The 71,863-nt window shown below is 47.1% G+C and overlaps 3 protein-coding genes and 1 long non-coding RNA gene across 5 annotated transcripts in view; 1 reads left to right on the top strand and 3 right to left on the bottom strand.

Moving 5' to 3' along the window:
- Nucleotides 1-14,010: 14,010 nt before the first annotated feature.
- On the bottom strand, nucleotides 14,011-16,730 carry LOC122374336. Its single transcript, XR_006255199.1, has 3 exons — nucleotides 16,351-16,730; nucleotides 15,667-15,914; nucleotides 14,011-14,147 (listed from the first exon to the last, which is right to left on the bottom strand). It is a non-coding gene; the product is annotated as an uncharacterized LOC122374336 (long non-coding RNA).
- Nucleotides 16,731-24,862: 8,132 nt separating this feature from the next.
- On the bottom strand, nucleotides 24,863-35,042 carry LOC122374333 (cytochrome c oxidase subunit NDUFA4-like). Of its 2 annotated transcripts, none has more exons than XM_043353022.1 (2): nucleotides 34,337-35,042; nucleotides 24,863-25,430 (listed from the first exon to the last, which is right to left on the bottom strand). In XM_043353022.1, the coding sequence occupies exon 2, from the start codon at nucleotides 25,377-25,379 to the stop codon at nucleotides 25,128-25,130; it is 252 nt and encodes an 83-aa protein (XP_043208957.1). In that variant the 5' UTR covers nucleotides 25,380-25,430; nucleotides 34,337-35,042; the 3' UTR covers nucleotides 24,863-25,127. The 2 variants fall into 2 exon arrangements, with proteins under 2 accessions (XP_043208957.1, XP_043208958.1); XM_043353023.1 differs by lacking the exon at nucleotides 34,337-35,042 and adding an exon at nucleotides 26,458-26,670.
- A 751-nt stretch (nucleotides 35,043-35,793) lies between these two features.
- Nucleotides 35,794-44,511, top strand: LOC122374334. Its single transcript, XM_043353025.1, has 4 exons — nucleotides 35,794-36,302; nucleotides 41,110-41,244; nucleotides 41,479-41,720; nucleotides 42,011-44,511. The coding sequence occupies exons 1-4, from the start codon at nucleotides 35,910-35,912 to the stop codon at nucleotides 43,665-43,667; spliced, it is 2,427 nt and encodes an 808-aa protein (XP_043208960.1). The 5' UTR covers nucleotides 35,794-35,909; the 3' UTR covers nucleotides 43,668-44,511.
- Nucleotides 44,512-50,398: 5,887 nt separating this feature from the next.
- Nucleotides 50,399-71,863, bottom strand: part of LOC122374335 (lachesin-like) — a 74,381-nt gene continuing 52,916 nt past the window's right edge. The window contains exons 6-7 of the mRNA XM_043353026.1: nucleotides 52,185-52,316; nucleotides 50,399-51,546 (exon numbers count right to left, since the gene is read on the bottom strand). Of these exons, the coding sequence (XP_043208961.1) occupies nucleotides 52,195-52,316 (122 nt within the window). The 3' untranslated portion in view covers nucleotides 50,399-51,546; nucleotides 52,185-52,194. The remainder of the gene's footprint in view (nucleotides 51,547-52,184; nucleotides 52,317-71,863) is intronic.

The raw sequence follows: 71,863 nt of genomic DNA on the forward strand, positions 1-71,863 counted from the left end.
TGTATGCACGGATTTCGTGGAAACTAGCACAGTATGAAAAAATAGGCAGCTTACATAAAAATGTCGCTATACTACGCTGTAGCTCACTAACTGAGCAACACATCTCTGCACTTTTATCCATAGGAGAGAAAATTCGACCCGGGATCGGGACATGGAAGAAAAAAATATTTGCACCACCAAATGAAATTAAGATACATCACTCCCGTTATATTTGTATTGAGTCTTTCATGAAACAATTCGCTATACTACGGCAAACAGCATGACGTCTGGCATATATTGTGACATATTTTGACAATGCAATGTAGGTATAATACAATTTGGAATGTTCATAAACATTTTATCTTCTCCTGCCAAATCCCGGTGCCAATTTCCCGAATATTGGTAAAAAATACGTCAGGGTAAACGCATATTACTGAATTTAATTGCATTATATCGCATTTTTCAGTTTATCGTTAAGTCTCCACACAGGGACGTTTTCATCTGAAGTTTGGCCGCCGGAGCCACCGCGAGGCCTAGTTGCACGAGTAGCCGATAGTCGGCGCCACCGTCGCACTCGGCCGCAGCCAGTATACTGCCAAAAATGGAGCTATTATGATATCGCTCGTTGGTAACTAAGTGTGGCGTGCTTCATAAATGATCGCCGCATAGAGAAACAACCGTTTAATGAAGAAAATGACTTATATTTTACTCATAATAACAATCTGAACCCCAATGTCCGCTTCTATATGGAGTTTGGCGCATAACGGATATATTGCTGAAATGCTCCGCATCACTATGGTATAGGTAATCGGTGTGTAGATGCTGAACCCTGTCCCCAGCGGACACAGTCTCGTTTCTTTTTGGTCACACCTTGTATAAATTATACTTTATCAGTCTATGTCGGTCAGGGTGCAGCTCAGACAGCCATCTAAAATAGGACTTCGAAGCTTCACCATTAACCTAATACAGCAATACACGTTCAAACAAATTTGGATGATGATTGGGGTTACCTTATGACGGGTTGTCTTTAGTTGTTTGATCACGTACAGCCATGTAACGTCTTTTAACGCCAAATAATTTTTTTTTTTCAAGATAATTAACAATGAGCACATGTGACGAACAGAACGGTGACTTACCACCGGCACCCCTCGGGTTTCCTCCCCTCCCTCTTCCTCTCCCCCGTCCTCCACCTCTTCCTCGACCTCTACCACGCTGTGGATCGCTGCAGGCGCTATCCAGTACAGCACAGAACACCACCGCCAGTAGCAGCAGGTGGACCAGCTTCATGTTTACGCTGAGACTGGTGGCTGACAATGGAGGCAGGCTGGACGGGACTGGCGGGCGGACCGGAGAGCGGAGCGCTGGCTGCTGATGGCGTCCAACACAGCCCACTGAACACCGAGAACCCCAGCGGCGCTGTTATACGCCCAGCTGCTGCACAACGTGCACCGGTCTGACGTCACAATAGTGACACCACCGAGCGCTTTGCAGTTCGACGTGCACTGATGATATCGCATCGGCTCTCAAAGCTAATGGAGCTGGCTCCATTCAGTAAGCTCAGCCTTAATCTTTTTTTGTGACAGTTTATCTTTTAGCCAAAATCATTCAACCAGAGAAACATTTAGTGATAGTAAATGAATGAGTACAGACGCTAAATAATACTATTATTGATTGGGTATTTTGTTAGCAGCATATCTTATATTGTATAGAGCCGATTCGCTCTTCGTTAGCTACCTTTAAAATTTAGAAAAACACTCGTCGATTTTCGTCTTTTCTGTTGTATTTCACACGATCATTCTCAGGCCAAGTGGACCACACAACCAAACTCCAACGCTCCGCACCAGAACACCGAGCTCTCATTCATTCCCCATAAACGTACACAAAAATCAAACATGGCTGACTCACTCGGCTTATGCGTCAAGGGAGTGTTCTTCTTTTACCGTGGGTGGGCTGGCGGCGGGGCTCCTCACATTATGATGACGTAAGCCATTGGCCATTTCAACATGGAGAGCCGAATCCGATGTTGAGTCTTCTTATTGAATTTTTATTTTATTTTGGAATGATGTTCCCTTTCATTAAGATAGAAGCATGTTGGTCTCTATACACCCAACTGCAGATCAAAATCACTCAAGCGCCGCTGATAGAGACCCAAATATCTGTCATCCCAAAATTTCACTGTTACAAGGCCAACTAATTTTCCAATCACCAAGGGTCATAGAGTGCAAGAGAGATAATGCAACTGCAAATGACGAATCCCACAGGGTAGTGTTTGAGTGCTTGCTTCTCACATGGTCCAATTATGACAGAACCGAGCTAGGATTTACCTACACATGGATTGGCAAGGTATAAGGCTCCAATCGATAAGTTGAACTAATGCATAGCTCATTTGCTCAATTGTATCGCCAGGTGCTCGCCGCTTATTCTCTCTCTCTCTTTCTCTCTCGCTCTCTCTCTCTCTCTCTCTCTCTCTCTCTCTCTCTCTCTCTCTCTCTCTCTCTCTCTCTCTCTCTCTCTCTCTCTCTCTCTTCTCTCTCTCTCTCTATTCTCTCTCTCTTCTCTCTCTCCCTCTCTCTCTCTATCTCTCTCTCTCTCTCTCTATCTATCTATCTATCTATCTATCTATCTATCTATCTATCTATCTATCTATCTATCTATCTATCTATCTATCTATCTATCTATCTATCTATCTATCTATCTATCTATCTATCTATCTATCTATCTATCTATCTATCTATCTATCTATCTATCTATCTATCTATCTATCTATCTATCTATCTATCTATCTATCTATCTATCTATCTATCTATCTATCTATCTATCTATCTATCTATCTATCTATCTATCTATCTATCTATCTGTCTGTCTGTCTGTCTGTCTGTCTGTCTGTCTGTCTGTCTGTCTGTCTGTCTATCTATCTATCTATCTATCTATCTATCTATCTATCTGTCTGTCTGTCTGTCTGTCTGTCTGTCTGTCTGTCTGTCTGTCTGTCTGTCTGTCTGTCTGTCTATCTATCTATCTATCTATCTATCTATCTATCTATCTATCTATCTATCTATCTATCTATCTATCTATCTATCTATCTATCTATCTATCTATCTATCTATCTATCTATCTATCTATCTATCTATCTATCTATCTATCTATCTATCTATCTATCTATCTATCTATCTATCTATCTATCTATCTATCTATCTATCTAGCAGCATATTCGCATATCTATCTATATCTTGCTATATATCGTTCACAAATCTTTCCCGATATAGTTATCTATATATCGTTCACATATCTTTCTTTCTATCTATCTATCTATCTATCTATCTATCTATCTATCTATCTATCTATTTTTCTTTCTTTCTTTCTTTCTTTCTTTCTTTCTTTCTTTCTTTCTTTCTTTCTTTCTTTCTTTCTTTAATTGTTTCTTTCTTCTTTCTGTTTCTCGTCCTGTCAACCTTCTCTTGTTTTGAGTTTTGACCGATTCAACTGTTTGTTTTCTCACATCGATTTCCGATCTCCCTCTCACCTCTCTTTATCTCTATCTCTAATTCTTGCTCTCCCTTTCTTCTTTTTCTCTCTCTCTCTCTCTCTCTCTCTCTCTCTCTCTCTCTCTCTCTCTCTCTCTCTCTCTCTCTCTCTCTCTCTCTCTCTCTCGTTCTTTCTTCCATTCTAACTCGCTCACGGCTCATCGTTCCAGTTGCTTGTTCAGAAACCTCTTATCGTATTTGGATATTTTCGGAAATATAATAAACAACGTTTTATTTCACTGCTTATCTAGCTGTTTGTAACGGAGACGTAAGTAAGACATAAGACGAGTAAGTAAGACGAGACGTAAGGCGTATGTACGTGCATGAATGGAGACGTATGTACAGGTCTCGCGGGTTTTAAGGGTAGGTTTCGCCTTTCCGGCTATAGCTTTTTCGTCGTCAGCTTTGTAGGCTTGAAGATGTGACCGATTTATTCGTATAGCTCCTACCATGATCACGGAAAAAGGCTTAACCGTATGCCGGATAGTTTCGGAGAAATTTAAAGAAAACCTCAAAATTCCCCGTTTGGGGCATTCTGACCGCGGCTTCCCTGCAGTCGCCTATGACTACAGTGGCGCCACCCAACGGGTAGGACGCTGAAACGCAGAGGCATGAATGAACCCAGCGCGTAGTAAACGGTGAATGGAAGCGGGACTCAGCAGAGGCTATCACTGCGGCCCGCCGCGCAGGGCGTCCTTGGACAACGGCCGAGCCCTCGGGCGGTGAGGCCAGAGGTCACGAGAGCCCGGCGCTGTTTGGCGTGTAGGGAGGGGTGAGGCGCTCGCCGCCAGCCTTGTAGCTCGGCCGGTGTCGCATGTCTATGAAAGCAGGGGTTGGGAAGAGCTGGAACAGGGTTATAGGTTTAGGCATAGAATAGAATGAAAGTGTGCTGAGGCCAGTGTTACCAACAGAAAAATAGCCGGCTGCCAGTATTTTTTAGAAGTCTTCTTCAAGGTCAACTAATAACCCCTAAATATATAATAAATAATTATTTATAATATATTATATAATTATGTATTATATCATTATAATGATCGGAAAAAGTAACCGCTATGGGCAAAATATTCCGGCAGCCGGCGATTTTGCTGTTGGTAAAACTGGCCTCAGATCAACTAAAAATATATTTTGCTTATTAAAATGCATCTATCATTATGAAATAATCCACAATCATTTATTGAGAAAGATACAATGAATTGTATTTTTCCGATGTTACCATTTTTATAACAATTATTATTTGCACTTGAAAAGACGGTCGAACGAACCCCCCTCCTCATTTTTCTCGAACAACTCGCCATAAGTGGCGGATCGCCACGTATGTCTATTAAAAAAAAAATCGTAGCTGTCATAGATCGGCATAGATCGGCCGAAAATGGGAGTTTGACAAATTGATTTCAATTGTGAATTTTTTCACCATAAGTTTTCCAAAAAGTCGAGCTATTGATTTGATAAGGCATATCGATGGACCGCGTTAGCCCGCGCCCCGTAGGGCTATCGGCGGACCCTACCACCCGTGGGGGGGGGGGGCGTTTCGCCCCGCTCCCAAGATCTCGGAAAGTTACCGGCCGATTTTCAAAATTTAAACGGCGTTGGATAGCCGGCCAGGGCTGCAGAGTCGGAGTCGGAGTCGGTCGGAGTCGATAGTTTTAACCGGATTCGGAGTCGGAGTCGCCAAAATCTTACCGACTTATCTCAGTTTCAATCCCCATGTTAAAGGTGGCCCTTTTCCTTTAATTTGGCATAGCTCAAAGTCATGCCCTTGACACGTTTGCTTGGAAATATTATGCTCGTTGATGTTTCCAAACCAGACTTTGTCGAAGCTAAGGCAAGGTTTCTGTTTTGGACGATCATTTTCAGCGAAAAACCAGAAGACCGGCTGTGCTAGAAACTGCTTATCTGAATGCTATTTTTAGAGAATCTATAACTGCGATGTAAGGCCATGGAACGCGCGAATGGTTGTCTCTGGCCTCCGACATGAACTTTTCTATCATGATATGGACTTATAGGGAAATGCCCGAAGTCGGAACTGGAGTCGGAGATGGAGTCGGAGTCAATTTTTGAAGCCGGAGTATTTTCGGAATATTTTTCTTTGTCTTCAAATCTGTAGGCCTGACAGCGCTTCGCGGGAAACCTTTTTTTGTTGAAAATGGCAGAACATGAAGTCAAATTTGCGGTCCAACTTATCATAGCCTCTGGATAAATTTTCGGTCACAATGTGTAAAATTGATAACCGGAGGGGCCCTGAAAGTTTGTGACGATATCTACAGTCGTTTAGGAGATATATACGGAAAAGGACAAGGTGGCGTTCCCCCTAAGGGGCGCGGGCATCAAGATTTTCTTCACATCAAGATTTTCTCGAAGTTTAGAAAACTTTCGGTTATTTTTTGAAAATAATATGATGATAGCTGAAATAATATGCTTTAATGATATACATCTTATTGTGTTACACATTTTTATCTATATTCAAAACTGTATAGGCGTGGCAGCTATTTCCGCAAAAGTTTTTTTTTTTTTTGGTGTCGAAAATTGCAGACCCATGACGTTATTCCAATGTCATTTTTGGCCAACCTATCATACTCTCTGGAAAAAGACGGCTCCGCATGGTGTAAAACTGATGCCCAGAGGGTCCATGAAAGTTTGTTGACGACTTACGATATCTACAATACTTAGGGATAAGGGAGACATGGATTGAAAAAGGGAGAAAGGACGTTTCGGACCCCTCTCCCCCTAAAAGTCGAATGCTAAGGCATATTTATCTCCTATCATATGGTTTTATGCTTCTTCAAGCGAATCATATGGATTTGGCTTTAAAAATAACAAAGATAACAACAAATAACATTGGTGTAACTAGAACCCAAATGCTTATCTTTTAAAAATGATGTCAAAAATCCATACAACATTTTCTGCGGTAAGCTTTGTGTCTGGTAGTTTTGGAACTACAGTGCGGCAGAAAACAAAACTGTAGTGTGACACGATATCCGGCCTCATCAGGTCACGGATATTTAGCAGAAAGGTCCCCAAGAAATAACAGCGCTAAACAGTCGTCTGCCGGCCCCATTGGTAACCGGCTAATACTATTCGCGACCTTGGATCGGCACGCTGCCGGCTCACTCAGCCCGCTGGCTACGGGCGACCTTGACCGCTCAACACCGATTGGCCAACGGACGGGGTCGTGCGCTGCTGGTCAGCACGCAGGGAGGACGGGGCACCGCACCGCACATTGTATGCGACCTCTGACCTTTCCCTGTCTCCTGACCACATGACGGGTCGCCGGCCCAGGCGGTAGAAACCGGTTCTAGCCTCTACACACGCTGGCACCCTAACCCTCCCATCCCCCACGCTACTACGTGATGTAGTACACGCTCGTGCGTAACTGGGCGGAGCGAAGGGTCGCCGATACAGGGGCGGAACTAGTTGCCCTCCCGCCCGCCGAGCGACCTACCGCTAAAACCCGCGAGACCTGTACAGCCCTCAGCAGACTGCGTGGTAAGTATTCTTTTTTTCGACAAAACCGATAATAGCTCAAAGGCTATGTTATCAGTCGGTCGCAACTCACTGCAACTAGATGCGCCATGCTCCACTCCTTCGAATGGGTCTATCACTAAACAAAGTATACGCCTTGTGTGGCAACAAAATGCAGAAGTTTGTTTTTGGGGCAAATATACCTAAACACTTGGGTTTTGTTGCCAAACTTGATGGAAAATGAACACGATGATAATGCCAATCTAAGGTGCGGAGTCTCGCGCGTCTTGCTGTTACGGTTTTTGAGTGACCGATAGCATAGTATGTATTCGCCGTATTCTCGGTTTTGTCGAAAAAAGAATACCTACCACGCAGTTTGCAGAGGGCTGTACGTACTCGCATTCCTTGTGGCACTGAATCGCTGCATTGTCAAGCGTGGAAATGTGTGCATTGTAGCTAAACCAGCGGAGCTCCTTTGTTGCGTTATCCAACCCATATTCATTGATCCAGCTCGCAAGTATACCATGGGCATGAAGTGAGAAGTGTTTGGAATGGCTTGAGAATTCAGTTTTATTATGAAGAAAAAAAACAATGATAATAATAAGTAAAGGAATAAAAATAAAATTAAACAAAGAAAGCTAAAATAAAAAATAAAACTTTTATGTATGGATCACATTTTATTGCCAGTTCAGATGAATTCCGATCACATACACACCATCTTTATATAAGTAGATCGACCATGACAAGTAACATTATAGTACAACTGCATCAACAGTCAACACCTCAACACTCCTAAATCAACATTATCCGCTGTGACACCAGTGTAGTCTTCGGGTGAAGACCTCAACAAACATTATTACCCTCGGAATGCTTCTGTCTTCATCCTCGGGCTACAGTGACGTTCACATAAGGAAATAGTTTTTCCACCACCGGCTATCCCATACAGGATTCAAGCTATAGAAGCAGGTGGTGCTGAAGCGCCTTTTTAGACCGGGATCGGAGGAAAGGAAACGCCACCGCAAACGACGCGAGAAGATCTGAAAAAGAAAAGAAAAAAATACCCGCCCGCAACCCAATACAAAAAAACATGCTCATGCTTATGACTGGCAAGTTTCAGACGAATAGGTTCAAATGCTTGGCCCACAGCCTTTGTAAGTGCAATATTCAACACACCAACTCTACTAGTAGAGGGGCAAAAACTGCTTCCATGTGCATTGCACGTGCACCGTGCACCTCATGACGGTCATTCGTACGTCACCGTGAAGTGCTTGTCAGGTTCTACCAATGTGCCAAATTTGATGTCGCCTGCTCAAACTTTAACCTTATGATCCCCGGTCAAAAAGGAACCCGCCTCTGGCACGTGCCAGGTGTGAGCTACGGTGTCAGAATCGCCAGAGGATGAAAGATGGTCGGCAAGTTTCGGACTAATTGCCTCGCCCTCAACTTCTTGTTCTACAGCCCTGGCAATACGTAGGAGGGATGGGATGAAAACTGCTCGCACGTGCATTGTCCACCCCAGCACAACTATTTTACCAGTATAACGCCTTTTGGGGCGACTAACGGAGCGAGCGAGAGGGTGAGCCTTGCACGTGCGAAATTTCGAGGGGGTACCTCCAGCTGACTTGTGCACGGCACCCTACTAACCGGTCTCTAGCGATGTGCCAAATTTGAGCACAATCGGCCCAGCCGTTCTCGAGATCTGGAAGCGGCACCCTGCACGTGCGCACGTGCAAAATGGGTCCCAACTGACTTGTGCACGGCACCCTACTAACTGCTCCGTAACCGTGTACCAAATTTGAGCGCAATCGGTCCAGCCGTTCTCGAGATCTGGAAACGACCCCTGCACGTGCGCACGTGCAGCGGCACCCCAACTCTGGCACATGGATATGCATTGCCTAGTGGGTGCCTACCTACATGCCAACTCTCAGCGCAATCGGCCCAGTAGTTACCGAGATATTGCAACAATTGCAAAAGTGACACCTCTTCGTTTTGCACGTGGCACGTGCATAAGGGGTCACCCACATGCATCGGGAATAGTGCAATACTTGGTAGAAGGAATGAAGCTACCCTACAAAAATTACCGCATGGGGCATTCCACGTCAAATCGAACAAAAATCGGCTGTTTTGCACCTTACCATCAGCGATTTCATTATAAATTTGTGAGCGAGTTCCTGTGTGGCCCCGGACATTACATTGATGTTTTTTGCACATTCTGACCACAGGTCTTCTAAATAAAGGGCATCAAATTTTTACAAAATGTTGCATCTTTATATTTTTGAACGCCTATAACTTTGGTTGTACTTGTTTGATTTGAATGAAATAAACCTTACTGTTTAGGTAATTTCTCAAGCATTTGTTGAGAATTGCACCTACTTAAATATATGACCTTGAAATTTGCTTAACTCTGTTCTTAAGCACAAATATTGAAATAGCAAAAAACACGTCACCTTCGATTTGGCTCATTTTCATATATTTTATTGTCTACCATATTCTTAACAACCTGTGAAAAAATTAGAGTGGGCCATTCATAAGTTTCGAAGAAAATTGCACATATGCAAAGGTATGTTAGCACGCGCAGTGAAGGGGAAGAGCGAATTTCGCCCACCCCTCCTGTTTTCCGCCAATATCTCATAAGATTAATGCGAAATTAATTATGGCTACTTGTCAAGAATTGAATTGGACATCTCATCGTGCAAGCAATAAGAAAATCGGTTCACAACTGTTCTAGTAATAGCGGTGTAAAGTGAACATCCTGTCGCCGCGGCGACGCGGCGACTCGGCAGCCGGCGCCGGCCGCTACGCGCCGCCTGAATTGTAGACTGTGCCGGGACGGAACGGAACGGTTCCGTCTTTACATCGCGCTCCCTACCGCTGATTACGTTCGATTCACGTCAAATTTTGTGAGAAGACTAAAAAATGTACAGGCAATCTTATGGTGAAAGAATTTTGAAAATCGGTTGGTAAACAATTGAAATATGAACGTGTAAACACAAAATTGTGATTGCTGCGTTTCCCGCATCGGCCGAGCTCGCCTCAGCCGGCGACATGTTACTGAATAGCAGGCCTCTAACTGCCATATTTATTATTGGATTAACTAGAAATTCCCCATACATACTAAAAAATGTATGTTCTTTCGTATAGTGAAGATCAAAAAACGTGAAGATATCGTTGCGTGATAATGTTTTCGTTGAATTTACTTCATGATGCATTTCCACACGGCTCAAAATTCACCGCAAAATACCGTTTGCCTGAGACACTTTTGCTATGGAACGTGAATGCTTGACTACGATGACTATGCATTTCCATTCTCGCAGAGTTTGGGATATCACTAATCAGCAATCATTCATTTCAGAAAGTGTGCACAAGCAAGCATGTCTTGACTCTGTCTTTCAAGGTCACGCGCGGTTGCGTGATGTTGATGCATGAAAACGGCGTTTGCCGCGAAAGTTATGAATGGCCCACTCCAATTTTTTCACAGATGGTTAGGAACATTGTGACGGACATAATATGTAAAAATTACTCAAATCGAAGGTGACGTGTTTTTTGCTATTTAAATTTTTCTGTTTTAATTCAAGGTCAAATGTATTTCAAGGTCACTTCAATTTAATTTTATAATCAAAAATCAAAGCTTTATCGATTGCCTATAAGACCCTGTTAATATCATTTTGATACCAGAAAAGGAACCAGAAATATAGCCATTTAAAAAATTGATGTGTGGCATTTTTCGCTATATTCGATGACCTATATCTCAGCGATACGTTATCAAATTTCGAAAATATTATACGTAACTCAGTTTTGAACCATGCCCAGTCTGCCTACAAATTTTCAGAAAAATCGAAGGGGGTGACGGATTTCGGTGTTTGATTTGACGTGGAATGCCCCGCATGTAAATCGGTCAAGTGGTTGCTGAGATATAAGCCTCGCAAAAGCGTGACCACGGCCGGCCGGCCGGCCGCTCATACTCAGAAATTTCCGTTAATCTAAGGAAAGACTACGCTCGCTTCGCTCGCTCCGTAATTACGAGCGAGCGAGCGCAGCGAGCGAAGCGAAGTCCTTTCAATACCAGTAAAACGCCTTTTGGGCGAAGAACGAGCGAGCGAGATAGTGAGCCCTGCACGTGCGCAAGGGCGAGAGGGTACTTCCAACGGGCTTGTGCAAAGCACCCTTCTAACCGGTCGCTAGCGGTGTGCAATATTTGAACGCAATCGGCCCAGCCGTTCCTGAGATCTGGAAGCAAGCGGCATTCTGCACGTGCGCACGTGCAAACGGAGTCCAAAATGACTTTTGCACGGCACCCTACCAACCGGTCCCCAACCCTGTACCAAATTTGAGCGCAATCGGCCCAGCCGTTCTCGTGATCTGGAAACGCCCCCTGCACGTGCGCACGTGCAGCAGCACCCCAACCGTAACACATGCAGATGAATTATCTGATGGAGACCTAACTGTGTACCGAGTTTCAATTCAATCGGCCCAACCGTTGTGCCGTTATTGAGGTTGCAATTTTGGGGGTACAAAAATGTCCAACTTTACCACGCGCCACGTGCGGTGGTTGGCAAGAACGCATGGTGGCCATCACACCACATAACTTTTACGTCCAAGTGACATTCGGTTTATAGGGCTTTGCATTCGGTAAAGAAGACCGCTTGTCAATCGGATGTCCCGTTCCTAAGATATTAGCTTTTGAAAAGCGTCCCCACGGCCGGCCGGCCGGCCGGCTGGCCGCTCATACTCAGGATTTTCCCTTGAATGAACTGAATGAAAAATGAACTTCCCAGTATGAACTCGCTCGTTCGCTGCGCTCGCTCGCTCGTTACGAGCGAGCGAGCGCAGCGAGCGAAGCGAAGTCTTTTCAATATAACGGAAAAATCTCAGTATGAGCGGCCCGGCCCGGCCTGTAACGCTTTTGAGAGGCTTATATCTCAGCAACCGCTGGACCGATTGGCCTGCGGTCTTTTTGTTGGGTAGCCCCATCCCTTCTACCCCGTAATTGACTTCTTTTAATACATCTCAGTGACCGTCGTGGCACGTGCCACGTGAAAAGTCAAGGGTGTTCAAGCTGTTTTGCAAAAGTAGTGATTTTGAGAGGCTGATATCTCAGAAGCCGCTTGGGCGATTGTCTTGCGGTAATTTTTTGTAGGGTAGCTGCATCCCTTCTACCAAAAATAGGATACTCTTGATGCATGTGGGTCACCCCCAGTGCACGTGCAAAATACAACAATAAGAGGTGTTAAATTTGTTCCCATTTTAATAATTCGGTAATTACTGGGGCGATTTCGCTAAAACTTGGCATACAGGTAGGCACCCACCAGGCAATGCATTCCCATGTGTTGCGGCTTGGGTGCTACTGCACGTGCGCACGTGCAGGGGGCGTTTCCAGATCTCGAAAACGGCTTGACCGATTGCGCTCAAATTTGGTACACGGTTGGGGACCAATTAGTAGGGTGCCGTGCAAAAGTCAGTTTGGACCCCGTTTGCACGTGCGCACGTGCAGAATGCCGCTTCCAGATCTCAGAAACGGCTGGGCCAATTGCGTTCAAATTTGGCACACCGCTAGCAACCGGTTAGAAGAGTGCTTTGCACAAGCCCGTTGGAAGTACCCTCTCGCCCTTCCGCGCGTGCAGGGCTCACTATCTCGCTCGCTCGTTCTTCGCCCAAAAGGCGTTTTACTGGTAATAATGGAAAAATCTCAGTATGAGCGGCCGTCCCGGCCCGGCCTGTAACGCTTTTGAGAGGCTTATATCTCAGCAACCGCTGGACCGATTGGCCTGCGGTCTTTTTTGCTGGGTAGCCCCATCCCTTCTACCCCGTAATTGACTACTTTTGATACATCTCAGTGACCGTCGTGGCACGTGCCACGTGAAAAGTCAAGGGTGTTCAAGCAGTTTTGCAAAAGTAGTGATTTTGAGAGGCCCATATCTCAGCAGCGGCTTGGGCGATTGTCTTGCGGTAATTTTTATAGGGTAGCTGCATCCCTTCTACCAAAGGTCGGATACTCTAAATCTATGTGAGTGACCCCCACTGCACGTGCAAAATACAAAAAGAAGAGGTGCCAAATTTTTTCCCATTTCAGTAACTCGGTAATTACTGGGGCGATTTCGCTGAAACTTGGCATACAGGTAGGCAGTAGGCACCCACCAGGCAATGCATTCCCATGTGTTGCGGTTAGGGTGCTACTGCACGTGCGCACGTGCAAGGGACGTTTCCAGATTTCGAGAACGGCTGGGCCGATTGCGCTCAAATTTGGTACACGGTTGGGGACAGGTTAGAAGGGTGCCGTGCAAAAGTCATTTTGGACCCCGTTTGCACGTGCGCACGTGCAGAATGCCGCTTCCAGATCTCAGGAACGGCTGGGCCGATTGTGTTCAAATTTGGCACACCGCTAGCGACCGGTAATGCATTCCCATGTGTTGCGGTCGGGGTGCTACTGCACGTGCGCACGTGCAGGGGGCGCTGCCAGATCTCGAGAACGGCTGGGCCGATTGCGCTCAAATTTGGTACACGATTAGGGACCGGCTAGTAGGGTGCCGTGCGGAAGTCATTTTGGACCCCGTTTGCACGTGCGCACGTGCAGAATGCCGTTTCCAGATCTCAGGATCGGCTGGGCCGATTGCGTTCAAATTTGGCACACTGCTAGCGACCGGTTAAAAGGGTGCTTTGCACAAGCCCGTTGGAAGTACACTCTCGCCCTTGCGCACGTGCAGGGCTCACTATCTCGCTCGCTCGTTCTTCGCCCAAAAGGCGTTTTACTGGTAGCACTTCTCGAGTTCTACCAATGTGCGAAATTTGATGCCACTAGCTCAAAATTTACTGGGGCCAGAGGATCTGTTGTCAAAAAATGCTATTGGCCTGTAGCCGTGACATTTTTTAGTGTTTCGCCCGGCACGTGCCACAGTGAGCGGATTGATCTGGGACCGGCACCATCGTCGTTCCGGCGGATCGGTGCGTCGAACGATAGGTCCCATTCGCGTCCCGATCGGTCCACCCTTTTGGTTTCCGTTGCTGAAAGGCTTGATCACACACACAAACAACCAGACAGATCCAGACAAACTGATCCGAACACAACTTTTATTTTCAGTCCCTCCCCTTGTGAATTTTTTTGTCACCTCCAATTCCGGATAATGTCACACGATCGGATGGCGTTGGATGTTCTTCACTGGTGAATGCGACCGACGGTTATGCTGGAGTCTGTAAAGAAAAAGGAGCGCCACGTTCTGTCAAATTAGAAACAAACCTCCAGCTGAGCTTACACCAAACATTAACTGACACTTAACCCGCGCCCAGATGGGGTCTGCCGAGCAACGCGGTCTGATGGGGGGGCCATTTTGGCCCCCCCCTCAGATCTCGAGAACCACGCAACATAGCGACAAGCAGTAAACGGTGTTGGATAGCCCCAACAGGGAACTACCTTGTGACCCAATTTCATTGACCTCGGTCAAACCGATGACGTCACAGGTCAGGTCAAAGGTCGAATTTTCACCGTTTACAGGCATTTCAAGAAATGCGTTGTAAAATCGTGTAAAATGCATTTCATTGAAAATCATCGATGGGGAAATGTTCTTCAAACACATATTTTGCTATTTGAGGTCACTGATACCAGGTCAGGTCACAGAGGTCAGGTCACTGGGGGGGTCACAATATGAAAGTGTCGTGTGATACATGTTTTATGGTCCATTTTACATGACAAATGCGATTATGTGGGTCAAACAGACTTTAGGGCCAGCTTAGGTCACGTTTTGGTCAAGGTCAGGTCAAGGTCAGGTCAAGGTCAGGTCAAATTAGGTCAAATTTCAAAGTTGATATTTTTGCATAAAATGGGTATCGATTCGATGCAGCTCGTCACGGGGAGTTCAACGGTGGTCTCCTTTTTGCGCTACGAGGTCTAGAATTGCTAAAAATTGAGTTCAAAAATTTGACGTCATCAATTTTTAACAGTTTTTCGCTATAACTTGGCCAAAAAAAGAGGTATCGATCTAAAATTTGGTATGTATATCGAAGAGCGCAGGGACTATCACATATATTCCGGTTTCTTCGAAATTCGAAAAAATTTTGGAAATTTTTTGAGTTTTTCAAAAAAAATCAATTTTTTTGATTTTTGGGGGTCAAAATCCAAAAATTTCAAAAATCCGAGATAGCAGTTTTGTAGCGCCGTCTTTTTTCTACACAACCACATAAAGAACTTTAAAATTGCTTGTGAACTGTAGAATTGGTGAGCGTTTCAAGATGTCATGTTTTTTGCTCATTTTTACTCGAACATGACCTCAGTTTGACCTCAATAACTCCTGACCTGAGGTGACCTGTGACTTGAAATTTTGTGTGAAGGTGTCAAATTGATGTCCGGTAAGGTACCCAAAATTTGGCGGCGCTGCGCGCCGCCGTTTTCTCGCTATTTAAGAAAAACCACAGGGGGGGCCAAAATGGCCCCCCCCATCAGGGCGCGGGTTAAATGTGCACAATGTTTCTGATGTTATTCACCAAAACAATCCGTCCAAATATGAAAAGCTTCAAGCAAAAGAGTCGTGTAACCCTCTTTACATCTTTTCCAAGCAATAAGAAATAGTTCAGTCTTTTTCAATATCCATACATATGAGTAACGTTACTTTTATTCATTTTCAGAAAGCCTTTTCATTTGAATATTCTTGAAAGCCCCTGGAAAGCAATTTTGCAAACCACTTTCCTGATCCAGACATTTAAACATTATGTTTACCGGTGCCGCAGTCGATGGAGTTGTTGTCACTGTTGTTGTTTCAGTTGTCGTAGTTTCAGTGGTCGTTTCAGTTGTGGTAGGTTCAGTGGTCGTTTCGGTTGTGGTAGGTACAGTTGTCGTTTCAGTTGTCGTCTCGGTTGTCGTAGACTCCGTTGTTGTTTCAGTTGTTGTAAGTTCAGTAGTGGTATCGGTTGTTGTGGTCTCAGTTGTTGTAGTTGGCGTTGTTGTTGGTGCAGCTGTTGTCCTGGCTGAAGATACATAAAGATCATCATTCATCATAAAGGATATAGCGATATGTGCAAACGTCTTCCATTGAAAGTCTGCCAAGACAGACCATACTCAAACCCAGTCCGAATTCAGTCCAGATTCGGGACACTCTGTGCTGCGCAAGTTTCACGTCGCTCTGAGGTGTCCTGAATGACGCTTTGTGCTGCGCAAGTTTCACGTCGCTCTGAGGTGTCCCGAATCTGAGCTGGATCTGGGAGAGCATTGACGTAAAAACGTGTACATACGTACACATCATATCAGCCGCAGGAGCGCTGCTACAACTGAAATACTGAATCAAACTATTGGAAACTGAATAGGCATATGACTGGGACGTTTAAGGCCAGACAAATATCTTGGCATAACAAAATGGTAAGTTTCACAATGTTAAAGTAAGCTGTAATAAACCTATTTGCCTACCTCGTCGCAAGAAGATCAAGAAGCAAAAAATTCGGAATTTTCTGCAAAATCGACTCCTTGCTATGCCCCTTCTCCAGCCTCTTCTTCTGCCTCTCCAGCCACGACGTCGCGGATCGCTGCAGACGCTATCAATGACAATGCAGACAACTCCCAGCAGCAGTAGCAAGTGGAACAGCTTCATAGTTACCGCATGAACAGCGGCTAGCAGGAACCGGCCAGAGACGGGCGCGGGAGCACTGTGAGCGATGGCTCGCTGCTCACGCTGAGCAGACTACTGAGTGCCCGGAACGCAGAGTCGCCATTTTACTCTCTCGGTGCAAAACGTTGTCTCTGACGTCACAGAGTATGTGCACTCATTACATCGACATGTGCAATGCACCAGCACTTCGGTGGTCCGCTCATCTGCACCACATATCAACTGCAGTTCAGCTAGTGCACCGGGGGTGGTTTTTGTGTTTTGTCAGATTGTATGCGTTCCACGTCTGCGTAGACATTAGTACGACCAATTCCAGATGCTATTGAATGAGTTTCCGGTGCCATTTTAACCGTAGTCAGGCATGCTGTTTTGTTTTTGTTTTTCACATACGCCCCGGCCGAGAGGGGCGGGGGGGGGGCACGACCCCCTGGCCGTTTCGCCTCTAGCTAGAGATCGCGGAAAAACAGCGTGTGCGCCGTGATGATACGCAGCGAGCGGTATCCAATTTTAAAATTGGGTATCATCGGCTTCCTCTCTTCACGGGTAACACGCTCGTTTTTTTCCGCGAAGCTCTAGCTCAATCAGGGGCCAAACACATTGGGGGGGGGGGGGTGTACCAACGGGGGGGGGGGTGTACCCCCTTTTGTGCCATTGAAGGACGCAAAATGGCCTGTGCCGGCGAGGGTTAACTGTTAAGGTCTTAGATCAACTGGTGACCTCTAAGGTCAGGTCACTCTGGTCAAGGCCCAGGGAACGGGTGCGGTTTTTGGTAAATGATTTCGCAAAAAAATGCCACAGAGCCACGGTTTTGGAACCATCGTGTTCGCTTAGCTCAGGCGCATCGAATGGAATACTTCTTCGCAGGGATGCGGAGCCCTGGAAATTTCTGACGGCCTCGGCTCCGGCTCCTGAGAAGAAAAAATCGGCTCGGGCTCCGGCTCCGGCTACAGTACCTACTCAGTACATCCTCTATACAATTAAATACGGCGAGAAGAAAAAAGACGAAGGGATTGGTTCACGTTGTTTCTGTACTTGCATAACAAGGTTATTTTGAATAGGTACCAAAGGTTTTATTGCCTTGTACTGTCAAACCGAACTAGGTGAATAATTTTTTCCTCTTCAAAAAAAGAGTCGGAGTCGCCGCCTTTTCTAACGGCTCCGGCTCCGGCTCCGGCTCCGGGCTATATTGTGTCACGGCTCCGGCTCCGGACAAAATATGTCGGCTCCGGCGGCTCCGGCTCCAGCTCAAGCTCCGGCTCCGGCTTCGCACCCCTGCTTTTTCGTCAGCTGAGGCCGACTTAAGGTATTGACCTCGGGTCAAGGTCAGTTCAGAGCCCCTCAGGTCACGAAGTTGGTCAAAGGAGGCCATGTCACATATCATTTGATTCGGCATATCTTTCCAAGTTCATTGGTGGCTTTCGTGACTCGCCAGCTCAATTTAATCGGAAGTTATGGACGAAAAAAAAACTATTATGGCCCTAGTGACTCATGGTCAATAATGCAAAAGTGCAGCATCTGACCTTGCGAGGAGTGCATTAAAGCACGATTCCGCGTCCATGAGAAGATCATTATCGGCGCCAAAAGAACAATTTCCTTATTTTTCCCATTGACTTATAATGGTGAAGTCACGTGACCAACCTGACCTCATGTGACCTTAACCTTCGCCCGCACATGGGGGGGGGGGGGGGTGGTGGTTGCCACCCCCCCAGGTAGTCTTTCTGCTCTGCACTCAACATTTTTAGCGCTAGAAGGCTGATTTTTCGTATAGCGGCTCCTCTATCCTTTCTTGATGTCCACTGAAAATTTCAAGTTTCTCTGATTTTTGGTTTCGGAGATATGACCTTGTTTTTCAGGTCATGTCATGACCCAAATGGCCAATTCTCAACATCTTGCGATTGCCATGGGCCTTGCGAGCTTTTGACACCCTGATTTCGGCCTTTTTTGCCAGTCTTACCTCCCACCTATCATGGAACATGTTGTTCGGCGATGTGCAGGGGTCAAGGTCAGGGTCAAGGTCAACCTAGGTCATCTAAGATAATTGCGTTTTAGGCAAGCTGAATTTACTTTTTTTGAATTTTTTTGACTGCATTTTTGGTAAAAGCTTCTCAGAGCATGATTTCATGTAATATGGACCCAAAAACAATCGGTGCACACATCAGTATACACACAGACACACACTGAGAAAAAAATTGACTCCATATGGGTCAAAACTCTTGAAAATGCTCCCCTGAAAACTCCTTAAAACCATTGATAACTCCCTTTCCAGCAGAGTTATTGAGTGTGTTCTAGGGTAACTTCGAGCCTTTCTCATTTTGCGAAAGAGTTTTTAAGAGTTCTTAATGGATGGCGAAATGACTCCATGTGTGACACCCCATAACTCTGTGACGCAACTCTCCATTGCTCCCGAAAAACTTTTCCCGAATGTTCCCACAGGAGTAAAAGGGGAGTTACGAAGGGGTTTTAGCATACGTCGCGAGGCTGCCGGTGGCCGCCATCTTTTGCGCGTAGTACACAGCACGTTATGCGGGGCGGCGGGCGAGGTGTTAGTGAAGAGCGTGTTGATTAGACGGACTTGACCTATACAGTGACGGATAATTGGACCTTACTTTGGATTTAAAGGTAAGCTTAGCTGTATTTCTCATCATGCTTTTATAGTGCAAAGTGTTATAATGTTGTGATGAGAACATGTGGTAACCCCATGTTCTTGATGGGCTGGAATGGTCTCTGTAAGGGTAATTGATTTGTTTTGTTCCTGAGTGAGATAAAGATCGGAAACAGCATGCTCTGAGTTTCTAGGTATTGGCAAATATCATACAATAAATTGGAAAGTTGAAATAAATTGGAAAGTTAGGATTACACAAGCTTCACACGTCATGGATCCTATTGTTATTGCCCAATTATTTTAATATCCATACCAATGAAAAATATCAAATTTGAAGGGCTTTCAAAGCAGAGCCAGAAAATTAAACTATCTTGGCATAAAAGCCTTGACTTTCCTAGCCCCTATATATTAAAAAAAAATCAGTTACCTACCACTGCCACTGCCCATGAATGATGAAAACCACCGACAAACCAGCATGTTCAAATAAATTTTGTCTAAATTGTTGTATGTTTTTAGAAAGTGTCCATAATTGAATTTCGTTCTTTAATGTTAACATGGGTACCTACTACCTATGCAGCGTATAACGTCCTTAGCTTATTTTTAGCGACGGCTCAACTTTTTGAGCGTTCAAGTAGGTACGTTTTATAGCATTGCCCTACTGTGTCTGCAACTAAAATGGAGGCTGTTAAATTGCCCTTTAGACTTTCACTGAAACTTAACTTTATCAACATTGTAGTGCACAAAAAGTATGCTAACTTTGCAATCTCTTGCTTTCATTATTTTGACATCATGTGCTGAAATGCAGTATCAGTGCCAACACGTCAGGTCGCGTGTGTCTCGTCTCGTCCATCTTGTCTCATCTGCCTACCTCTCAGTCTCCTCCCTCATTTCTTCCTTCCATCTTTCCCCGCTTCCTTCCTCACTCCCTCTTTCCCCTCCCCTCTCTCTCACTCCCTTCCTTCCTTCCTTCCTTCCTTCCTTCCTTCCTTCCTTCCTTCCTTCCTTCATCCCTCCCCTCCTTCCCTCCCTTTCTCCTTCATTATTTCCCTCCTTCTCTTTCTTCTTTCTCCTCCATTTCCTCCCACGCACTGTTAAGTGTACCTATAATTTCATGGTTATTAACATTTTGCAGGGGATGAGCTAGAGAGCCTGCAGCGCATCCCGCAAGACACGTCGGAAGCCAACGGAGGCCAGCAAAATATCCATCCCACCATCGTGAAAGGAGAGCCGGATGAAGAAGACGCAATATTCGTCGAGGCCCAGGAGGTGGTAGGGTAGCGGCACCACCAGACCAAGCATTCCAGCTTTGGTAGGCCGCCTTTTGGATTCTTGACATCAAAACTCGCGACCGTGAAGCATATGGAGTGAGATCCCCGGAGAGCGTGCCGCGGCGGGATGTTGAAAGCGTTTGTCAATTTGTTAAGCCTCCCACAGCCCCGGACTATGAATACACATTTCTTGAAATATATTTTTTATCTGTGCTTCGGGACACGAGCTTTGGGTGGTTACGTTATTCGTCCAATATTTATTTTCGGGGGGGGGGGCTGGAGTGGAGTGATGGGAAGTTTGGGTGAGTTTGATGGGGAGTAACAAGAGGTATACCATGAAGCTGTAAACGGAGTTTTGGGGAATAATGGAATGGAGTAATCGGGAGTAATTATGAGGCAGTAGGAGAGTCATTGAGAGTAATGGAAGGGAGTTTCAGGGAGTATGTTGTTTGTTTTGATAGGGTAAAGGAGAGTAATGAAGAGTTTTCTAAAACGGTAGGGAGAGTTACAGAGAGTTTCTCGAGGGAAGTTTTGGGGTGTAATGGAGAGTTTTAGGGGGGGTGTAATGAGGAGTACCACCTGGGAGTTTTGGGGTGTCGTTTTGGTGAACTCCCCCTGCGGGTGTCATGCGGAGTCAGGATTTTTCTCAGTGCACACAGACATACAAACACATATAATTGACCTTGACCTAACTTGACCTGAAATGACCTCAGCCGCAAAATTCTGGTCGGGTAGTGTGACAAAGAGGTTCTAGCTGGCCTGGCACCAGAAAACAGCATCGTCATCGGTATTTGATAAGCAGCGCACTTGATATCCAACGGTGACCCAAAACAGCAACATTTTTTAGTTTGACCTGACCTGGAAGGTCAATGACTGACCTGAGAAGGTAAAACTGGGTATCATTGGATTTGTCTCTTCCCAAAGAATCTTTTTGGTCTTTACCGCTAAGCTCTATCTCCAACAGGAACGAAATGGCGCGGGGGGGTGGCAACCACCCCCCCCCCATGTGCGTTCTAGGATGGGAAAATGGCATGTGCGGGCGAGGGTTAACCCTCGCCGGCACAGGCCATTTTGAGTCCTTCGACGGCACAAGGGGGGGGGGGGGTTGGTACGACCCCCCTCGCGTTTGGCCCCTGATGGAGCTAGAGCTTTGCGGAAAAATCGAGCGTGTTGCCCGTCACGAGAGGAAGCCAATGATACCCAATTTTAAGGTCCTAGGTCATCGGTTGACCTTCCAGGTCAGGTTAATGGCCCGAAAATCGGGAAAATCGGGACCTGTTAGAAAGTCGTAAAGTGTGGCTGCTAAGGGGTTTTCCGGGGTGCTGATCACGAATATCGTGTTAGTTTTGATCACAGATGATGTCGTTAAGCGTTTAGACCAGGTCGGGCCAGGTCAGGTCAGGTCAACCGGTAGAGGTTGTGACGGGTATTCGTCTGACAGCTTCGCAACATGTTACGAAGGCACCAAAACTACTTCATAAATGCTCAAATGGTTGCTAAATTCGAATTCAGCTAAAAAAAACTAGCCTAGAAACATGTAAAACTCGAAAAAGTGAACCGAGGTCACCAAAGGTCAATGACCTGATCTGACCTTCAGGTGACTTGACACCCAACCTAATGCATGGGAGCAACATCAAATCACATGTTTGAACGTTTGAAACCACGAAAAGCTTGCAAACGCGCGGCTAATGCGAGCCGACATATGCCGAATCGCGATTCCGGCCAAACATGGTCTCGGAAAAGAGGTCACAGGTCAAAGGTCATTTGGGTCAGGGACATGAAATTTTCAGGGTATGGTGTATAATTGATCAATGCGAGGGTACTGAAAGTTTCGTCGCAATCGGCCGCTTTTTACGCGAGTTTTTCGCGAAAAACCTTAGGGGGGGGGGGTGCATCAACATTGCAACCCCCTGTGCCGGTGAGGGTTAAGGAAAAAATCTAAGATATACCAGTTGTGAAAACTCAGGAGGATAACTAGGTCTTGAAAGTTCCATCTCCCTGTAAAAATTCCTTTGGCACTGAAGGCGTTGCGAAGTTGCGACATTTCAGGACCGTGCAGAGTTTCACTTATGACGTCATAGGTCAGTGACCTGACCTGACCCGAAAATGCGGTTGGTGTCAAAAGATCCGGCTTGAATCAAAGGTCTGGTATGCCAAATTTCAGCTCTCTATATCCTGCATGTTTGGAGCTATCGCGAAAGAAGCCTATGGGGGGGGGGCGGCACCCACCCCCCTCGGCCGAGGGTTAAGCTTAAAATTCATCGTTGCGTGTGAAAGCTATTTAGATGACACCAGAGAAAGAATTTAGAAAGGGGGAGTGCAGAAGCCAGATTCAAATCACTGGTGCTTGACAATGGCCGTTTTCACGACAAGCTATCCGGCGAGTGCACCTAATTTGACCAAATCTGCACCTAATCTCTTTTAGAGCAAATATCTGTATTTTATGAATTTATTTCAGCGTTTTCATCATCGATGATCAGGGCTGCGCAGTCTATGGATTTTCGGCGACACCGACTCCGACTCCGACTCCGGCTTTCAAAAACCAGCTCCGACTCCGACTCCGACTCCGGGCAGAATTGTCGACTCCGACCGACTCCAACTCCTGACTCCGACTCCGCAGACCTAGCAGGGCTGCGGAGTCGACAGATTTTCGGTGACTCCGACTCCGACTCCGGCTCGGGTTTCTAAAATCGACTCCGACACCGACTCCGGTCACAACTGTCGACTCCGACCGACTCCGATTCCGACTACGACTCCGACTCCGCAGCCCTGTCGATGATACTCTCTGATAATATGACGAAGCAGGCATATAAGCAATTAGTGCAACCCTAGCTGATAGCTAGTAAGAGACACACTGAACAGAACTTGATTTGACCAAATCTGCACCTAATCTGCATCAAATGTGCACCAGATGTGTACCAGATGGCCGTCGTGAAAACGGCTAAAATCGATTGAGAGGGGTGTCCGAAATGACAGCGGGGACCGACAGAACAGAGAGAAAGGCGGAAAGTGCAGACTTTGAGACCTATGAGGCCTGGATGAATGATACTGAGATGACGTGTCGGGTCGCGGCCGGCCGGCCGCGGACCATTTTCAGAAGTGGCGGGCAGACCGTGCGTCGAGTACTTGCTTTCTCGCGCGGCGGTACTGGGGTTCACTAGCATTGTTTAAAATATTTTCATTTGCCATGAACTTGAAATTATACACTGTAATTAACGATCATTTGTCAATTATTACAAGTTCTTCAAAATTCTTCTTTGAAAGCAAATGATTTCATTTCACTCAAGAATTGTCTTGTCCACCACTACAACCGCCACCCAGCCGCCATCCATTGGAAGAGATAGGCTCTGCGGCACAAAGTGTCGTTTTAAACTGGACTGGGAACCAATGTGTGATGACATTTCGAGCTAAATTTATGTTCATTGTGTACCTAGAAGCATTGGGAACAACGCTCTGACTGTACATTTTTAGATTTTTGCCTCCAAATGAAAATATTTACAATCAAGTACATTGCGAGCGCAGTTTAGAAGCTCCCGTAATGTTAAAGTCCTATCTCCTACAAGTATGTAAATACTGCTCTAGGGAACCAACAGTTCGCATCGTACTAGCTTTAAATTATATCCATATTGTTCCCAGTACTTTGCTGAACACTGTGGTGAGTGTACATTTTTCGTTTTTTGCTTTACAAGCGTAAAATTCGTCTGGTTTTACACCACTTCATTCGCCTCCATAGCCCGGTAACGGCGCCGCGCGGCGCGGCCGGCCGGCGCCCGCTGTAGTTTCAAACACTGCCCGATAGATGGCAGGCGCAGAAGTGGTCCCAGCCGTCCCGGTACGGACAGGCAATAGGCCGATCGACAAGCCTTAGGGAACCGCACAAGGTGTAGCGGATGCAGAGGGCCAGTGGGGACCAGCTGTGTAGGTGAAACATGACTGGTGCCGATGGCACGTCAGAGGCGCCTGATTCAATGGCCCTTATGCAACGGGCCGGAATCGGAATCAGTGCCCGCTACCATTGACATTGCACAGCGCCAATGCGCAGTGCGCACTGTGCAGCCCGCCGGAACCGGAAGTGCTGATTGCATGACAACCCGGCACGGAGAAGAGAGCACCGTGAACTGTTCGAACTCACCGAAATGCATATAAAGTTAAACATTAATGCAGTTTACGTAGTAATAATTATGGAACTTACAATAATACCTATCTGGCATGTCAATTGTTAATTGATTAGGTTCACATTGGGTGTGGTTAAAAAGTTGCGATATTATCTTCTCTATTTTTGGTTTGGTTGAAGCAGCCCTCATTACTTGAGTGCATGCGGTTCACTACTGGAGGCGTTGATATGCCAGTTATCTGATGGTGATGTTTCACTGCGTGACAGACACACACTAGCCATAAGCTCCCCAAAAATGCAGAGCTAACGATGCACATTGCACACCTCAGCGGTCTTTACCACATTACATGTATTGCCATTGGTTCCTGTGCATAACATCAATCACTAAATCATTTGTGAATGTAATAACTTACACGGCGTGTAGCGGAGGTAAAGACGGATCGAACTTATCCGATCGAGACCCGTAAACACAATCTACCGCCGTCGACTAGCGTCGCGTCTCATCACAATCACAAACACCTCTGCACCGCGCGCTGTGCGACGCCGTCATGGTCCACTTCGCTCGCCATCCGCACGGTTATTCCGACTCCAGGGAGTTTATTCGAGCTTGGGCGCCGGACAGTTGTCCTTGGGGATGTGTTTGGGGTTGTAGAGACGGTACTCCTTGTCGCGGTATTCGTTCCACGGCTCCGGGTTGATCTGTTTTCTCCAAGAGACGTCTGGTGTGCGCAGTGCCGTGCGCAGAGAGAACGCAGCACATCCAGTGATGGCCGCACCCAGTAGGCCCACCAGCGGAATCAGAGGGTAGTTCTTCTTCAAACCGGCCAGGGTGAAGTTCTTGGGGATCATGGTGACGTGCTAGGGAGGTCCTTCGGGTGACCTGGTGATGTCCTAGGTGTCCTGAGGATAAGAAAAGGGGTTCAGTCAGCGGTGGGTGCCGGGATTGAAACACGTTGCTGAGTAGGTAATGCACGTCGATATGCTGGGTATGGCAATGACGAGCAATGCGATTTATATTCGTGTAAAGAAGTCAAGCAATTAAAAGTTAAGTTACAAATTAATAAGCCACTACGCATTAAAAACGAATTTTATACTGCTATTCATCCCGGTCGCAATGCGTGTTTTCTAAACTCATAGATAGTGGCGCCTCATGTGATTGTAAGACAGTACAGGGCGATTGGGTCATACCTATAGAAGGAACTGCCACGAATTAGGATAAAGCAATAAAAGGAGATTTCACCCCAACTAATCTACATAACTCGTATACTACGAACTTTTATCTTGACTTGTCTTCTATTGCGTATGCCTGATAACACTGTTTCTCGACTAAAGCGCGGAAAAAAATAGTGCCGGGCAATTATGGTTCCCCAGCAAGTCGCCTGTTTACCCGTCCTTAAAAGTACATATCCCTATATACCTACATGCTTTTCTACGAATGGATAAGCTTAGTGCTCTAATTTTAGTACCAATTAGGCTTTGACAGATTTTCAGCTAAAATTCTTCACAATTTTGATCCGAGATATGATCAATGTCCTTTCATGGATGCAGTCTGCCACAGGCTTGGGGAAATTAAGGACTATAGAGAAAGTGCTTTTTTTGCGTCCGAGGAGACTCGCCCCCCGATCCCGATTACGACTCGCTGACGAAGTTTTGTGAATACAATTCGAAAGCTCCGACCCGAACGTTTTCTTGTGGAGTTAAGTCCTCATTCACTTGTTAAGTGCATTTTTGTAAATACTTAAAATCTCACTTGGACTAGAAGTCGGTCTTTTCATGGAAAGAAGCGACTTCAAATGATGTTCGTCACCCTCCACTTAGCCGCATGGCCTTGGGGAGCAATGGAGTAATGCACTGCAATAACACCAAGTCCGTGCTGATATCTGCCTCTCAGGGTTCAGTGACCTGACAGCTCCTCGAGAAGACTCACCGGGATATCTAATACCCTGGTCAGACCAGCCCGTGCGCTCGTGCTCTGGACCGTAGAGACAAAGTCCCGTTCGGGACTGAACAGCAGAGCTGACCCTCAGCTGACTCGAGCCGAAGTAACCCGTGCCACCGCACACCGACTTCTGAGCTGTCGAAGGGTGGGTGTCGGTCACACGCCGCACGCGGCCAGGAAGCCACGTGACCTTCCCAAAGTGACCGGCGCGGAGCAGCATCGATTCCTGGACGGGTCCGCGCCGCTCCGCGACCGTAGCTCCACCCCATCGGCGGCGGCAGGGTACCGAACTACAGGTAGGTGGCGCTCCAGTCTCCATTAAGCTTTTCGGGAACAGTACGTGCGCAACGTCCATTGGTGACGAAGAGACAAACGTATTTCCACAGTGGTTTCCACCGGAATTTCCACCGTTCCGTGCTTCTATCCTCAGGATACAGAAATCCTTCTCCTCCACGCCGCAACCCCACTCCGGGTTGGACAGGCACCTTTATCTCATGTGGGCTGCTCCCTTGGAGCGGCACCGCTGCTCCCGAGGGAGCGCACCCCGTAGCCGGGTGCAGAGAATGCTTTGGGGGCTGGTCGGCCTGTCCATTCGGACGGGCTCAGCCCCGGCGACTCTCTAGGGTGTCTGCCCAGACCAATGTCTCCCCCTAATTCCTATCATCCTTCCGGCTCTGCAATGATCTTGTCAGACCGAAAGGGCCTAACCCAACAAAACAAACAGGAATTTCCAAACGCAGCTCTGCAACACTGTGTCTCTCCAAGCCCGTCAGACTGTCCTAGCATGCCACCTTCAAGAAGAAAGTCGGCGCCGTAAATAAAAATGATATTTGATGCGGCCAACGGCAGCGGCACCTAATGAACAACAAGTAGTCATCTTGTTGATGATTGTATCGCTGGGCTTTGCTAAACGACTGCCGATAATTTTCTCATTCATACCGGGAGCTCATTCTTCTATGCCATCTATCGCGTACAGAACGTATTTGCAAAAAAGATGCAGCTAGACTAGAATCTTTCTGACAGAATGATCGAATGCAGCCACCTCGCAAGGTTCGGGTTGGGCAGCACGCACGCAAGTCGCTATCGTTATATACATGTCTGATGTCGTTACGACTTTACCGATCACAAGTATGAGCTACCGTTGCATGCCTTTACGCATGCCCCCATGACCTGTACAGTAGGTCTATTAAAAAAGTCCCCAGCACCAGTGGGCGCTGCCTCCGCTGAGCCGAACCCCCGTCTGCCTGTCCCATATCGCGCCGGGCTCAGGTCAGATAGGGTCAGCGGGACCGCTCGGTCCGGCCCGCGGGCGGTGGACGGGCGGCCGGTAACGCTTTCCGCCAGCCAGCTGTAGAATCCAACACACGGGACGGCCGCCGTTCAGCGCAGCGAAACCGGTGTTGAAGAATGGCAGTAGATGTTCATGGCCACAATGATTATGAGAAAGTCATTGTTAGCCCGTGCCCCACAGGAATGCCTATGCACGCCCTGTTGGAGGGAAAATGGGGATTGAGCATCATTCTTATAACTCAGCTTTGGGCATTTAAGTGGCATTCGAAGTAGCGTCAAAAGTAGCAAAAAGAAGAAGAAATATACTTCAGCCAATTTTAGATCGGGTCAGAGCCAGAGGTCATGTCACCAGAGGTCATCGGTGGTAAAATTTTGCTTGGACAGGGTGCGTTGCGCGCACCGGTGCATTGGGTTTCCAGTTTCCATGGAAACATCAACAGACTCGGGAGCTCGCAACGCTAGCGTGGAGCCGAATTCATATCAATCGCCGCAACAATGCAGCAGCGCAGCGCAGCGTGCTGCAACGCGGGGCCGTGAAACACCGCCCAGGGCTATCCATGTGTCAGGGCAATCCAACCCACGTGATGGGCTCGGCCCCAGCGGAGCATGAGGTCCAGGACTCCCGCCCAGGCCCCCTGTCTCCCCCTAATTCCTGTCATCCTTCCCACTCTGAAATCGACCGATCCTAACCTAACACAACAATCAGCTCGTTTACCGCTATGTCTGAATAATATTGTCAGATTTAATAAGGGCGAACGGCTTAGCACGTAAATAACAGCAACTGCCACCATCGGTATTATGAGAAAACCTATGGCTTTTCCACAAACACTTAAAAGTTTTTAGCTTTAAACTTACTTGAAATTAATTTTACCAGCCTCGTGTCAAAAAACCCTTATCAAAAAACGCTTCGAATGAATCAAAAGTTGATCTTTAAAGGTCATTTGAAAAATTTGGCCTATGTTCAAAGACATGACCTGACCAGAAATGGTTATGATGCATAGCAGGATATTAGATTCGTATCGTGGAACTTAACAAACACTTTAGATGATTTCATAACTTAAGCATGTCTATCAAAAATAATTATGACATGGCTCATATATAAGCTGGGTGTGTGATCATGCTTACTAGTATGTTTAACGCAACTGATAATGTTCTGTTGGCCACAATTTCTATATTTAATTTATTCTCCCGGATTTCATATTTTTATTAATGACACCTTGACGATGTCGAGAAAAAAACGCTTAGGAGATTTAACAGCCTGAGATACATTCAGTATAAGGAAGGGTCAAGGGTGCTAGATCCCTTCCGTTCTCGCTATCCTCAGGAAAAAAAACAATCCGCATCGCCCCTAGTCTTCATGCTTCCCTCTCTGGACTGGAGGTCACCCCACCAGCCAACCTGTAGTTGATGTCGGATCCATTCCAGGACACATAATCCTCTTCGGGTGACCGTTTGGGAGACGGCTGGACCGTCCCGACAGGGCAATCGTCCCACGGAAACAGTCTCGCTTCCGCAGATCACTGTCGCTGGCTCGCACAACCCAATTACTACATCAGAGCATAGTTATGTCATAGCTCTGCAAGGGCCTTTTCAGACTGAAAAACATGGCTCCCAACAAAACAAACAATTTTCTCATTCAGTATTGTATCTCATCAAGCACCACATGTTTTCAGAGTGTTTATTATGCGTTCCGTCCAAAAAAGCGCAGTTCAATTATCTCCCATTGACTTGGGCGATCTCAAAATTTACCCGGCATTTCTGTCAACAATGTCAAACTTGCAAAGTAAACGTTTCAAATACATATAGTGTTGCCCATTGAAATCGCTGAAAGTTTTAAAGCGATCGGTTAGTCAGTGTATTTAGATAAGATGAGCACAGGAACTTTCCTTGAGGTAAGGTCACTTGACGTGACCTGGTGTTATGACCTTGAATTGAAAGACTTGGGCGAGAAAAATGGGTTATTTGAAATATGAAAATGCTGGATTTTAACAATAATTGCAAACACTATCCCGGCCAAATAGTGAGTGAGAAGGGAGCGATCCCCCAACCCCATGTTTAGCTCCTATAATTGAGCTAGCTGCTAGAGCCTCGCGGAAAAAAAACGAGCGCTTGCTTCGTTACGTGACGCAGCGACTGGTACCCCATTTTAAATTATCAGTGACCTCTTAGGGCAGGTCAAGGGCCCCAAGGCATTCGATCGGTTTTCGGTGAGACTTCGCAAAAATGGTCGCATTATCGTCATTTCGATACAATCGTGTTTTCTGTTCTCAGACGCGTCGATTTATATGCTTTTTTGTTTAGGTGAAGCAATTTAGAATGTTTACCTGAGGTCAATGTCATGTTAGGGCAACACAGGTCACGAAGCTGTTGAAAGGAGGACATGTTGCATAACATTTGATTCGGCAAGCTTGCAAAGTCCAAAGATGGCTGTCCCGACTGGTAAGCTCATTTTGATCGGGAGTTATTGACGAAGCACTCCTATCACCCTAGTGACGTCATAAATGACGTCACGAAAGGTGAACAATGCAAAAGTGAAGCATTAGACCTTGCCAAGAAAGTATGAAGTCACGATTTGAAGTGCTTGAGGTGTAATTTTAGATCATTTCCGACGCCAAATTAACAGTTCCATATTTCTCCATTATGCTTGACACTAACTGCATTGCGGATTTGCATCATTTTATAACCGACAACCGTGCAGAGGTTTACTTAACCCTCGCCGGACCTATTGGTTTTCTACATACGCGCCGGCCGAGGGGGGGGGGGGGGGGGGGGCGGGTACGACGCCCCCCTGACCGTTTCGCCCCAGGTGGAGCTAGCGCGTCGCGGAAAAAACGAGCGTGTGCGCCGTTACGAGACGCAGAGGTTGGTACCCGATTTTAAGGTCCTAGGTCAACCGGTGACCTCTGAGGTCAGGTCAAGTGCCCCAAGGTACAGTTCAGTTTTTGGTGAATAACTTCGCAAAAAACGGCCGCAGAGCCGCGATTTTGGCAGCATCGTGTTCGCCTTGCTCAGGCGCGTCGAATAATATACTTTTTGTCCGGGTCAGGTCAACTTGGGGTGTTGACCTCAGGTCAAGGTCAGGTCAGCACCCCCAGGTCACGAAGTTGGTCGAAAGAGTTCATGTTGCATATCATTCGATTCGGCAGATCTTCCTGAGTCCATTGGTGGCTTTCCCGACTTGCTAGCTCAATTTGATCGGGAGTTATTGACGAAAAACTAATATGACCTTGATGACGTCATAAATGACGTCATCAAGGTCATTGCGTGACAAAATGACGTCACGCAAGGTCAACATTGCAAAAGTGACGTATCTAACCTTGCAAGGAGTGCATCAAATCACGATTATGTGTGCTTGAGGTAGTTGGAGATCGTTCCCGGCGCCAGAACAGCAGTTTTCATTTTTTCCCCATTGACTTATACCTAATGGTGAGGTCACGAAAATGACCTGACCTCATATGACCTTTAGGAAAAATCCGAGATATACAAGTTGTGAGACTCATAATGGATACTAGATCCTGCAAGTTTCATTTCCCTGTGACATCTCCTCTGGCAGTGAGGGCGTTGCGAAGTTGCGACATCTGAAGACCGTGCAGAGGCTCACTTATGACGCCATAGGTCAGTGACCTGACCTGACCCAAAATGCGGTTGGTGTCAAAAGATCCGGCTTGAATCAAAGGTTAGGTATGCCAAGTTTCAGCTTTCTATCGCCAGCGTGTTCGGAGCTATCGCGAAAAAACCCTATTGGGGGCGGCACCCGCCCCCCCCCCTCGGCCGGCGAGGGTTAAGACGCCATGGTTAAGTGACCTGACCTGAAAACGTGGTTGATGTCAAATGATCCGGCGTGAATCAAATGCAAGGCATATGAAATGTCAGCCTTCTATCATCAGTGTGCTTTGAGCTACCGCAAAAAATACATGGTGGCGGCATTCACCCCTTCTTCTCGGCCGGCGAGGGTTAAACCTCGCTTCGAATTATTGCAGATAATGATGCAACCGAAAAGAAGCATTTATCTATGTCTAGAACAGCCGCTGACTTGTTGGACAAGATCCCCAATCTTGATTTGCTTGATGGTAATAAAATGCTGGGTATGTGATACATATATACCCCTCGATTTGCTCTCGCGCTATGTCTATTTTAATCATTACTGTCGCTTTTTTATCCGAGATGATGTCGCCGCTAAACGGGTTGTTTTGTTTGCTTGCTTGCGTTGAATGGTCATTACGGCTTATTGAAGGATTATGATAATATAGGAATGGGGCGAGGGAGGATATGCACTGCGTCTGCAGGTGTTTAATTTAGATCACAAAGGCATCATTTCCGGCATAGTGCAGAGTAACTATCTTCCCCCTCCTCTGCACTGCGGCATCTCTGCGCCCCTCACACGGCGTCCTCACTCCACGGCCGGCCGCCGCCAACTGACCCACTCGCCGGGCGCCGCGACCTGACCCGTGTCGCTGCCGCGGCCTGCGCAATAGAGTCGGGGCTGGAATCCGGGGGTTCGGCCGGCCGGCCGTCTCTGGAGCGGGGGACTTTTTTTGTAGACCTACTGTACCTACTTCGTTTGTTGTGTGTGTTCGTGTAATGCGAAATTTTGTAGTGAATGCCGCAAAAGTGAAAAAATTGGGCCACCTGACCCAAGCCCAAGACGAGGTATACCTATAAATGGTTGAATCACATGCGCATCATTTTAACTGATCCTGAATGATGGCCTATATTCATGATGAAGATGAAGATAGATGCCTGATCTTGCCGTGTGGCCCAAGATCCAAATTAGAAGGGGGAGGTGTTTAAGCACCCCCCCCCCAGGGCCAGCATGGCGTGGAAATCCCGAGCCCCAGCGGGACACGGGTTAGCAAGGAACGCATTCAGTGACAAATAGTATGAAGGTTGACACACATATTTGCTTATTCGCCAGCAATCAGATAAAATAAAAGTTTTATAACTTAACTTAGTCCTTCAACTGTACCTAACAGGCAGGAGAACGACTTTTCGTCGACTTTTCATTTTATGGTCACTACCCACAACAGGACGCCTGCCAAATGCGTCATTGTAAGAATTCTGGCAACAGCTGCAAGTACTAGGTAGAACATATATAGGTAGAACATTTGTTTTTGTTACATGAATTCATCGCGAAGTGGAGCACACCAAACCAGTTCCCTCGCTAGAACGTTCTTCATGAGACAAGAGATCAAGGGAGTTTAACCCGCGACCTGGTGGGGGGGGCTATTTTTTGCCCCCCCCCCCTCCAGACTTTTCGATATATCTCCAGAACCGCTGCGCCGATCGTCACCAAACTTTCAGTACCCTCCCGGACATCAATTTTACACATTGTGACCAAAAATTTTACCAAAGGCTATGATAGGTTGGCCGGAAATGACGTCAGAGTGACGTCATGTTCTGCCGTTTTCGACCCAAAAAAGGGTTTCGCGGGAAGAGCTGTCAGGCCTATAGCTTTGCAAATACAGAAAAATGATAAGACATAAAAGCTGTAGAATCAACAGGGCTACAAAACTGCTATTTCGGATTTTTGAAATTTTTGGATTTTGACCCCCCAAAATCAAAAAATATTTTTTTTTGGATATAATAATCGACAAATCCAAAAAGTTTTTTGAATTTCGCAAAAACCGGAAAATATGTGATAGTCCTTACCACCTTCCATCCACATACCAAATTTGAGATTGATACCTCTTTTTTTGGCGAAGTTATAGCAAAAAAAAAACTGTTCAAAATTGATGACGTCAAATTTTCAAACTCAATTTTTAGCATTTCTAGACCCCGTAGCGCAAAACAAAGACCACCATTAGACTCCCCGTGACGAGCTGCATCGAATCAATACCCATTTTATGCAAAACTATCAACTTTAAAATTAGACCTTTTTGGCCTGACCTTGACCTGACCTTGACCTGCACTTCACCAGAAAGTGACCTAAGCCGTACCTGATAACCATGCATCACACAACCTTAGTAAAGTTGGGCTCATGTGACCTGACCTGTGACCCTTGGTGACCTGACCTGTGACCTGACCTGGTATTGTCAGTGACCTCTAATAGCAACATATCTACTAGGCAAGTGACGCCCTATCGCTGATTCTCGACAAAATGCGTTTTCCTCGGTGTTATAGCGCATTCCCTAGAAGACCCGTGAACGGTGAAACATTTCATCTTTGACCTGACCTGTGACGTCATCGGTGACCCCGAGGTCAATGAAATTTGGTTTCCTTCGACAAATTTGACAGGCCTTTCGAACGCCATTTGAATTTTGCGGATCCGTCCAGTAGTTTCGGAGATACGAGGGGGGGGGCAAAAAATAGCCCCCCACCAGGTCGCGTTATAAACAGACCCCACCAGGGCGCGGGTTAAAGCTGCGGAAAACCAATCTTAACAAAAGCTGACACATCACATGATTCAAGCAAGTAACCATAGATTGTAGGCAATGATCCAGTTTGGAGCCGTCTCACCTCCTTTCATCCTCATATGTGGCATATCTAATTGTAAAATAAGCCAGAAGCGTGCCGTTTTATCAAACGTTGACTCACAATAGCATTCCATTGCAAACAACAGAGTAAAATACATACGTACCTTATATGCGTAGTTCCCACGCTCAACTCTTCAGCCAGTCCGGCTTTACCTTGTTTGTCAACCAGGTTCACTCGCTGTAAATTCACCAACTCATGGGCCGTGGACTGGCGAAATACGGCTCCGATCTATCATGACGGGCGCGCCGAGCCAAGGGTCACCTGATTATCGGCTGGCCGCGGTTCACTGAGTTGCATCAGCCAGCGACCGGGTGGAGAGGTATGTTCGATAACGCCGCGCACTCTCGAATGACGGACGGACGGACGGACGGGCGACGGACAGACGGACGACGGGCGACTGACGAGCAGACGTTCGGACGTACGTCTGCTACGTCCGTACGTCTGTCCGTACGGACAGACGAACGGACGGACGGGCGGACGGGCGGACGGACAGAATGACGGAATGACGGATGGACGGATGGACGGTTGGATGGACGAACGGGTAGGCGATGGACGGTAGGACGGACGAACGGACGGATTGATGACAGGCGGACGGACGGATAGACGGAAAGATAGACGAAGAGCAGATCACGGACGAATAATCGGCCTGCGAAGCTAAAATCGGAGAGTGGAACGAGGAAGTCCGAAACGAATATGAACAGCGGGCAGGGGCTATAGAAAACGATTCCTTTACAGTTACTAAAAAAGGTGATCGGCACAGAGGATAAATAGCTTACAGCAGCTGATGCTAAACAGGGGCGACAAATCATAATAGAAATGCACGAGCCCAAAGCTGTTTTTGCTTGTCCAAACGTGATCTTAAGAATGAAATGCCTCCACGGATTGTTTCCAGGACAAATGAAAAATTCATCAGGCTCCATTCGAAGGATAGGCTGAACATTTGACCAGCTGGCAGCTATTATCGAAAAATAAAAGTGTAAAATTCGCTGGTTGAATGTAAATGGTGCTTACATAGAAATAAACACATCTTAATTCATTTTTTTCGGAAAGAGCAATCAGCAAGTTATAAGACATGTGACAAAAAGATGCGTTCCCAGTAAGATGTGCGGATGTTTGACCCTTCCTCGTGCAATATGGATATACAGTTGCCTGAGGTGCCCAACAAAAGTCTGCAAGTCAGCTGCGATTACTTGCGATGCTGACAAGAGCTCATGAGGCTCATGAAGGAAGGGTTACTTGTCGCTTATTTGCGTAGACGTTCGTCACCTAAGAGATACCATACCCCAGCCGTCTGTTGCACCAGCCTCGGCCATGACCCATGGACCTCCGAAATAGCATGACGCAAACGTACTTCGGGGACCCATCACCCCAGCTTTCAGAGGCAGAAACCGCTCAAGCTCTTCCACACTGACAGACCGCCCCAAACGCATGCGCAGTGCCGGTTGTTTTGGCGCCATGGCGGGGTCCTGCGTATTACGGCACCCTCCTCGTGCGCACATAGGGCCGCCGCAGGCGCTGGGGTGGGGAGGGGTGACCAGGGGACGGGCGGTGGCCAATGGCAGCCCGCGGCCGGCCCCGCGGGCGGGCCGGCGGCTCCCGCGCACCGCGCCGGACGCAGACCGGACGCGCAGAGACGCGTGTGCGTGCGAGGCGAGCGTGGGTGCGTGCGTGCGGTCATGGCGGAGTGGGGCGCTCACCGGCCCCAGGGGACCGCCATTCATTTCTTTGTGGTCGGCAAGCGAGTGGTGGTTCTGGACACGGTTATGGAGGCGCCTGGAAGCGGCCAGCAGAAGCCGAGACACCCTGGAAGAAGCCAACATCAGTTAATGCCACCTGAAAACATTCAGCCACAGAAGGAGCAGACCAGTAGCAGTCAGCGGCAGACTGAGAGGCCAGGGTTGAGTCAGACGAAGCAGTCTGTGGGCACAAGTAGCCAACAAGATGCCAAACAGACTAGCAGTAACCAGCAGGAGACGGAGCAGTCTGGCAGTAGCCGTCAGCATACGAAGCAGGCTAACAGCAGCCAGCAGGGGACAGCACAGCCTAACAGCAGCCAACATCAGCAGGAGGTAAGTAGATGGGGTTCCAGAAGGGTTTGTTTGTGAGGCGGGTGCACAGAGAGAGACGTCACAGATTGGCGACTGCCGCGGAAACTGAGTCACGGGGCTCCGTTTTCGCCGAGAGTGAAAGTCAGTGTTTTGCATGGGTGTTTGGAGCACGGGGACGGGGTCATTGACTCGTGCAGCGTTGGAATCGATTGAACGCGTCGGACAATCACTACGTTTCCATGCCACGTCTAAATCGATTTAGCGAAACTTCACGTGCGTTTTTCTCGGAAACTATTTACCTTATGCAAAAAATGAGCGTATATATGGTTTTAGCTAGCACCTAATCCTATATATACAGTTTTACATTATGCCTTAATGCTATGATGGAGCAAATCCATTTTTCAAAATCGGCTTAACTTGTGCCATGGAAACGTAGCCAATGTTGAATGATCTTCCCGTAGCCTTTTCAGTGAGCTGCTTCGTGGCTCTTGGTCATTTCAACGTTGCTTTCGTTTGTGTCTGTCATGGTGGCCTTTCGCTTATATTTTACTGTGGCAACATCCGAATATAAAGTTAGAATAGAAGGAAAGGCTTCACATTGCACATTGCACATCCTACTAATGATCTGCATCACCACTGCTAATTGGTTCCATCATTCATTCGAGGTTTTTCTTGCAGATGAACTTCTCAACAAAATAGACCTCTACCTCACATATCTAAATTATGTCCTTACACTAAACGACAACCATTTACACATTTGCATTTCATACATCACGTTTGGTGTTTTTGCCCTCTGTTTGGAGACATTACAAGGGTTGTCGAGTTAAGAATGCCTTATCTGCTGTTGTTTCAACAGTGGTGGTGTAACCGATAACCGTTCTACGACTGACCATCGTCGTATCTGATAAAAACAAATAGTTTAACCGTAGCCGGAAGGGTCAGTATATGTCGATCAGTAAACGTCCGATATAGGATACCCACGATGTCATCAAAGTCGCTGCAAAGACGATCAGCAAAGACGAAAGACGATCGCTGGTTCGATCAGCTCCATCCCTTTGTGCTGGTCCAAGTAATCAGCCGGTGACCTGTCGGTCAGGAAGGCGGGACGCCGGACCGGGGTCGGTCACCCGGTGGCTGCCGGCGCGGTGCCGGGAAGGGTAAATCGAGGGGAGGGGTCAGGTGGGCAGGAGAGGGGAGCGGTGGGGACGGGGAGATTTGACCCTCGCGGCGGGACGTCCGCACCCAGACGCCGCCGATCGGAATGTTACCGACGATTACTGGCGTCTCCGGAAGCTGCCCCCAGCCCCCCACCCCACACAGGGGGCCGTAAAAGACAGACCATTGGATAGTGGATGGGGACAGGGCTAAATCGCTGATACCTAAATGAATCGGGGAAACGTCTATTGGATGTATTATCGGTATTATCAATGTGCAAATATGAAATCACTGAACGACCTCTCAATTTTGTCAATTTGTCAATCACACCGGCTTTTATTACTGCGTTTTGTTTAGCTTAGCCTAAGTAATCCTTGGACATTTAGCTATTAGCATTACGGTTGCACCCATTAACGTATCAAGAGAGTAGCATCACATATATGCTTCAATATTACATGATTACGAGCGAGCGAGCGCAGCGAGCGAAGTGAGTCTTTTCAATGTAACGGAAAAATCTCAGTATGAGCGGCCCGGCCCGGCCCGGCCCGGCCCGGCCTGTAACGCTTTTGAGAGGCTTATATCTCAGCAACCGCTGGACCGATTGGCCTGCGGTCTTTTTTGTTGGGTAGCCCCATCCCTTCTACCCCGTAATTGACTACTTTTGATACATCTCAGTGACTGTCGTGGCACGTGCCACGTGAAAAGTCAAGGGTGTTCAAGCTGTTTTGCAAAAGTAGTGATTTTGAGAGGCTCATATCTCAGCAGCCGCTTGGGCGATTGACTTGCGGTAATTTTTGTAGGGTAGCAGCATCCCTTCTACCCAAAATAGGATACTTTCGATGTATGTGGGTCACCCCCAGTGCACGTGCAAAATACAACAATAAGAGGTGCCAAATTTGTTCCCATTTCAGTAACTCGGTAATTACTGGGGCGATTTCGCTGAAACTTGGCATACAGGTAGGCACCCACCAGGCAATGCATTCCCATGTGTTGCGGTTAGGGTGCTACTGCACGTGCGCACGTGCAGGGGGCGTTTCCAGATCTCGAGAACCGCTGGGCCGATTGCGCTCAAATTTGGTACACGGTTGGGGACTAGTTAGTAGGGTGCCGTGCAAAAGTCATTTTGGACCCCGTTTGCACGTGCGCACGTGCAGAATGCCGCTTCCAGATCTCAGGAACGGCTGGGCCGATTGCGTTCAAATTTGGCACACCGCTAGCGACCGGTTAGAAGGATGCTTTGCACAAGCCCGTTGGAAGCACCCTCTCGCCCTTCCGCACGTGCAGGGCTCACTATCTCGCTCGCTCGTGCTTCGCCCAAAAGGCGTTTTACTGGTTATGATCACCTAAGTTTTAACTTACCGCGAATTCTATGTACTCGTAAAATGTCAGAGCCGGTGCTTAGAGTGCTTAGAGCACTCTAACTCAACCCTACACTAGAAGTTGCGCTATCAACGATGATGTTATCGTCTCTAATCTAATCGTTATCGATTGAATAGCGATTGGATTATCGATTGGATCGATTGGAAAATCTCCAGACCCCAATCGTTATCGTTATCGTCTACAATGGATGGCTCGCTTTGGTGCCGTTGTGTGCAACTTGTAACTTGTTGCGAACATAATTATCGGTACGATATAGTTCTGGCTCGTCTTGATGACATATCATAAGGCTGATATGGGGATCGCGGACCGCTAAACATTTGTATCGTGCACTGTTCTTTGCTGATTATATTCTATTTCCTTTGTTTCTTGAAAGTTTTGTATGTTAATAAGTTGGCACGAACAAATTAGCGTTGAGCAACCTCGTACACCAAAAATATAACAGCTGTCATCATAATTGCATTATATGTACTTTTAGTTTGTACCTACAATTTCCGGTTTGCTGGTAATGAGTAGGTCCACGAGTTGGTGAGTCACCCATTCCATGACTCACGCCGTCCAGTTTGCTCCCAAGACCCAGGCAGAGTAGGCCAGTGGCCGGCATCTGACCATTTGACATACTTGTGCCTCGGAGTCCGCCGGGTCGGATGTGGACACGACACTCGAGGCGCCACTTATCAGGCGAAAACAGTCGAGGCCGAGACGACCGTTTACCGCCGACAGCTGGACACTCGATCGTAAACATGGACTGTGTCTAGTGTCGTCCGCTGGGATGGGTCCAACTTCAGCGAGCGGCTGCTCCTCATTACCAGCTTATTGACAAGCTTAGGGAAATATCGGAGACGTATCGGAGACGAAACAAGTCGTAAGATACAGATTCAATATTGAATGCACATTGCAGTAGACCACGGGGTAAATTGTTGATACAAATTCATAGTTGTTCCAGTAAGTTAACCCTCGCTACTAGCCTGCTCAAATTTTCAGTACCCTCTGGGGCATCCTTTGCGCAACTTTTGGTATTTTTTTGTCAAGGTCATGTCAGGTCACGGAGTTATGACGTCATAAAGGGAACAACCTCCGGCCAGATTTACGCTAAATTGGAGATTGCTTCACATTGGTATAAATGCCGACTGACCTGACACACTGATGGATTGTTTTAGAATCACAACTGGCTGATTTGACATTGGCAAAATGTCCGTTGACATTTTGAAGGTTACTAAAGGTCAAGGTAAGGTCAGTGACCTCGGTTGACCTGTAATGACTTCTTGCACTTGTATGCCTTTTCGGGGTATTTTGATGCCCTGAATTCGAATTTGCTATCCATTTCAGGCATCGTCGGTTGTTTCTTGTAGTTCATTTTGGGTCAGGGTCAGGTCAGTGACGTCACACGCCTGACGTGACCCAATGCACAAATGACCTTGCAGACTTCCGATGCTCCCAACGCATCATTTTTAGAGTTGTGACATCGAAATACACACCAAACGATAGAGAATTGATCAAGGATCACGATAGTGAAGGTTTCAAGTCGATATCTTTTACCGGTTTGCCGCAATCGGCGCGGAAATCTGAAAAAGTTAGATTTTTCCGAAAATTTGACCTTTGACCGGTCATAAGTAGGTCAAGTGTTGACCTATGACCAAAAAATATACCACCAATCTCGAGATCTCGTTGAAAGCAATCCGTTGGTCTTTTCCGCTAAGCTCTACGACGCTCCGTTTTCAAACGTCAGGGGGGAGGTCGCACCAACCCCCCCCCCCCGGCATGGGCGAAGGTGGCAAAACACCGTTTACGGGCGAGGGTTAACAAATAGATGCATCATGACTTGAACTCCAAGCTACTACAAAACAAATCGCCGAACTTTGCGAAGCATATAAAAAATCGAACGCAGTAATTTGATTTTACGGGGTATTGACACTCCAATAACGTTTACGGCTTGTGGGTATATCTTTCCTGAGTTTTTTTTTTAATTGATTTTTCAAGCATGTACCATTTTAGTCGAAATCTTAGAAAGCATGACACCACTAAAACCTTGATAACTCAAAAGTTTTTAGTCGATTTTTTAAGCATTGGCATAATAGCCTTGAATCATTTAGCAACAGCTAACCGATATTTGGAGCGCCTTTTTAACTAAAGCGCTGCGAGAACTGTGTGGGAGTTTAACGAGCCCCGCTCCCCAGCAGGTCGCGGGTTGAATCCTTTCCACAGGTGCACGGAAATGGGCAATAACGTATAAAAAATCTGTCGCAGGATAGAGCCAAAGAATCTCCATTCACTCACCCCATTGTTGTTTCCGCAGCGGCCGGAGCTGTTCATCCCCAAGCAATGCGCCGAGATGGTCGTCACGTGCCCTCCGAGATCGTTCACCGGGCTCGGCTCCGAGCTGCTGGTCAAGGAGATCAACATCCATACTCTGGTGGAGTTCATGACCCTGGTGAGTTAATCGGTGTCGTAAGACAAGGATAGACAACATCAACGTCTGTAGCTTCAGAGACCTTAGCTTCTAAGTTCCAGGCTCCAGCAAGACATTAAGGATAGTTGCGTGCGAGAAGGTCGGTGCGAGAAGGTGGGAAGGTCTCAGCGCTCATTGTACTGCAATGTCCTTCAAGAGTTGTTTGTTAGTGATTGTCGATCTGAACCGGCTTCTCACGGCTCGGCGTGTTCACAGAGCTCCGGTGGACTGCTGGCCGCTCTCTCCGGGTCCATCGTGTGGAGAACTCCCGGTGATATCTCCAAACTCATCATGCACGCCCGCAAAGCTACCTACGCCGACGGCAGTCTGGTCTGGGACGTGCTGCCCCACCTGGTGGTGTCACCAGGCGAACCGCTGGCGCAGCTGGTCAAGACCAGCCGACAATTGAAGATGCTGACCGCAAACATGCAAAAGGAAATCAGGAACTACGTGGCCATGTAAGGAACAAGCTAGAATGACCGCGCAGGAATAATAGGTGTCCTGTTCAGTGCTCACGCTTGCGGATGGAAATTCATGCGCTTATAAAGTTGCTATACAAACACTGAACATTTCATTTGATTTTAGGTCATTTTTATGTTTTTACCAACGTGATGGGAGTTTGCATACTGTTTCCATGAGCTCTCAACCGGTAGAACACATATTAGTAATCGGTGTGGACTGCTGAGACACTGCACCCAACTCCATCGTATCCTGGCGTTGTGACCTGACTATCCCCGGTCCCCTGCAGGCTGGTGGCTGACGCCGAGGAGAACCGACTACCGCTGGGTCTGCTCCGCCACCTGATCAGCTTCCTGGGCAGCCCACCGAACGGCAAAATCACCAGGGAAGCCAGAAGCCGACGCCAACCAGCTAGGAGCGTCGCAGTGCCTACCTACCAGGGTGCGCGTCCCCGCTACATCGAGAGTGCCGCAGTGCCGAGTTCAACATACCAGGGAGCTCGTCCCCGTCACCCACTGGTGCATGCTGAGCTGGAAGCGGGGCTGGCGGGCTGCGACGAGCGGTCGCTGCTGCCGACGTTCTCGTACCGACGGCTGGACCGGCGGCTGGCAGACCAGGTGGTGCAGTATTTCTCCAGACCGGAAGCCGCCGTCTGGGAGGGGTCGGCGTTCAGCGAACTCTGGCGCCGGGAGCTGGCCACCCAGCTACGGTGCCGCAACATCGCCCGGGTGACGTACGCCGTCCACAACCGGCGGCGGCTGAGCGAGCAGACGCACCGGCGCTGCGTCAAACAGGATGTCATGCGCATGAGCTGGACCCAAGTGCAGGAAGTGAAGAGACACATCAAGCGTTGTCTGCGAAAACCTGAGCTTCCTGTTCGGGAGTCCGAGTCACCGGCTTCAACTTCAACCTCGCCTGCGTCGAGCTCCAAGTCGCGCACTTCGAAATCAAAGCAATCTGCTTCAAGCTCTAAATCGCGCGATTCAAGCTCCAAGTCAACAACCCCAAAGGATCCGAAGCAGAAGGCACCGGAGAAGAAAAAACCACCAAAGTATCCTTATCCTCTGGGATGGAGGATACTGAACTTCTTTCGTGGAATACCGGAGCCGGTAAGACTAAACACCAACATGCTGGTGTTTCCGCCGACACACCTGCCGAAAAGCAAGGAGTCTCAACAAAAACCGCAGCACCACTTTGCACCGCGCGGAACACCCTCAGGAAGTCGAAGGAATCCTGTTCAGCCTGGCGAGCCACCAAACGGTTTGCTGCAGGTCGTCGCGGCGCAAGTACACGAAGTGCACAATGCACAAGCCCACCAGCCGGTAAACGTGCGAGAGGAGCCGCCCGCGCAAGCCTGTTCATCCGCCACGCCCGCTGAACCGCCATATGGTCGCACTCTGGAGTACTACCGGTATGCCCTGCTTGGCAGACATGCTGCGGTCATCCTGAAGGGTCGGCAGCCCTTCCAGAGACCCGTCCGCGGGCTCCCTCCGCGCTCTCCGCTGGCCGATCCGACTCCGCCGCCGCTGCCGCCCTCAGGAACCACGGCTCCGATCCCGCGGCGACGCATCCGGCCCGGTCGGTGGGCTCAGCAGATGGATTCCCTGCTGGCACCCACCGCCGCAGAGCAGGATCCCTCCCAGGATGACGCTGAAGATGTCGCACCGCCACCTGTCGAAGAGGAGCTACTGTTCTCGTCACGGGAGCTGCAGAGGGCGCTCAATTACCGCTGGAGGACGGTCTTTTTGCTTCGACACAGGCCGTCAGAGTCCCTGTGGACGCGCATAACGAGATTCCTTGGCTTCGACGAGGTCACTCCGATGGTAGACGTCGAAGAAGTGGGAGAGGAGGCAACAGAGGCCAGCGTCAGAGCTATCCTGAGCTACCAAAGCAAACTGCCGCCCATGATGCGCTGCCAGCTTCTGCTGGAGAGCTGGTGCCTGTGAGTCGCGGGCGACAACAGGGCTGAAGGCAGGTCCTGCGCTCGCAACGCTGCAGAGATGGCGAGGTCGCTGGGCTGCCGGATGCATTCTGCCGGGGATTGTACGGTTGGATGAGGAAATGCGCGGATCAAGATGTCAACAGGACAGTGTCGAGCTAGGGAAAAGGTTCAAGCAAAAATATGTTTTTTTTCGAATGACACAAATCGATCCTCAGAAGAATGGTGTAAGATCCTCGTTTACGGTCGCCATTGCTCTGAATGTGTGCTTGTGAAGGTTTGGTGTGTCGTTGTACAAAGTTGTCTGTTGTCCATGTATTTAACCAGTCTGCTATTTGTGCGTGAATTCTCATAAACTCAGGCCAAGCGGTAACGAACTCAGGAAACACTGCTTTAATTTGTATGCGTTTTACCGGCATAGCAACGGTCATTTATCACTGATGACATTGCGTGTTTTAGCCAGGATATACGCATTGTGTTGTAGTCTTAGTATGAGCATTGCATTGACGCGGCAAACCTATTGAAAGTTTGTTCGATATTTTCATTTCAATTTTCAACTTGTTCTGCCACCAATCTGCCTACAAACGATGCATGTGAAATTAGTTCCTGATACACAATAAGGATGCCTTTTCGTTTATTGTACAAATATAATTGTTCAAATCCGTGAAAGATGTAAGGCTGAAACAGAGTGAAATAATTTGTAGCGCGAGCCGCGAGTGGTGATCTTGTTTCGCTGTACTACCGCTGTCCTCGTTCAAACGACAGACAATACATGTCTTAGCTATGGAAAGCTTTGAGCCTACATCAAATTTCAAAATACAGCGTGGTAAATAAACGGTACTCGACTAAAAGTGTGCTAAAACTCAGCCACGCAGCTTGACGTACAAATAAAACTGCAATATGCGGAGATTGCCTATATATAACTTGTCTTAATCCCTTCGATAGCTTGAAACGTTGAACTTATTTCTGGCTTTCTGAAAGCTCATTAAAGGGACCCTCCCACCTTAACATTAGATTTGAGTTGAGATAGCCAAAATGGGGTCCCTGGCTCACAATTACCGGTTTCGGCACTCACAACATCGAGAAATGCTTTAAAGGTAGTGTGCCAGCTTTCCTGGACCGTATGGAGTTAATGGCCCAGATAAGGAGAACCGGATTTTTAGAACTTATCAATACCTTCAAAACTCATGGAAACGTCTTAAATTCTTCAAATTTTGAGTACCCCAGTGCGAAATTCGTCCCGACGGGTTGTCGGTCGTACCCCAACCACATTTCACACCACTATGAACAATAAATGCACACACTGAAATCGCTATTACCGATATGCTCATCCAATCAAGTTTCGATAAACCCGTTCATCATCATCTCCTGCGGTTTCGAACACGCCTGTTAGGTGGTGCGGTAGACCGCGCCCAAAGCCAGGGCCCCGGTAACGTGAGGTAGCCGAGTCGGGGCAGCGTGCGCTGACCCAAGCCGGGGCCGCGCGTCCTCCCGGTGTCATGTGATAGCCCGGGGCTGCCCGCGGGGATGCGGTAGACCGCGCCCAAAGCTGCGGGCCCCGGCTTGGGTGGTCAGCGCACGCAGCCCCGACTCGGCTACCTCACGTTACCGGGGCCCTGGCTTTAGGCGCGGCTTCTGCTCATACTTTGTGGTGCGGTGGTGGTGCATCGGGCCGCGCGCTCTGACTTCGGCCAAGAAAAATGCGTCAGCTGATCATTGTCATTTCTGCCACTTGCGTGTGGTGAAATGGGGTCATAACTTAAGAGACGGCTTTTTCATATCAATTATTTTACATAAAATCATATTTCAAACCATAAATAATGTTCGACAGCCAAATAAAAGAAACAATACCAATACAGGCTTACAGTTTAAGGCTCGACATCGTGTTATCTACGATTAGACAGCTGGTAACTCATTCCCGTACGTCGTAACTGTATAATGACCTTTGCTTATTGTCACATGTGCGCCGCATTCGCGATTGTTGCCGACGCCTGTTTGCAGGTCAGCCCACTACATTTGTTATACAATATACATATCGAAAAACCGATAAACTTTTAGGCGAAAAAGGCACTATTCCAGGCCCATTTTTGATTTTTTTTGCGATATTAGGTAAAAACAGAAGCTTCTTATCCTAGGAAAAATAAAATGGGAAATCTTTCAAAGGTGGCACACTACTTTTAAATCGGAAATATTGAATTTCAAAATTGCAGCATTTTGATTCAGAGGGGATAATGCATAGGAATAGGTACCCCTCTGAATGTGTGACGTCAGCGCAGATATCTAACGATTTTTTAATGTTTGACTAAAACGTTTTGTAGCACGCGGTGGTATATGCTGCTTTGCGCGCAACAAGTGCCACACTTTCAGCTGCCAAACTATTGCTTCCAAATAAAGTCGCTAGGAACAGCGGAGATCCCAAAAGTAAACAAAAGTAAGAGTCTTGTCAAGATATTGACAAGATATTCAAGATATTATTGTCTTGTCAAGATATTCTCTTACAAAAGTAAGAAAATATCTTGAAAACCGGTGAATATGTTTCGGCGAAATTTGGTAGATATTCGTTTTCGCTCTTTCTGAACCGAGCGACATCACTTTCATGCCAATTCACAAACTTTTTTGAAGGTGGGAGGGTCCCTTTAATGAAAATTGAACAGCTCTAGGCGTGGGTAGAATCAAAGAGAGTAGAGTCTGTTCTCTGTTCCGCTCTGTTTACACGACTGCAATACAGGATAGTCGCGTTCCACTTTACTTTCGGTATCACCGGTTGCGTCGGTTACCTTTTACCAAATGCTCTCACACATACGCCAACTACATATGTTAACAGTTCAGGCGCCAAATGTAAAACATGCAAGATGCATGACACGTGTGCAGTGCAGACCACAGAAGGGATTTCATGAGGACCGACCACCTGTCTACTGTATCCTCCATTGGCGGTCTCAACTGTGCTGGATGCTTCTTCGACAACAAATTAGCATAACAAACGATCGGTGAGCTACCGCCTACCACTTACCATTCTGGCCATAATTAACCTCATAAGCGAGAGACACCTCATAAGCACACAACACACACGGAAACGCATCGCGATTGCCGATTGACGAACGTTACCCAAAAATTTACCTTGCCCAAAACCCATGCCTCAATCATTGTGTGTGCCTGTCTTGCAGCGCCCTGCCTCTCGCTCCCGGCGAACTGGACATTGTGCCGCTGGACACTAGATGTCGCGCGTATACTGCAGCCGCCGACGGGAGACGGCTTACAGAGGCTGATCGGCTCCGACGAAATCGCGAATAACTCGCGTAAAAAGCGGCCGATCGCGACGAAACTTTCAGTACCCTCGCATTGATTAATTTTACACATACCCTGAAAATTTCATGACCCTGACCCCAATGACCTTTGACCTGTGACCTCTTTTCCGAGACCATGTTTGGCCGGAATCGCGATTCCGCGTATGTCGGCTCGCATTAGCCGCGCGTTTGCAAGCTTTTCATGGTTTCAAACGCTCAAACATCTGATTTGATGTTACTCCCATGCATTAGGGTGGGTGTCAAGGTCACCTGAAGGTCAGGTCAGGTCATTGACCTTTGGTGACCTCGGTTCACTTTTCGAGTTTTACATGTTAGTTTAGTGAGTTTTACATGCTAGTTTTTGGAGCTGAATTCGAATTTAGCAACCATTTGAACATTTACGGAGTAGTTTTGGTGACTTCGTAACATGTTACGAAGCTGTCAGAGGTGGATGACACGTACTACGAATACCCGTCACGATGCCTACTGGTTGACCTGACCTGACCTGACCCGACCTGGTCAAAATGCTTAACCCGCGCCTGAGATTCAGAGGTGCTCTGAGATTCCGCGCCGGGCCGCGGGGGGGGGGGTGTCTGAACACCCCCCCCCTTCTAACTCGGCTCCTGGGCCACTTAGCGACACGTGGTAAGTGGCAATCGAAAGAACGTCAAAAATAAGGACGAAAACACTTCGGTCATTTTTTGGGTCAGGTCAAAGGTCAGGTCACCAGAGGTCACCAAAGGAAATATGTTGACTATTTCAACATTTTGGAAACTGCCAACGGCTATCTCGGGAACCGATAGAGCTACAGCGCCGCAAAAAAGCGCATTCGATAGCCCTTTTACAGACCTTTCTGAGTAATGTTCTCAGATTTGACCTCAGGTCAACGGTTTAGCCTCCAGAGGGCAAAAAACTCCAAAAATAACCATTTTTACGAAAAACGTTTTTTTCGGCAATAACTTTTCACTCAAAAGAGCTATGACATTACTTTTGCCAGCATCGTGTTCCTCTCGTCGAGACGCGTCGAATGAACTATAATTTGACCTTGAAAGGTCAACTTGAAAATTTGACCTCAGGTCAAGGTCATCACCTGACCGGAAAAGGTCATGTTGCATATCAGTCGATCCGCAACGTCGAGCCGAACACATCTAAGGCGTTTTCAGCGCTCTAGCCCGCCTCTATCAGAAGTTATCATAGCAAAAACTGTTAGATTCTGTTCGTGACCTGAGATGACCTTGGGGACATAACGAGGGGTCACAGTTGCCATTTTCTGGTTCAGTGTGTCTATTTTACCTACATCTCGATGCTTGAGAGTGTCTAGAATAGCGTTCGTGCAAAACAGACGCTTTTCAATTTTCTCCCATTGACTTACAATGGAGAGGCCGCAAAATTGACCTGACCTTAGGTCACCGATATCAAAATTCCGAGATAAACATTTTATAGATATTGTTGCTCTAATCAATCGCTGAAAGTTTCAAGGCAATCGTTCAGTCGGTGTAGCTATGACGAGCATTCTTATTTTTTCTGAGGTGAGGTCACTTGGCGTGACCTGGTGACCTGACCTAAGGTGACCTGGGTCTGAAATTTTCACAACATGTGCGGAAAAGATGCACGAACAGGTGTGCCAAAAACCGCAATGGGGTGTTCAAACACCTCCCCCCCCGGCCCGGCGCGGGTTAATGACATCATCTGTGATCAAAACTAACACGATATTCGTGATCAGCACCCCGAAAAACCCTTTAGAAGCCACACTTAACGACTTTCTAACAGGTCCCGATTTTCCCGACTTTGGGTCATTGACCTGAACTGCAAGGTCAACCAATGACCTAGGACCTTAAAATTGGGTATCATCGGCTTCCTCTCATCACGGGCAACACGCTCGTTTTTTCTGCGAAGCTCTAACTCGATCAGGGGCCAAACGGCAAGGGGGGGGTCCAACCGACCCCCCCCCCCCTACACATTAGAAGCTGGCAAACGCCGCACACATGCGAGGGTTAAACAGGCCTTTCGTCAGTTTATCAGTGCCAAAACTCCTAGGTAGGTTGTAGGTAGGTTCCTACTTGCCATGGACAATTACCTACCCTTCGGTGGTCAATGGCCATTGCTCGCGAGAAGAAAAGTTTTTAGCGTAAAGTGGCTGATGTCGAGCATCTTCCATCTTTTCAATTATGAATTAAGAATCACTATTTCTAAAAGTGTTGTTGCATCTAAAAAGAGATAGTGCCCACAAAAAACTACACAACGGTGAACGGAGTAAAAGCTACCTATACCTGACCAATTGGGTGCGAGCGACTTCAGCAACTGTCATTTGAATGAACCATTTTCATCGTCTGGCATTTTAGCGATTATCATACTGAGCGATAATCAAATATGGCATTGCGAAACACTATGTTTCAGCTACATCTATTCGCCGACTACTATTTGAGCGATTGTTAAGTCGAGCAAACATTATCCTCCCGTATACCGTATCTATTTAGAAAATTGTTTGATTGGTGCATAATATTGGCATACAATTTGATTGCTGCCTCAGAAACATCAGACTTGATTGGAATAAAATGACATCGTTCAGTCACATCAGCTAATTTGATCAATGTTTATGGGAAAATAGATATAAGTTATGACTCATTTTAGAACGTTGCCTCGCGCTTTATGTCGCCATGAGACGATCCATGGTGGTAAAAAGATGCCATCCTCGTAAATCAAACTGACGTTTCGTATGACGAAACCTGAAGGAGGTTCATCGAAATATCTTCAGCCATTCAAGAGGAACCCTTGGACCAGCAGTGGGCACGTCAAGTAACTGCAAAATGAAAGTTATAATGAAATTTAATTCAGCCAAGGTCAGAGCAACAAGCAAAACAAGAAGATATACGCATCGCCTTCTTCTTAAGCATTATCGCTTTCGATAGTTTCCTTCAAAGCGTGCTATCGTTCGATTCCCGTGTATCGCTCATAACCATTTTATGACATATTACAATACCATCAAAAATCCCTCAACTGGCCCATTAAATATCCCCTTCGCAGTCTCCCGGGCGGCCTCGGCTCGCGCTCAGTGCCACGAGGGGCTGTCGTCAGCCGGGCAGTTAGCAGCTACGCGGTCATGAGCCGCTCGATACCGCGGCGCTGAGAGCAAACTAGCTCGATGGTGACGATGGGTCTTGGCCATGAGATGGACGGCCCCCGCTTCATCGGGCCCAGCTGGCCGATCTCAGCTCGGTGATGGCGACCGGGTAGGTACAGGTCGCAGGCGGCAGCTTTATGATGCGAGATAGCAACAAATGGTGTATACCGAGTGTTGCAGCAAGCATGACTCACAAAAGAATGGCTTATTAGCTGTTTACTGACGGCACAGTAATTGTAAATGCCAGTGGACTGTGGAGGTTATCTGATGAACGGATTTTGAGGTCGTTGAAAAGAGCAGCCCGTAGCATTTCTACGCGTAGTAAACTCAATCGGAATCTCGCATAAATACATATTGCTGACAAACATGACAACCACGCACCAACATACGCCGACGACGAACATAGTTATGCGCTCCTTTTTCGCAAAACTTGCACAAAACGATAAGCTATAACAAATAATTAGTTCACTTCCGATAACAAACTTCATTCCATAACCAACAAAAACGTTGAAAGTTAATTACGAACATCTGAAACAGAAACAACAAAAGTTGACAACATTTCAAAAGCGCAACAATCATTCACATACGATACAAATATGTAGGTATACGCAATAACCTCAATTATTAAACAGCTTTATGTTACAATAATCACGCATTCCATACGGAGTGACAAATCGAGCTCTTTTCATGTGAGGCTATGCCTCGTCAAATATTCTCGAAACTGTTCACCTTTCATAGCTGATCCATGCCTGCGAACACACGCTTATATATAACACTGCAGTTGGCATGTCATTACCCATAACGATTCCTGGCGCACGGATCGGTCACTCATACACAGATGATCATACAAGATGGACCGAAATCTGCCGATCCACGGATAAAGTGATGACATCCAGCAGCGCTGAGCGCTCTCAGCGCGCACCAACAATGGAAAACACGTTACCAGCAGAGCTCTGGCACACAGCAGAGTCAAACCAACATGTCACACCTGAGGAGCTGTTTATTGTCCGCGCCTCGTCCAGCCGATCCTGTAGGGTCTCTGGGCTGTAATGGGGCTGATCACTGAGCGTCACTGCTCGCTCTCTAACAGTACCCACTACCCAGGTACCTCAGTGAAGGTCAGTCTTGACCGTCGAACACATCATCCCTATCTCCGGACCCTGAACCAGCGCCGCCATTAATTGCACCTCAGCTGAGAGCGTCTGGCCGTGTTCGCACACTTCCCGTAGGGAATAGGTTCACAGAGAGGTAAACACAATGACAACACGACCCGCGTATCCATGGGTCACTCGTGCACAGCGCTCGGGTGTTCGCTGAGCTGTCCTCACGGGCCGGGCGAGCGCGTCACAACCACCATCTCCTTCATACACCCTCCCTCTCTGCAGGAGCCGAATAAGTCCTCTGACGTCAGCTCAGTGACGTAATGGGTGTGACGTCACTCCACACCACGGAACTGATCATGTGCCCAGTCTGCCATTGTACTGAAACATGCAATGGTGGTTAAATCGGTCATTGTAGGAAAACAATATAATTACGCGATATCAAGCCCGTTATGAATATTCTCAATTCTGATTTGGTTTCATCAGGAACCTGATAACAGTTTACAGAGCATGAGGTCCACAGTCCACACCCTAAATGCCAAAGTATAGCAATAACCACTGACGGATGCAAGGGGGGGGGCATTTAGGGGGCTTCCCCTACCAAACCACCCGAAACTGATGAAATTTTGAAGCTTTCCTCGCATAGAAACAGAACTCAACTTTTATTAGGCAGAACAGTTTGCTGTAAACTGCACAACAAACCACAAGAGAAATCTAAGGACTATAGTCCTTAGATTTCCAAAAGCTCCTATAGGAGCTTTTGGAAATTAAAGAATCTGTTTAACCCTCACCCGGATATAGGGGGGGGGTTGCCACCCTCGCCTGCACATGGGGGGGGGGTTGCCACCCCCAGGTAGTTTTTCTGCTGCATTTGACGGATAGTTGAGAACAGGCGTTGATGATAATGATATAGTTGAGGACAGGAGCCATTGGTATCAATGGCGTTGGCGAGCCAATGGCGTTGATGATATAGTTGAGCCTGTTCCATATAGGCTGACTAAGGTGATCATTTTACTGACCTTAGTCGTGTCACCTGGCAGGCAGAGCCAGAAGACAGACAGCTATCGCCGCCATGTTGAGAGGCCCCGTGTAGCGTCCGCTGGCCTCGGCGGTCGCGCAGCTCTTCCTCTGAATGGCAGCCATTTTGTCCCCTGCGAAAACAAACGACATTCTCAATATCGTACATATTTTGTGCATCGCGTGTGCGATGCAATGTGGAAAGTACTAAAAGCTAAAGCGCGCACCTGTCTTTCACTTTAAAAAGAAACACACAACGCAAGCGACAAGCTAAATGCACATTGTAGACGTAGTTAATGAGCTAATGTAATAAATCACGGCTCAAAAATCAATGACACCGTTTGACCATATCTCGACCAATTTCGGTTAAAATAGACACCACTATTCTACTAAAAATGCACATGTAATATGCAGTGGTCCCGGCTCCCGCACGACTGTTTCTATTCAAAACAGGATCAGGAACCTCAGACACATAAAATCGTCCTTGACAACGCAGCAAATGGAACACTGTTTTGGCAAACACTTCAGTCGGCTAGATTCAGCAATCTCTCTGCGTTGGATCAAAATGCGAAGCATCACCACGTCTGGGAATAAATATAGCCATTCGGAGAAACTGTTGCCCTGGGTGACCAGTGATGTGGAATAAAATATGGGCTCCGGTCTGTTTCATCAGTTTGTGGTCAATCCGGGGTCGTGAGGGTCAAGCAAAGGAGGGAGAAATCCCACCGCTTTGTTTCTGTTTCAGCTTATTTTACTAAGACGAAGCTTAAGCGTTGGAAGGACAAATGAATTTCAAAGAAGGCTGAGCAGCTCGTTTGAAAAGCTTTACGTCTGGCTAATATTACGTAGGTACTGAAGGTGGATAACGATTAGGGATTACATTTATTTTGCATGTCAATATACTTTTTAAATGACATTTTTACGCGTAGACAAGCTGAATAAACTATTTGAACTTCAACACAATATATCAATTTTCAGAATGTTTTCTTTTCCTTTTTTACGTCTTTCAAACCCCCTTTTTACATCTATGTCGTTTACATTGTGCTGTTTCAATCAATACTTATTTTTCTTCTGAGAAATGCAAACAAAAAACGCTCATACCTAATTTGATATTACTTGTACGTTCGTTTCATTGAAGACTAATGCAGTTTGCGCTTTCGCCAGTTCCGTTGAATTATTTTGATTTGTCGAATCCTTTTCTTGACATGTCGTGGAAGTATAAATAAGAATTAAAATCACATTCTTTATAGTGTAGCGAGTTGTATAATTTGGTTGCGTGTATAATTTGGTTGCGGCGACTTACCTGTCCCGCCAGGGTGAATGGCGCGGCTGCGGCAGAACTGTCGTAGCGTGGGTTGTTGAAGGACGCGGGGGTCGTAAAGAGGATGGGATTGGCGATGTGTTTGAGTGGATAATATAGAGGCTCGCTACCAGAACCAAAGAATGTGAAATGTATCAAGCTGAATCAGCAGTAAACACGCGTGTCCAGAGATCCAAAGAAGAAAACCCTTTACAATGGTGGCAGCGGTGGGATCTCTGGTGCGGTGTTTTTGATTGATTGTTTGATCTAAGTGAAGTAACGGACTAGATAATGGCTGAGAAAGATATTGGACTCGAAAAGTTCAGTGGCACAAGCGCCAAAGAATGGGTGGTGTGGTTGGAGGACTACCGCATTTTTGGTGGACTGAAGAAGTGGAGTGAGGAAAAGCTGGTGTGCTGGAAGAGGTAGAATCATCTCGTTGGGCTAGTCCTCTGGTGATTGTTAAGCGCCCCCACGGAGGACCGGTCAGGGTGTGCGGGGATTTTCGTAGGGTGAACCAAGTCACGGTCCCCTCTGTACAGGTGATTCCCAGGATGGATTCGAGTCTCCAAAAGCTGAGCGGCGCTGTGTGTTGTAAAGGGTTTTCTTCTTTGGATCTCTGGACACGCGTGTTTACTGCTGATTCAGCTTGATACATTTCACATTCTTTGGTTCTGGTAGCGAGCCTCTATATTATCCACTCAAACACATCTTGATCTGGTGCAAGCGTATCACCAACTGCCGGTGGCAGAGAGTGATCAGGAGAAAACCACTGTGGCGACAGAGTTCGGGCTGTACAGGTACAGTCACCAGCACTTGCTACTAATCACCTCGTTTTTGTTCAGAAGTTTGAAGACCGATCAATTCTCAGTCGCGCGAGATACGTCAAACGAACCGTTTGGTCCTCCGATTTTCGAATATCTAACTTGTTTTTGTATATTCGAAGCATTTTGGGATGGGGAGCCAAAAAACCTCTTTTCTGCCGTAAAGTGTGCCCCAAGAAGTCGTAGAACCTAGCCCCGCCTCTGATCCACAGACCACTAGTGCCATCTCTTGTCAGCCGAACAAGCCGCAGAAGTAAATAAGGTCACGTGACCTTTGCACACGCTACAATTACTACGCAGCTGTAGTGGGGGAAGCGGGGCGGAGGCGTGGAGAGGGACGCGATCGGTCGGCTGGGGTCAGGTCGCCGAGGTCAGAGGTCATCCGCCGGAGGGTGTTTGAGCGGTTGGGCCGTGTGGGCTGAGGCCTGCGGAGTGGGGAGCGCCGGGACCTGTCTGGAAACAAACTCTACAACGCTGTGACAGTCGAGAATATTGTGAGGAAAGAGAGAGAGAGAGAGAGAGAGAGAGAGAGAGAGAGAGAGAGAGAGAGAGAGAGAGAGAGGGAGAAAGAGAGAGAGGAGAGAGAGGGAGAGAGAGAAAGAGAGAGAGAAAGAGAAAGAGAAAGAGAAAGAGAAAGAGAGAGAGAGAGAGAAAGAAAGAGCGAGAGAGAGAGGGAGATAGAGCGAGAGAGGGAGAGAGCAAGAGAGAGAGAGAGAGAGAGAGAGAGAGAGAGAGAGAGAGCGAGAGAGAGAGCAAGAGAGAGAGCGAGAGAGAGAGAAAGAGAGAGAGAGAGAGAGAGCAAGAGAGAGAGAGAGAGAGCGAGAGCGAGAGCGAGAGAGAGAGCGAGAGAGAGAGAGAGAGAGAAAAAAAAACTGAAAAGGAAAACCAGAGAGGGTAAAATGAGAAAGAGGGCAATGGGTAAATCAGTGAGAGGGATCGAGAGAGGAAATATCTAGTTGTGTCAGCTTGTTTCACATGTAAAATGTAAATTTGCTTTCCATCATTGCAGCTTCGGATGGGAAATTAAATCTTAGCATCCTTATGATAAACCCACGTTGACGGGATGCAGTAGCGGCGGAACACCTACAATTAAGGGGGGGGGGCACTGCCGACTTTTGGTCCTATTATTTCCATGCAACGCCCATAGGGCTAATGTTGAAATGCCAAAATCAAAGGAGGCACGGTGCCCTCCCCGTTCCGCCGCCTATGACGGGATGGGGACGCTTTTATGGTCGTCGTTGGGAGCTCGGCACTAATGGGGTCTGGGGATGACTGTTGAAGGTTTCGCAAATGTTTCATAAAAGAGATGCTATTTTTTGCGCAACCTATTTAACATTTTTTGACGTTTGCTATGAAAATGTTAGGCCCAGTTCCTTCAAGATGAGGTTTACGACTCCACAGCTTACAACAGGAGCTAGCTAACATAACAATTAACCCGCGCCGTTTTGGTGGCATGAACTTTCCATCGAGTGCTGGGGGGGGGGGGCGTTTCACGCCCCTCCGTCAACTCGGCTCCTGGGCCACGTAGCGACACGCGGTAAGCAACAATCGAAAGAGCGTCAAAAATAGGGAGGAAAACACTCGGTCATTTTAAGGTCAGGGCAAAGGTCAGGTCACCAGGGTTCATCAAAGGTCAAATTTTGTTGATTTCAACGATTTGGAACAACCGACGGCTAACTCGGGAACCAATAGAGCTACAGCGCCGCGGAAAAGCGCATTCGATAGCTCTTTTAACGCTCTTTCGCCAGCATGCCCTCAAATTTGACCTCAGATCAAAGGTTTAGCCCCCAGAGGGCACCGCTATGATTGACCTCAAATTTGACCTCAGATCAACGGTGTTTTCGCCGCTCTAGCACGTCTCTGTCAAAAGTCAAAGAACTGCTGAAGACCGTTTATGTCCTAAAATGACCTCAGGGGCACACACAGGAATCACAGGTGCAATTTTCCGATTCAGTGTGTCATGTTTACCTATGAACCGATGTTTGAGAGGGTGTAGAACGAAATTCGTCCAAAAAAGGTGCATTTCAATTTTCTCCCATTGACTTATACCTAATGTAGGGAGAGCGGGGCCAGTTGAACCACTTTTTATATATTGACATCCACAGCGAGATCTAGTAGTCATATCGAAAAATGCACAATGCCATGAAAAAATATGCTCTTTTGGCTTTATTTTAAGATATGTAAAATTATGTTTCAAACATATTTTGCTGCCAAACGCATGCTTATAAAACAGCTCTACGCCCGTTTCAAATGACCCCGATGCGAGGGTCAATTGAACCAGCCCATGGGGTCAATTGCACCTATCCTTAACAATGGGATGTTTTCCTCTTTAAGGCCACTTTCTTAAGGAGATATTTTGTCCGGTTTACTTTTCCAAATGCTACATTCAATAGGTCGTTGGAAAGCTAAAAGTGCAAAGTTCCTCATAATAGGTGACATAAAGTACATAGACTATGGTAAAATGGGCGGATGAGGAAAATGAGAAATATCTCAGGCTATAGTGTGCTTTCAAGCAAAAGGCTGGAGAAAAAGGGGTCAAAAATTGAGCTCTATTAAACTACTATTTCAGTTTAAAAGCTCATTTCAGAGGTGGACTATTTCCTTTAATGTTTACAGCCCCTGAACAATAACCATTGCAAAGGTCACCGGGGTCCATTGAAACGGCCTGTGGCCCTGTTTCAACTGACCCTCAGAGAAGCGTTTCAATTGACCCCATCCGCTCCCGCCATCTCGCACGCGCCGTAAAGCACATGTCAAACGAGCTGGAGGGACGGCATCATGCTGAATGAAGGGCCAAATAAGGTGTTATTCCGGAGCCAGGAGTTCTTCTTTCAGCAAACAAAGGTATATGAGGTATCACGAAATATTCATAAAAACGATTTCTCCTAAACGCCCCTCAAAAACACAAAAACAAGTGTCAAATCAAAATTACCGTCCGTTTGCCGCCCAAACGCCGTTGACAAAGGAAGTGGTCGAGCGCGGATGCGCAGTGGTGTCAGCAACGCCATATGTTGCATACTGTTGAAAATAAAGCCATGTTTCATCTGACCCCGTGTTTCAACTGGCCCCGCTCTCCCCTAGCAGTCGCAAAATTGACCTGACCTTAGGTCACAGACATAGAAATCCGAGGTATCCATTTTATACATACTGTTACCCTAAGCAATTACTGAAAGTTTTTAAGTGATCGCCCAGTCGGTGTAGCTACGGCGAGCTTTCGAATTCTTTTTTCTGAGGGAAGGTCACTGACTCACTGGACGTTACCTGGTGACCCATGACCTTGAATGACGCTACGCGTCGCGTCGCCGTTTTTGAGATATTCGCGAAAAACCTGAGGGGGAATGGCGTAAAAACACCCCCCCCCCCCCCAGCACGGCGCGGGTGGTCGACATAGCGACTCGGACTGAACAAATGTCTTTAACGTTTCAACGGTTGAACAAGGTGAGAGGATTGAGGTAGGCTTCGGCTTGTATCGGATTTTCTTCTGCTTGTCGGTAGTTTAGGTTGAAGTTATTTTCGCGAGCTGTCCATAATCATTCAAGAGGGAAAATTCAGCTGCACATCGTTCGGGTCAAAGTAATACCAAGCGGCATTCTCAAATTTTGTAGTAAAGAGCCAGTAGTCTACGAATATATTCAAAAAACAATTAGAAAAAGAATAAGCGGACCGGTTTCGTCTAGCAAAGACTTCTTCAGCGCTTTTTCAAAAACGTATAAGAAGAAAACTAGCACAGTGATAATCGTTTGAAATAAAATTGGATTCAGTAAGAACTAAGAACTTCATTGTCCGAAAACCGCTGACAGTTGATAGCTCAATGACACTTAGAGCCGTGCATAAGGAGGCATGAAAACACTCTCCTCATCTCATTCTATTACGAGAGGACAATGTCATGGCGTGAGAAAGGTGTTCTCAAAATAAATGACACTGTATGAGTGAATAAATATTCCGCGCCCCCTTGGGCTATTGGCGGACCCTACCACCTGATCAGGTGGTGCAGCCGTTTCGCCCTCCACCTGAGATCTCGGAAAGTTACCGACCGATTTTAAACATTCAAAGAGCGTTCGATAGCCCCACCAGGGAACTACCTTGTTACCAGGTTTCGTTGACCTAGGTGCAACCCATGACGTCACAAGTCAGGTCAAAGGTCGCATTTTTCACCGATTTAGTCTAAGGAATGCGTTACAGTCAGTTAACACATCAAATAATAGGCATGTTATCGAAAAACATCGATGGAGCGTTGGTTGTGTAACACATGTGTTGCCTAAAGAGGTCATTGATGCCAGGTCAGTTCACAGAGGTCAGGTCACTAAGGGTCACAATATGAACCCAACTATGCTAGGGTCGTGTGATACATGTTTTAAGGCCAATTTTACATTTAAAATTCAATGGTGTGGGCTAGACGGCCATTGGGGCCAGTTTATATTACATTCTGGTGGAGTTCAGGTCAAGGTCAGGTCAAAGAAGGTCAAATTTCAAAGTTGATATTTTGCATAAAAAGGGTAGGTATCTACTCGATGCAGCTCATCACAGGAAATCCATTGGTGGTCTTTGGCTTGCTTGGTGTGTTCTGTGACGGCTAAAAATTGAATTTGAAAATTTTACGTAACACATTTTAAGTAGTTCTTTTTTGCCATAACTTTGCTAAAAATGGAGCTATCGAGTTTAAGTTTGCCATATCTAGAGCAGATAGTTATATAACATATATTTCAGTTTTAATTTTGAAAGTTGTTGGTATTTTTGGGGTGTTATACTTCTATAGTTTTGATGGTCAAAATCAATTTTTGTTTGGAAATAAGAGTTAGCAGTTTGGCAGCGCTGTTTATTTTACATCTTTTTGATCTTGAATATTTTCGTTATCTTCAAAACTGTAAGCGTGACAGCTCTTCCCGCTAAACCTTTTATTGGGTCGAATATGACAGAACATGACATCCCTCTGACGTCATTTGTGACTAACCTTTCATAAGAGCTCTGAAAAAAATTTGGTCACAAGGTGTAAAAATGATGCCCGGAGGGGTCTTGAAAGTTTGGTGGCGACATTTGCTATACTTTAGGAGATATCGACTGAAAAGGAGAGAGGGGGCCGTTTCGCGCCGCCCTCCCCCCCCCCCCTCAACGGGGCTTTCAGTTGCTGCTCTCACTGAACTCTTGGCTATATTACAACGTAGTGGAATTGCAAGTGGCAATATAAGCTTCCTGCCAGCGCCGGACCAGAGTTCACATGCATGCAAAATTCACATGCAGGCTGAATTTTAATATTTAACTTTTGAATTTTTAAACCGTTGAGCTTTTTAGAAGTTGTATGAACTGTTCAGCTCCTTTTTTGGTCCAGCACAGCGGGCTTGTATGGCCGTTGTCAACCAAAATCGAATTAAAAACCTTTTATTTGGTCTGGCTACCTCGCCAACTTCTTAACTGGATCGTTTAGTAGCTTTTGATTGGGTACTGCCCACGTTGTCTGTCTAGCTTCTCGTGTCAGACACTGTCTATGACACGAGAAGAGGCTGCTGACATCGTTTGTCGCGGTTGGATAATACCAATCCACGTCCCAGTGGCTGCTCGATCGCACTTTCCCTGGCCCACCCTCCCACCAGGCTAGACTTTGCCCGGCACAGCCGTCGCCTCAGTGCCTCGGGCGGTGACCCGTTCAAAGGGGCTCACAATTCGTATGGTGCCGTGGCTCTCAAACCAATACAGAACAGTGAAACGCAAAGGCTCACTTTCCATATAAGGCGAACGGCTGATTCTGGCGCCGGGGCTTCATTCATGCTAAGGCGCCCAATCACAGCGCCGCATTTCAGTTAGTGTCGGGCGCAAAAGCTACTATGCTCCGCCTCTCCATCACGTGACCCTGCCCTCACGTGACCTCAGTCACGTGGTGTTTCCACTTCTTGGCGCATGGCGGCGCTAGTCTCGCAGGGGCGGCGGTAGCTTGCTCCCCCGCCGTCCGGGGGTGATGGGTAGCAACTGCTGGTGACTGTACAGGACGGCACCGTATGGCCTGAAGGGGATCCCGCATTCGTTCAACAGGGCGATACGGATGGTGCTCGCAGATGTTCCGCCACATACTTACGTGCAGTACTTTGATGACCTGTTGGTGGTAAGTCGAACACTGGAGGAGATGCACACCCGTCTCGAGCGTGTGCTGGATGCACTGAGACAGTCGGGGCTCACCCTCTCCCTGGGTAAGCTAAAACTGTGTCGGAGGGATGTAAAGTTCCTGGGGTTCCAGGTCAGCGCTGCGGGTATACAGTGTGACCCGGATAAGACTAACCTGATCAAGGAGTGGCCAGCGCCCACCTCAGCCAAGGAGATCAGGGTGTTCCTCGGCTTGTGTGGCTATCTCAGACGTCACATTCGCGGGTACGCTCTGCTGGCCAAGCCACTCACCAAATTGACTGAGAAGCACAGGGTCTTCAGCTGGGGCGCAGAGCAGCAGACCGCGTTCGAGACGCTCAAGGCGGCCCTCGTTTCGGCACCAGTTCTCGCATTCCCTGTGTTCGACCTCGCAGCTCCGCCATTCCTGCTTGACACTGACGCGAGTGGGTCCGGGATTGGCGCCACTCTGATGCAAGGGGACCATGTCATCGCGTATGCGAGCCGGGCGTTGACGAAGTCCGAGCGCCAGTACAGCGTGACTAAGCGCGAGCTGCTCGCCACGGTTTGGGCAGTTCAGCATTTCCGATCGTTCCTCGTAGGCCGTCGCTTCGTTCTTCGGACTGACCACGCGGCGCTGCAGTGGCTGTTCGAGATGCAGGACGCCGAGGGTCAGATGGCGCGCTGGCAGTTCTTGCTGCGAGAGTTCGACTTCGAGGTCGTTCATCGCAAAGGTACACAACATGGGAACGCTGACGCCCTGTCCAGGTACCCGCACCCCCTCCAGACAGATGAAGTCAGGTACAGGTGGGTCTGTGTCCCTGTCGAGGAGGACCCGACACCTGAGTCGCAGATGGCTTCTGATGGGTCACATGAGGTGGCGGCGGTTTCTGATATCGCATGCCCGACTGCCGAGGAGGGTGACACACGAGAGACAGGAGTGATCCTGCCAAGTTCAGCGGTGAAGTCCGTTGATACTGAGGTACCACTGGAAGACCGGGTATGTACTGAGCAGCCGCCACCAGAGTCTGTGGACTTGGCCGCTGCGAAGCTCCCCGCTGACGCGGCGTCCGACAGCGTGCCTCACTGTACAGCTGCGGTGGTGACGGGCCCTGCCGAGGTCGGCGTCTTGACACTGACGATGGCAGAGTTTCACAGAGAGCAGCAACGTGATGACGGCATTCGAGAGATCATGACGTGGAAGAAGCGGCGCGTGCGCCCCAAACAGAATCACTTGCATTCATCAGGCGCAGCACAGTTGCTGCGCGAGTGGCCCAGACTGGTTGTCCAGGGGGACGACAAGCCTGTGTTGTACCGCCGAGTGCAGCCCGAGCGGGATGCTCCGATGTGTCTGCAGATTGTGATGCCGCAGCACTTGCGGCGGGAGCTGCTGGAGCAGAGCCACGCGGGCTTCGGCGGAGGCCACCAGGGCACAGCCAAGCTGGAGAGCATGGTGCGCCGCCAGTTCTACTGGCCGGGCCTTCAGGCCGATGTCAAGGCCTTCTGCCGACAGTGTGTGGATTGCAGTCTGCGCAAAGACCCTCCGCGTGCGCCACAGGCTTCTCTCGGGTCGCTCCAGGCCGCCGGGTTCATGGACCGTCTGGATATCGATATAGTGAGCGGTCTACCCGTCAGTGACGATGGATATCGGTACATTCTCACTTGCATAGACGCCTTCACGAGGTTCGTTTGGGCTTTCCCGCTGAAGACGCAGGAGGCGACTGAGATTGTCCAGACGCTCATGGACGGGATTGTGGCGGTCTTCGGTGTACCTAAACGGGTTCATAGTGACCAGGGGAAAAACTTCGTTGGTAAGGTGGCTTCGCTGTTCTACAAACGTTTGGGCATACAGCAGAGCACCACTACTGCGTACCATCCACAAGGGAACGGGTACTGCGAGCGGAGTCACCGATTTCTGGTAGACACACTCGCCAAGCTCAGCAGAGACCACCAGCGTCAGTGGCCACGGTACGTCAGTGCCGCCGTGCTGGCGTTCAACGCGAACGCTAGCGCATCGACCGGCTTCTCGCCGTACGAGAGCGTCTTCGGCAGACCTCCGCCGCTGCCCACTGACCTCGCGTACAGTCAGGTGCGCAGTGCCGGTCTGACAGACGCTCAGGCACCGCCTGATACGCTGCAGTACCTATCCAAGCTGCAGCAGACACTGACACGCACTGGCCAGCTCGTGATGCAGGCCAGCGTGGCATCACACGAGCGCAACAAACTGAGACATGACGCGAGAATCGTGGAACACACGTACGCTGTGGGGGACCGTGTGTGGATGAGGCGCCGCGCAGTGACAGGCGGTGAGGTGCGGAAGCTGGCTTCCCACTGGGAAGGTCCGTATCGTGTCGCGAAGAAACTCCGGAATTGGACTTACTCGATTGTTAAGGAGGGAGGTTCAGCTGCCATGACAGTCCATCACAACCGGCTGAAACCGTGCCGGACGGCACCAGTTCCCCTCAGAGCGGCTCCCAGGCCGCCGGTGACAGGCGGTCTGAATCCGTCCCGGGCACAACCCGCTGCACTCGGGACGACGGTGAAACAGCCAGGGGCGACCCAGTCAAGGCACCCCTCTGCCTGTGTCCAGAGACACCCCTTGAGACCCAACCCGGTTGGGGAATGGGACCAGTCAAGGCGCGGCCAACCCACTAGCCGTGCCCAGGACCGACCCTCTGCGAGCGGCGAGTCCGACTGGGACCGTGAGGGGCCTCCAAGCAGCGACACAGCAGGTACACACACTGACGAGGACACGGGGCGGCCCACCATCCATGCAGACGAAGGCATGGTGGGTTCTGCAGGGGACCAGGAAACGGCTCCCGAGAAACGTACACGTTCCGGCCGAGTAAGCCGTACCCCTACCAAACTGACAGACTTTGTAGTGGGCTGACGGTGTATGATGTTGCCTGCCGGATGGTGCGTCGATAGGGTTAGCGTTATAGTTTAAGTTGCTTGTTTCAATGTCCATGGTTAGGATATCATTGTTGTCGCGTCGCTCTGCCGTGGGTTCGTGGCTTGGGGAAGTGTTGGTTACTTTACATTGCTGCATCTGTGTGATATTTTAGGGCCCAAAATGTCGCTCGGATACACTTGTGTAAATGGCTTGTAAGTGGAAGAACCGTTTGAACCCATCTTGTAGAGTCGCCCCGCACAATATTCTCCGAACCAGATATGTAGGTAACTTTTGTTGTTGTTTCCGGGGCGGAAACTTCAGCGGAAGGGGGTATTGTAGCGAGTTGTATAATTTGGTTGCGTGTATAATTTGGTTGCGGCGACTTACCTGTCCCGCCAGGGTGAATGGCGCGGCTGCGGCAGAACTGTCGTAGCGTGGGTTTTTGAAGGACGCGGGGGTCGTAAAGAGGATGGGATTGGCGATGTGTTTGAGTGGATAATATAGAGGCTCGCTACCAGAACCAAAGAATGTGAAATGTATCAAGCTGAATCAGCAGTAAACACGCGTGTCCAGAGATCCAAAGAAGAAAACCCTTTACAATAGGTATGCATAACTTCATAATACTAAGTGATACCAATGGTTTTGTGAAGCATGCGGTGGTCAGTGCCTTGTCTTTGATTTATGGACTGCAATTGTGATGTTTCAGCTGCGTAGTAACGTGAATGTCAAGTGAAAGTGGCATGCTTTTAACCATAAATCTTTGCGTTTTTTCATGCGTTTGTTAGGAAAACGTATCACCTGGTCGTTTATCAAGAGCATAAGAATGTCAGTTCGTGTCAGTTTCTATTTACACAAAATTAGAACAAACGACTGAATGAATGATAAGGTTTAGTGCAGGGACTTACAGAGTCAATGGGAATCTTGGATTTGATACCATCCTAAACACGATGAAAAGTTACCGACCATCAGTGTTGATGCCAAATTAGATGAGCTTAACCCGCGACCTGGTGGGGGGGCTATTTTTTGCCCCCCCCCCCCCCAGACTTTTCGATATATCTCCAGAACCGCTGCGCCGATCGTCACCAAACTTTCAGTACCCTCCCAGACATCAATTTTACACATTGTGACCAAAAATTTTTCCAAAGGCTATGATAGGTTGGCCGGAAATGACGTCAGAGTGACGTCATGTTCTGCCGTTTTCGACCCAAAAAAGGGTTTCGCGGGAAGAGCTGTCAGGCCCATAGCTTTGCAAATACAGAAAAATGATAAGGACATAAAAGCTGTAGATTAGACAGGGCTACAAAACTGCTATCTCGGATTTTTAAAATTTTTGGATTTTGACCCCCAAAAATCAAAAAATAGATGTTTTGGATATAATAATCGAAAAATCCAAAAAGTTTTTTGAATTTCGCAAAAACCGGAATATATGTGATAGTCCTTACCGCCTTCCATCCACATACTAAATTTGAGATTGATACCTCTTTTTTTGGCAAAGTTATAGCGAAAAAACTGTTCAAAATTGATGACGTCAAATTTTCAAACTCAATTTTTAGCAATTCTAGACCCCGTAGCGCAAAACAAAGACCACCATTAGACTCCCTGTGACGAGCTGCATCGAATCAATACCCATTTAATGCAAAACTATCAACTTTAAAATTTGACCTTTTTTGGCCTGACCTTGACCTGACCTTGACCTGAACTTCACCAGAAAGTGACCTAAGCCGTACCTGATAGTCTTATAACCAACACCATTCAGTTGGAAATGAAAAATTGGCCATAAAACATGTATCACACAACCTTAGTAAACTTGGGCTCATGTGACCTGACCTGTGACCCTTGGTGACCTGACCTGTGACCTGACCTGGTATTGCCAGTGACCTCTAATAGCAACATATCTACTAGGCAACTGACGCCCTACCGCTGATTCTCGACAAAATGCGTTTTCCTCGGTGTTATATTGCATTCCCTAGAAGACCCGTGAACGGTGAAACATTTCATCTTTGACCTGACCTGTGACGTCATCGGTGACCCCGAGGTCAATGAAATTTGGTTTCCCTCGACAAATTTGACAGGCCTTTCGAACGCCGTTTGAATTTTGCGGATCCGTCCAGTAGTTTCGGAGATACGAGGGGGGCAAAAAATAGCCCCCCCACCAGGTCGCGTTATAAACAGACCCCACCAGGGCGCGGGTTAACTGAGAAAATGAGCACGATTGATTCCATATAAAAGTTACTCCATGTTGGGGTTTTGATAAATGGTTGAACATGACCACTTTCATTTTCTGTGGTTGATTCGTTGTGACACCTACTGCTTTATAAGGTACTGCCAGTTTCAATAAGATGATTTAGCATGTGCAAAGAAGAAACACGTTAAAAGGTGTTATATAACTATTGATACAATTTATCCTGCTTTATTAGCACTTTGAAGCGGCATAATTGTTGCATGTTTCTCCCAAATAAAACAAAAGACTCTCCAGTATCTCCCTCACCTCGCAACAACCCCGAGTAACATGCGGGACTGGATAACGAACGGCCGAGGAGCGACTTACACTGACGAGAGTGACACTTCCCACCCTGACCCCCCGACCCTCCACCGGCGACCTCAATGGTTCAGGTCACGTAATCACCCCACCGTCAATATTTGATGGCGTGTGCCGGCTGACGGAACGCCGTTAGTATGACGAAATCGACTGACATGGACGGTCGAGTTTTTTGAATTATTGCCGGGGACATGCTATCGTTTTCTGGGTCAACATGTGAGAGCACTCGCCAGCCAAAATCGGCCACTAAAGAGGTTACAGGCTCTTTACTGTCAAATGAACTCTTCTTAGTAAGTTAGGTGTTCTCCAAGGGGAGGGGAGGCGGAATATTAGCTGCTGCGGTTACCAATAGTTGGAATCAGTGCATAAAGCTGAACAGAGTGTGCTCCTTGTATGCGTATTGCGCACAGTCTCAGCATGTTCATGACATTGGTTGATTTCGACATTATTATTGAATGTGTTTCGTTGGCGTTAATGAGTCAATTTACGATTTTACCTCTGATGGGTTAGCGTTATCACTAAAACAGGTGCCTCAGCAATCAAATAACTACGAGTAAGAGTAAACGCATACGCATTCATCACTGGCCTCTCTTGTAGCATGATTATGATTGATATAATTATATAAACAACTATTGCCATGACAACTGCTGTTGTGTGGGCGAGATAACAGCATTGGCATATGGTAAAGAATTCTCAAATTATGTCCACTAAATATGTCTTCCAATCATTTCTATATTGGGCGTATCTACGTCAGCGAAATGCATCCTGTGAGTAATAGAATGCATCGCCGTTCATGATTAGATGACCTTATAAGGTAACGTCTATGAATCACTGATGCATTGACCGCTATTGATTCTTATGACTTATAATAGACTGTCAGCATGGTGTCAAAGCACTGAACGTGCTTTTAATCAGCATTGCAATTAAGTGCAGCCAGAAAGCGAGTTGACATTCGTTCAGTCCTCTATTGTGTCACTTGCACGATTGAATTGTTGATGTGCACTCACTATTTACTTTCAAGTAAGATCTAGGAGTCAATCTGGAGTCACTTTGAATATCGAAACAACAATACAAAACAAAAGTATGAAACTGTGTGTAGCAATGTTATGCACTATAAAAATGCACCTGATATTGGCTGAGAAATCAGCGGCTGCTACGCATAGATGCTTTATCAGATAGTATATTTAGAACGAAATTCAACTTCAATCGCGCATGAAATTTTAGGGCTGTGCATAAGTAGAACGTCCAACCTCATTCCACTAAAAGCAGAGTTACGAAGTAAAGATGAGAGTTGAATGAATCATGATATCGTTCAAAATCAGATATGTTCGTCAGCCAAACTATTTCCGAACGCTTCCTCCAAGATGTCGGACTGTCTGACAAACTTTCCACTCAAATCTATCACCGTCACGTACTAGATTAGGGCCTAACTTTGGGTGCCAAATCCATTGCCGTGCGTCTGACCGGCTCACCGTCTTGCATACCTAAACGGTACCGGCACGGAAGCCTTGTGGTAGTGTTCAATTAGTCTCAGAACGGACTTGTCTGTGCAGTGCCAGGCTATAACGTCGGTTGTCAATATACCAAAGGCAGCTACCAACCCTATTGATAACTATTTTCCCATCATCCATCTCTGTGCACCCTGATGTTTCCACATAAATGAGGCGTCCATATCCTGATGCTTTCACGTAAGTGGTCCAATTCGTCAGATTTTCTTCCACATCAGCCATCCGCATCGATAGCATAAAAATCTATCGATAGAGCCTATGCTGCATTAGTCATGCTTATTGACACATCTTTCAATGTCGTTCAGATGCAGTCACTTCTGCAAATTTATGAGCAAACGCACATTACGCATGCTCAAATGGCATACACAATCTAGTTCAACTGCGCATTCACGTGGTCACGTATGTGGTGTAGCCGAATTATTAAATTGCCACGAATTGCCAACCTACAACTGACCGATCACCGGCCAGTTATCGATCGCTGACCACTATTGAACACTTACTGACAGATCACAATCCTAGACCGACCTATCGCAAACATAAATACCGATCACCAACCGAGAACCTACGAACGTTTGAACCATCACCGACTGAGCAGAATAACAACAATCAGAGCGTACGGGGACCCGCAGTTGCTACTGTACACGAACCCCAACTCTAGCCGTCTGTCCTGTCCAGTAACAACCGATAATATTGATATCGACTGATGGTCCCTATACAAGAGCAGCTGAGGTTTTCTGTGCGTGCCCTCTGACAGCTTATCTTTGTTCACTGTGAGGGTGCTGAGATAATTTACTCAGGGTCGCTGTACAGTAGCAACTGCGGGTCCCCGTACCCAACTGTGCAGTTGTCGACTCGACGCAGGAGCTCATCGCCCAAATAGATCCAGCACCATTTGCAGCAGTTTGTCTCTCGTTATGCCTACCATTTTCAAAGCGTCCATTTGCTGTTTTGCCATTTGTTTAGTTCATTTATTTCAAACAGCACCGTATCCGCGGCGTTTCATTTCCGAGTGGAATTTGCCGGAGGGCGTTTCACGACGGTCGCGGATGATCCCGGGACGGGTACGGCTATCTAGTGTGGGACGATGCCTGTAGCCGCTTTCAGTGTATCCGCTGACATCTCTGCATGCTGGCGCGATGACGCGACTTGACACCCACTGAGCGAGCCTAGCCGGGGAAAGGACCAGCGAGCGGGGCATCATGCAGCGACGCAAACGCTCCGAAAGCTGGCCAGATCAATGACGACCGAGCGTTGTGAGACACATATGGCACCGGAGCTGGCGGCGAGTCGTCGTGAAATGTGAACAACACTCGTAAAACGGGTGGGCTCAATTATTGCCCTTGTCGTGCGAAATTCGGCAGCGCAGTTTCGAGTGATTCACGCGACAGCTTGCTGAAAAGTAGCGCTCTTTCGTGAACTCCATGCTGCGTTAAATGAGGCTGCCCACAATAACAAAAAGGTAACCAAAACATCACCAATATGCAGCTTATTAAATACTGGCTGATAGTGAGCACCAGAATTGGGAGCATATGGCAAAATAAAGATTTTCCACCCTTCTACTAAATTACCGTAAGCATTTTTAGATCAACAGATTGACCGAGCATAACTGAAGCACTTGGACACGGGAGTTACTTAAAGTAACTCCCAGGGTTGTATACGACTCAATCAATAGCAATCAATTCAATCACGACAAATTTGGGAAACCAATCAAATCAATCAAGTCAGAGCAGTTTTCGGGAATTGATTCAATCGACTCAAACGCGACAATGAAAGGAATCAATCAACTCAATCAAACGACTCAAACCAAGACATACATTAGGTTTTTTGCCCCACCAACTTGGAAAAGTGTCCATAGCAGTCTGGTGTACCTACCTACCTACCTACCTACCTACCTACCTACCTACAGAAGAAACATAAAAATATTGTCATTTAAAATTATAAATTGCCATGCCATTCACAGTTTCTATGTAATAAGGAAGGATACCTAGTGATGGACAGGTGGATCATGATATTGAGGTTCAATGGGTAGAATTGGAGCAGAAGTTTCATTTAATGGGTGCAAAATAACCCAGTAGTTGACTCGCCCCTTAACCCAAATCACCACCTTTCACCTAAAAGTTGTCAATTTAATTTTGGCCATATTCCAGCTAAGTCATCAGGCCATCTAACCCCATGTAAAGTCCCTGTCTGTCTCTTATGTGAGTTATGCGGAGCTCTTCTGAAATGAATCCTGAACATAATGAACCTAGCTAGGTTTCATGCCACACTGACACCATATGAAAGTGTTGAAAATGTGCTACAAATTTGACAACTTCATTAGGTATACTTTATGAAGACAGCAGGAAAGCAGGTAGGTACCTACTTACCTGCCTAGATGTGTCACTGGCTACCAACAGTACCAACGAAGGTAGATAGGTACCTGTGAGGTAGGTCAATCATTCCTTCCTTTCCTTATTAATATAGCCTGTGATAAATCTGGTACATTTATGAAATAAAGTTGATAAATTGCAAGATCAACAAAGAAAACGTTTTGCCAATAAGTATGCTAAGCTTTTATAAATCCTTATTCTACGTCTTTTGATTTTTTGATAAGATGACGTCATTGATTATCATGTAGTATGGTAGATCATCATAAAATAAATCGGTTGTACAACACCAATTTCGTTTTAATTATTATTTCATTTGAAATAAAACCACTTAATAATATTCGGTAAAATATTTTAAGGAAAATGAAATATATTAAATATGTTATGCATAGGCTCTCAGGAGAAAAGGATCAACAAACGTTCTGCTGCAAATTAAACAATGCAGCAAATTAGCTATAAATTAGGTACCTACGTAAACGTAATTAGCGAGACGAAAACGGCGCTTTTGTTTCAGTTATTTTTGTAGGGGTTTCAGATATTTATAGAGTTCAGTGGGTTGTTTCTGAGGAGATGTGGTCGTGGAGATGTGAATTATTAATTAATCACACTTTATTAGTATATAGGGCCTTGCACTTTATCATCTGGATTTAAAAAAAAAAGTTTCCTGCTGAGTGCAGAAAGGTACCTAGGTAGGTGCATCGCCAGGTTCTATCACCAGGATAGGATTGGAGCAGTTATTGCAGTTGAAAGTCAAAGTTGGCTGTTCATGTTTAGGCCCTGTTCTTTATTTGGCCATCTACCCCATATTGCAGTTGTGATGACAAGCAGTTTTCAGTGTAGTTTTGTGATCTTTGATGTCATCAATTGGTGTCATTATTTTTCGTCAACTAAAACTTATTTGAACTTTCCATTCAATCGACTCAATCATACGAGTCACAATTTTCGGGAATCAAATCAGTCAACCAGTCGCTAAAGTCAAACGAGTCAGTCAACCAGTCATCTCGAAAAGTCAATCGACTCAATCCAATCAACTCAAAATACGCGTTGAAACAAATCAATCAATTCAATCGACTTGATTGGTATACAACCCTGGTTACTTTAAGCAGTCACATAGTCAATGTATTTATTTACCAAATATAAAGCCAATGAACGGCCCGAGCATATATGAATGACAATTATTACTATGAAGTGGCATGTACCTACAAAGAAAGAGTGGGGCATACCTTGAATAGCTTTATGTGCACCTTTACAGGGAAAGAGGTGAAGCTTGAGGCGGACTGCCCTGTATCATGCATGCTTCATGGTGGGCTCCATACTTCAGTGGCAATAAATACAGAGCATTTGAAGTCTATTTTTATTCAGGTTATTTATTCTAAAAAGTAAAGGACACACTGCAGAGTATCATACAATTGTGCGCTTGGTAGTTCAGTAAACCAAGCATCGATGCAATGTAACACGTACTAGGCACTGCGCACATACGCGTGACAAAGGTAGGGCAATGTAAGATGTTAAAACAAGAAAATAATTTGTAACTGATTTGAACAATACAGCATCCTACCTATATCATAATGATGCTAGCCCCTCACAGTTATAAATGACAGATCCCTAATCCAAAGGCGTAGGGTTGCTCGTTTGAATAGTAAGAAACGCGCACAAGCGTAACGGCACACAACGGAATAACAGAATTAAAAATCAATAATTCATAGTACTTTTTAATTTCCAGTCAACGTATTACCTCATTCGGCTGGGTTGGACCAGATGAATATGAAAAGTTGCATTACCTACATTTCTGTCGTTTCTTTTTTGCATGGCAATGAATATCACCACTGCTTGCTTTTCAGGGCAATGTTGGGAGTTACAAAGCCCACGGACACGCTGCGAGATTGTCAGCCGAGTTACACCAAAATATTATATGTCTTGAATAATTAATGAACGCTTTCTTTAGACATTCCTTGTGTTTTTCGCGCACAAAACTATTATAAAAACATGCTCAAATAATTCCATAACCACAACAGCTCTATAGGCATCCGCATTCCAAAGTACGCATGTGATACGACATTCAGAAATATCATCCGGCAGACTCGTGCGACGGATTTTTTGTCCTGCAGACCTCCATTGCATGGCATCGCGGCCACCAGTTCGATAAAGTCCCAGGCTGTCC

Source organism: Amphibalanus amphitrite, unplaced genomic scaffold (genome assembly GCF_019059575.1).
Source record: "Amphibalanus amphitrite isolate SeventyFive unplaced genomic scaffold, NRLGWU_Aamphi_draft 001641F_arrow, whole genome shotgun sequence".
Classification (NCBI taxonomy): domain Eukaryota; kingdom Metazoa; phylum Arthropoda; class Thecostraca; order Balanomorpha; family Balanidae; genus Amphibalanus; species Amphibalanus amphitrite.

Coding starts and splice junctions, on each gene's coding strand:
- LOC122374334 (XM_043353025.1), top strand. CDS start 35,910: ATGGCGGAGTGGGGCGCTCACCGGCCCCAGGGGACCGCCATTCATTTC. Junction 41,245..41,478: donor TGGTGGAGTTCATGACCCTG/GTGAGTTAATCG, acceptor GCGTGTTCACAG/AGCTCCGGTGGACTGCTGGC. Junction 41,721..42,010: donor ATCAGGAACTACGTGGCCAT/GTAAGGAACAAG, acceptor GGTCCCCTGCAG/GCTGGTGGCTGACGCCGAGG.
- LOC122374333 (XM_043353022.1), bottom strand. CDS start 25,379: ATGATCCCCAAGAACTTCACCCTGGCCGGTTTGAAGAAGAACTACCCT.